Here is a 58470-nt window from a genome sequence, read left to right as displayed (position 1 = left end):
TTTCAGAAACGTTCATGTGGAACTCCAGGCTACAGAAATATCAGCAAACAAACAGCTGATTTCAAAAGTCCGTTCCCCAGCCAGAGCTCAGATCCTTAAACACCACCCTCTGAAATATTCACCCAAGAGGTAAGTTTCACAAGTTTGCTCCCACCTGATGTTATCAAAGTGCTGATCTTCAGATGGAATGGCTTAAAAACATCTGGGTCTGAATTATTCCACCTGTTTGGATTTGGGGCTGGTGAGATAAGCAAAACTGAATGAGAGATTGAAAAAAGGCACTGATTTCCAAGAGGTATTGAAGATGTAAGAAAACTTGCCTTGCAGTGTGATTCTTCCTAATGATCATTCCCATCCCAAATGAATTTAGTTCCACAGACATTCTGCTATTTACTTGGTAAGGAATTAGATGATGTCTTTATGTCAGTTTGAATGCAAAGTGCTATATAAATAGTAAGTAATTGGCTTTGTAGGGTCACAGGAATTGCCAGACTGAATCAGACCCAAGGTCCATCTAGTCCAGTATCCCATCTCCATTAATGGCCTGCCCCAAATGAGAGGAAGATGTAAGAAACCACAATAGGAGGCAGTTGTGTAGTAATCTGTCCTCTACATTAGCTATCATCCCAATCTCTCATATTTAGAGATTGGTTTAAACATGGAAGCATAAGATTTAATATATCTTCTGCAATATTTGTTTTAAATAATTATGGTAACTCTGGATACTATTGATATCCACAGAAATATCCACTCCCTTTTTGGATGTTAAATTCTTGGCCTCCAGGATTTATAGTGGCTACAAATTCAACAGTTTAATCAGATATTAAAAGAAAGAGTATTTCTTTTTATAAGTTTTAAATGTCATACCTTTTAATTTTTACTGAAAGTTTGTCCTTTTGATCTTGTGTTATCAGACAGGGAGAAGATAAGTTCTCAATCTACTTTTACTATTCCATTAATTATTTTATATACTTTTATCATGTTCCCTCTTATCTGTCTCCTTTCTAAATTAAACAGTCCCAGTCTTTTCAATTGCTCTTCAGAGGAGAGTGTTTCCAGTCCTTTGATTATTCTCATCACAACTCTCCAAACCCTCTCTAGTTCAGCAATATCCTTTTTGAGATGGGGGGACCAGTATTGCAGAAAAGATTACAGATTAGGCATGTATATAAAGGCATGATAACAGTCTCCAGCTTACTATGCTGTTCTTTACGCAGTCTAACATCTTGTTTGGTTTTTTTGACTGAAGCCGCACATTGAGCAGAGATCTTCATTGAGCTGTGCACAATGATGCCTAGGTCGCTCTCTTGAGTTGATACAGTTCATTTAGAACCCTGTAAAGTGTACAAGTAGTTTACATTTCCCCCTCCAATGTGTCATTAGAAGATTCATAAATTTAGAAAACAATGAAAAGGAAAAAGTCAGATGCCTACACTCTTGCCTCCATGGCTTACATCAGCATTAAGCTGATTAATGCTCAAGAGCTCTCTTTCTAACTACTAAGTCATTACCCTCCTAGGGGAAGGGCAGTTTTAGAGCTGTGACATGGCTGAAGGTTTGACTGAAGCAGCTCATAATACTGATTACCTTTAAGTCCAAATAAACGAGGTGCCATGATCTCCACCAAAGTCTTCACCCTCCCCCTCCAAAAATAGAGAGCGGAAATATGGCAATAATTAGAAAAATTATTGCCTGAAAATAAAAGCTTTTCCAGATTAGGATTGACAGTTGTTTCCTGCTGTGAAACAGGAACATGGCCTGGAGTTAATAAGTATTTACTCTAGAGGCCAAAATTAGGATTTAAGGCTAGTACTTAGGAAGCTAAGGTAGAGGATCTGGGAGACTGGGACAATTTTGCATGCTTGAGGGGGATGAATGAGGGGAACATAGTGGTCTGGACATTCTTCTGTAATTAGTTCAGTTATGGTGCTGTTCATACAATAGGAGTGTTAAGAGAACAAACATTGAGACTTTATGGATATTCTAGATGAATCTTTATTTTATGAAAGGTTGTGTAAATTTGTTTAATAGTAGAATATTTATCCAAATCTTTTCATACCCAAAAAGGGGTCAGATTCAGATTTAACCTTGGGCAAAGCTTGGAGCTGATATTTATCTTATACAACTAGGTTTGTCTAGCCTTTCCCACAGCTGTTTTTCTAGTACTTCTCTGTCAGTGCTTTGAGAGTGTTTTTTTCTTGACTAAGGACCAGGGGCGGCTGGTTCCATGGCTTTGGCAGACCTCCCGCAGGCGTGCCGCTGAATCTGCGGGACCGGGGACCTCCTGCCCTGCTTGGGGCGGCAAAATGCCTAGAGCCGCCCCTGCTAAGGACATGTCTACACTACAAGTGCTACATCAACATAGCTGTAGTACTGCAACTACACTGCTGTAGGGCAGACACTTGCTACAGCAATGGAAGGGGGCTTTCCATAGCTGTAGTAAATCTGCCCCCTTGGGAGTATAAAGTAATGATCCCAGTAGTTTAGATGGACAGAGTGAACACTTTAAAGCAAGATGTCTGTGATTGTAGCTGTAAACATTGCCAAAGTCCACATTTTAACATTTTGTCACAAACACATAAAAGTTTGCCATCAGATACTATGCAGTGACCACAGTTGTTTCCTATCCTAGGACAGGAAGAATCGTTAGTATCTCAAAAACCACTGCATTGTAACTGTTGGCAAATTATGACTTTTTAATGACAGCCACTATACCTTTCTGTTCTAAGTCTGTCTTCATGTTCACAGCTGAATGATAAGTTTGCAGTTCTAAGATTGACTCATCTAGACTCTGTGTTCATCCCTGTATCAGAGTTGCTGGTCTTTAGATTCCCAGTGGCAATATATACAGGAATATTTCCAGGGAATTTCTCCTTTACCTGAGTATAAATTATAAAAGCAGTGATCTTGGAAATATAAATTTTGTTTTTATGACATGCTTATTACACACTATTTATTATTAATTATTATCATTATTTTATTACATTATGAAAATGGCAACACTCTTCCATTATCTCACTTTCATAGCTTGTATCACTTTGAATAAGCCTGTTATAAGACAAGGCTCCTAGGTTTCATCAAAGAGTATCAGATGTGAAACAGCATGATGGTATTTAAGAAGCCAGCTCGAAGAGTTCCTTCCACACAAGCATTCAGGTCTTGAGCAGTCCAGGCAAACAACTCACATTACAACAAATCTTAAACTTGTTCTTCATAATAATTTTTAAAACAATACTAGCTGCCCATTTAATTTTTAAAGCAGAAAAAAAATATCCACCTCCCTTTCCATTTCTTATAAGGAGTCTTGAAGTTTAACTCTCCTCAGTGTGATAGAGATGCTTGCTTTGATCTGCTTAGTTCCTGGAAGTCCAGGGGATGTTGGTCCCATGCTGCCCAGGATCCCTAGGGACAGCTCTGTCTGCCATTAGGGATTTTTTTCCTGAGAACCCCCTGTAACATTTTGCGAATCCCCAGGGGTTCACAAACCCCAGTCTGGGAACCACTGAAGCAGAGTGATGATGGCAAATGGCATGTCAGGCTGTGACTTGCTTCTCCCTGCAATTCTTTCCCGAAGGCCACATGGCTGCAGGGAGGAGGGCTCTTGGGGCGGCGGGTGGTGGTGGTGGTGGTGTCGTCTCCTCTGCACAGCTCATGCGGAGGGGTTAATTTGAACCCCTTCCATTCGAGTGGAGCTTGGACTGCTTTCTGCAACTGCTGTGCTCATTTACCCAACAGACTGACCAGCTGTGCACATAATATTAACACTACTATTGAACTTCTATAGTGCCTTTCATCCAAGAACCTCAAAGGGCTTTACAACCACTAATTAAACCACACAACATCCCTGCCAGGTAGGAAGGTTTGATGAAGTATTCAGCTTAGCGAATACGCTGTCTCTAGAAATAACAACCAAGTAATATCATCAAAGGTATGTGGGGCCAGCTCCCTGCAGAATGCTGCAGAACATCTCCTCAGCAACACAAGCTACTGGGAGCACATTAGAGTTGTCCTCCCCTCGTTTCCCTGGCTTCCCAGAGAATATCAAGTCACGTTCAAGGTCTCAGTCCTTACCTTCAATGTGCTCAGTGGGCTGGGCCCAAGCTATCTAAAAGAGTCTAAAGCTTGTGGACAAGGGCCATGGTCAATAAAGCTGCTCCTCTGGCACAATGGAACTCTCCACCATAAGAGTAAAGCTAATTTATGCAGGAGACAGAGCTTTCTTGGGGACTGGTCCAAGGTTGTGGAATGAACTCCCCTAGGAACTAAGAACCAACACAAACCTCACCACCTTGCATGCTAAGTTCAGGGCACATTTCTTTGACTTTGCCATCCCTAACTGAGACACAGAACAATGCAAATATTTAAAAGCCAAACCCAATACTCTACCCAAACAAAATGGCACACAAAACTCTTGCTCTGGGGAGAAGATGATAGAGAGAAAGAACCACGTGACAGGTGTTAGTCACACCACTTAATGCACTACCAGAAGGTGCTCAGATACTACAGTGATAAGGGCAGTACAAGAACCTATGTAGAGTAGAATAGAATAGAAAACTGTTGTAAATCAGTATAAATGGCTTCAATGGAGTGACACTGATTTCTATGAGCTGAGGATCTGGCCCGCCCCCTTCAAAAGGAGTAAATATAAAAGCAACACAGAGCATTGTTTATATGCACAAACAATTTTTAAAGCAAACTGATGTAATTGACAACAGTTGTTTGAAAGGAAGGTTACCTTTGTACATATACTAGGGCAGAGTAAATCACAGTCTAAGACAAACAAGACCCAAAGTAGTGGTTCTCAAATTTTTTTACTGGTGACCCCTTTCACATAGCAAGCCTCTGAGTGTGACCCTCCCTTATAAATTAAAAACGCCTTTTTATATATTAACACCATTATAAATGCTGGATGCAAAAGCAGGGTTTGGGGTGGAGGCTGACAGCTCGCAACCCCCCCATGTAATAACCTCGTGACTCCCTGAGGGGTCCCAACCCCCAGTTTGAGAACCCCTGAGCTAAAGGATATGAGAGCAAAACTTGCTGGCTCAGCAAATGTGTATATATATTTTTCCTCTGTAGTCTTATGTAAAGAATGTGACTTTCGAGCCCATCCCCCTCCTCTGACTGTACCACTGCCTCCAAGTTACTGGGGTGGCTGGCAAACTGCATAACCTGATATTCATGTTTGTATAAAAATACCTCCCTGTTGAATGATAAATGCTTGCTACTCTCAGTGAGTTAATAAAGAAAAGTTTTGGCTGCTTTAGCTAAAACGCTTTGCTTTGCTTGCAAGGTCATGCCCAATAAGTTCCCCGAACTTTGAACCACATCTGAGAAGTGAGATAAACAAGGCAAGTATAAATACCAGAGAGCAGCAGCTGCTGAGGCTGTTTACTTCTGCAAAGCAGAGTTAAGCAGAGCAGCCAAGGAAAGGGGAAAAGGGGTAAGTGTATTGTTTTGCTATAAAATACCTTTGTGATTTCTAGTTTTGCAAAGTGTTCCTTTGTTTCTTTGGTTCTAGAGGTTGATTGGGGAGCTAGAAAGTTCCATTTAAAACCAATTTAAATGGCTTTAAAAAAATTGAAATATAGAAGAAAGTGTAATTCAAAACAAAACTTATTTCCAGTCTGTGGGGCTTGGCAAGCTATTGCTGGGTATTGTGTGCCAACACTGCAGAATGCTAAATTCATGGAACAATCCAGGCATGTCTTGCAGTTTTGTACATGTCTGCAAGAGAGTCTCTTGAAAGGGATGCAGTTGTCCAAGTGTGTGCAGAGACCTAGAATGAAATTCTGCCTCCAGTGAAGTCAGTGGTTCCATAATTTCATCCCTAAAGTATTTTACCAGATTCCTTCTACAGAATTGGAGGAAAGAAAAGTCAGGAAATATGGGGGCTGACAATACGGCTGGTTTGCAGCAGTTTCGTCTGTCTGCACGAGATCGGTAATACAAAACTTTCCTTGTATTGGAATGCTCTGAGGTTGATGAAAACGTATATTATTTATATGTGTTTCATGTGTTATGTATGTTACATCATAGAGCATAACTGTGTGTCTGATCAGATTCTGTTGTGAAAGGGGCTGTGGGATGTCCAATACAATCCCGCAGTCTGTGAGGGGGAAAAGAGTAGGTTTTCAGTTTCTTTCCTAGATAATGTGTGCTGTCTAAACACAATGAGCCAAAAGGTGTTATGTTAATGTATCACTGGGAGAAAAAGAGGTTTTACAATATTTTTACATTTTATAATGATCAGAAATATAAGATGCTCTGGGTGCAGGCAGGAGGTTTTGAGAGATTTAGGGAATCCTGAAACTTGGGATTTTTCATTTCCTTTTCTTTGTTGCTCAGTTGTCTCTAGTGTCTTCCTTCTTTAGAGCTTTTCCTGGCTAAGGTCCAAATGTGAAAAAGATTCTTTTAAAAATTCTTCTAAATTTATTCTGCTCCCAGTTTGTATAGTATTTGCTATGGGCCAACATATACCCCTGGGGCAACTACTTTGAAGTCAATAGAATTGCACCCCAGATTGATTTGGACCAATGATCCAGATCTCCACATAGTGTAAATTGGCATAGCACCATTGACGTCAATGCACAAATAAGTCAAAAACAGCAGAATTGGAGTCAGTTCTGCAGTCATTAAAATTGCAGTTTGATAAGAAGACGAAATAAGAGTAGGGAACATCTCAATTTGTCTAGTTAATGTAAAGGGTCAGCCAGCTGGTTGGAATACTTAGATTGTCCTGTTTTCAATTAAGAAAATATCAAGATTATCTATTAGTGCTTTCCACGGAATCATAGGAATATTGCCAGTAGCAATAAACATAGTGCGCCACATTCTGAGCTTACTTCCAGTGCTAGCCCCAGAGAGTTAATGGCCTGCTGGTTTTGTTATGAGAATGTCAGCAGCTGGAACTGCTCTGTGCATGTCTCTCATTTCTTTTATTTTCTCTCATTTGCAGCTGAAGCCCAGCCATGTGGGGAGGGGTGGGTCTGGCCCTCGTTCTCTGTCTCCTCCCAGGAGGAGGGACAGAAAACCAGGGTTCAAGTACCCATTGTAAAGAACCCCCAGGATGGCAAATCGAGGAGACCAACCCAATGCAGAATTCTAGGGGCTCAGTGACAGTGGTAGCACTCCTCCAAGCTAGCTGATACTTGTGCCTGCTGCAGGCTTCCAGGTAAGGACATTTCTCTCTTCCAAGTATATCTGAAAACAGGATGGAGCAGTTTTAAAAACTCAGCAATTTAATTACAACACGTGTGCAAAGCTTTTATATGATAGATAGATATGGTCAAGTATTTATGGCTTCTTCATCTGCTTGTGTACCAAACAGGACCTGTGACAGGTGCAGCTCCATTGACTGAGTTCCTAGATGGACAAATCTGTGCCTGTGACTCAGATTCTTAAATCACTGCCTCAGTATTCATTGGTAGATGAAGCAACCATTTAAAGCCTTGCCATCTTCCAATTACCACCATATAAATATAAATAACAACCAAATCTTCCTTAATAAAACCAAAAACAAAACAGATCTTTAAGATCTTAGGCCACACAAATGCAAATGAACCCTAGCAAACCCAGCAGAAACAATTCCTCCAGCGCTATACTCCCACTAAGACAGGGGTTCTCAAATTGGAGGTCATGACCCCTCAGGGGGGTCACAAGGTTATTACAGGAGAAGGGAGGCCATGAGCTGTCAGCCTCTACCCCAGACCTGCGTTGTCTCCAGCATTTATAAAGGTGTTAAATATAAAAAAAGTGTTTTTAATATATTGTGGAGTCACACTCATAGGCTTGCTGTGTTAAAGGGGTCACCAATACAAAAGTTTGAGAACCACTGCACTAAGATGTGATTTAGGATCTGATCCAGCAGGGTCTTCCAAGCATCACTCATTACCAAGAGTAGTCCCTAGATCAGTAATGGTAAACAAACTAATACAAAAGAAAATGGCAATACCTTTGGAAGCTATCAGCCAGACTGGCTACTCTTTAAGGGCTTGATCCTATTCTTATTGCAAAACCAGTCCCTAAGAGAAAGATCTATCTGAAATCTGAAAGAAGCTTAAGTTGAGTCTTGTGGGGTGCGGTTTTCAAATGTGCTTATGCCCTCAGGTGCCTTTGCAAATCCTGGCCCAAACATTCAAGTACTGTATCTCCATTTCATTTGCAATGCATGGTCAGATTCATCCATTTATGAGAATACCTTTCCATCAGCGTTAAGGCTATCATCAGAGGGCTTCATTCTCCAGAGCCTTACTCCTGGCGTAGTCATAATTTACACCTGTGGTCATGCCCTTCATTGCTAGAAATCAGACGGTGCTGAATTTCATTGTAAACAGCTGGTTGAAATACAGAATGTTTTCTTGAGTTGATAAAAGAGAAAATACAGGGATGACATGAGATTCACTAGTTCTTTCAAACTGTCACTATCTCTGCCTCCTTAGTTAGTAATTTGGCAGAGATATTGAAGCTGAGTAAAATCGTATTTCTCACATATGTAAAAGACTACCTGAAATAGAGAGATCTTTATGTTTCACTCTCTTTTTTCCATAAGCAGAGGTAAGCTGTACAGTAACTCCTCGCTTAATATTGCAGTTATGTTCCTGTAAAATGTGACTTTAAGCAAAATGATGTTAAGCGAATCCAATTTCCCCATAAGAATTAATGTAAATGTGGGGGTTAGGTTCCAGGGAAATTTTTTTCACCAGACAAAAGACATATATATACACCCATACACACACATATACACACAGTATAAGTTTTAAACAAACAGTTTAATACTGTACATAGCGATGATGATTGTGTAGGTTGTTTGAGGTGGAGGAGTCAGCGGGTGGGATATTTCCCAGGGAATGCCTTGTTGCTAAATGATGAACTAACTTTTGGCTGAGCCCTCAAGCATTAACTCATTGTTGTTAATGTAGCCTTACACACTACAAGGCAGCATGAATGGAGGGAGAGGAGACAGCATGGCAGACAGAGACAGAGACACAGACCCTGTGTGAGAGAGAGATGGGCATTGTTCCTTTAAGTAGGCTGACTTCAATCTAAGTACAGTGTTTTTTTAAGTAGATTAACAAATTGAGACATCAGCTTCTCCCCTCCATCCTGAGCCCTGTCATGTCATCTCCACCCCCATGGAGATGGGGTAAGTGGGGTGCAGGAGCAGGGGGAGGGGGATACCCTGATATTAGCCCCCCACTTCCCCCCCTCCCTGCAGAGCAAGCAGGAGGCTCCCGGAAGCAGCTCCAAGGCAGAGGGCAGGACCAGCACATGGCAGTGTGGGGAGGGACAACTGAACTGCGGGAATTGATAACCTGCTGGGCGGCTGCTGCACAGGGAACTTAGGGAAGCGGGGAGCTGATGGGGGGCTGCCAGTCCACCCTGGTTCCAAGCTCCCACCAGCTAGCTCCAATGGGCTGCTCTTCCTGCAAGCAGTGGACAAAGCAGCAGCTGCCAAACGACGTTATAAGGATCATTCCACAACTTTAAATGAGCATGTTCCCTAACTGATCAGCAATGAAACAACATTAACCAGGATGACTTTAAGTGAGGAGTTACTGTACGTAGAAGCATATATAGGATGGATACTCTTTATTCAAGATGAATAATCTTTATTCAAATTCTAATGGAAAAAGACACATAAAAGCTGGTATTTTTAATGTATTTTTCCCTGTGTGAGTAAGGGTCCACTTGAAGGAGATAGGCCAAGGATTCCAGAGACTGTCTCTTTACATGTTCATACAGTACCTACCACCATGGAGCTGGGGCCTGTGGACCCTGCCAGCAGGGCTGGCTTTAGCAAGTGCAGGGCCTGATTCATACTCACCCAGCAGCACTCCGAGTCTACGGCGGCACTTTGGCAGCGGGTCCTTCACTCACTCTGGGTCTTGGGTGGCACTCAAGGACCTGCCGCTGAAATTTTAATAGAGTAAAATTTTAATAGAGTAAAAATTAAAAAGGCCGCCGGCGCGGGGCCCTCTTAAGCGCAGGGCTCTATTTGGGGGAATTGGGCGAATCGGCCTAAAGCCAGCCCTGCCTGCCAGAATACAAAAAAATCAACAGCAGCAACAGTCAGACAATTCTTTTGGATGGAATCAAGCCCCTGCTTATAACTTGGATTCCTATTGCAGTTATGAAATCACTTTGAGTTGAAAACTGACAGAGCTGGTTTCACAGCCTGACACTTTTAAACCCCTTCTATAGGCTGTTGAAACGAATTTGCTTATCCTGTAATTCTTGAAGAAGATCATTAGTAACACAACCTCATCCTGCTTAAGTTCTATTTCCCCCTTTTGTTCCAACGGCTACCATATCCTTTTTCTGACTTATTGAGTAGCTTTTGTATCATCCAAAAGAGTGGGAGAGTTAGCAGCCCTTCGTTGTAGGTACCCTTTCTAGATCATCTATAGTGAGGCACTGTTTCGGCTGTGTTTGGACTGTACATGCACTCAGATGTCACATCAGTATTTGGCCTATAATCAATTATCACTCAGATTAAATATCTAAATCTATATCAGTAAAAGAAATAAAGGAATTGAAATGAAAAGATCAATTAAAAGAATGCATCTGCTTTACCTATGTATGTAAAATATATTAAAGAATAGGATGCTGTATCATTTAGCTACACTGTGTACTCTTATAGGATCCAATCCTAGGCATAATACAAAGGACAATAATGACAATGTCAACGCACCGATTGATTTTAATGATCCTGCTTGAAATCAATGATTGCAATGGAAGAACTGGAATTATTAGCTCTCAGATAAATCAAGGCAAATCATTGATCCTTAAAGCAAATGTCCATTTAAAAAACATTCTTTTTATTTCTCAAGAAAAAAGATGATTCTTGCCTGATTAATGGTCTTTTTCTTTTAAAATCTCCACTAGATTGGAAGACCTGAGAGTAAAGTTAGAGAATGAAGGATTGGTCAATATCTCATACATGGTGGTTAATCATCAAGGAATACATTCCCAACTGAAAATTCACACACTGAAGGAGAAGGTATCGGAGAATATTACTGTATACCAGCAAAGTGAGACTCAAACTGATGTTTGGACTACCTTAAATGGAAACAAAGATGATTTTCTTATCTATGACAGGTCTGTATATAAAGGAGAAATTAGGAAATGATTTATATTAATTTACAGTGTTGTATTTTGTAACCCAACACAATGAGTATTTTCTCATTTGCTTGCCAAAAGCCCTTTATCTTATAATAAGTGCATCATATTCTGCTTTTCTAAATGCCATTAAGTAAAATAAAGTCTTTTTCACCTTTTACAGTCAGAGAATAACTAATATGGACCAAATTTTGCTGTTATTTAAATCAGTGCAAATCTTGAATAGCTTCATTTTTTTTCAGTGCAGTTACTCTGATGAGTAACTGAGAGCAGAATGTGGTTCTAGGATTCCAATCACACTTGCTCATTTTTTATATTCATGCAATACTAGGACATCTGATTCTGAGTCTGATTTACACAGAAAAGTTATTTAGCATATTTAATCTGAGCCTAAAAGGCTGTTTGTGTGAGAAAAGGAGAGGTAAATCCATTTAGACATTTGTGGGTTTATTGAGTAGAAAGAAAATATTTGTGTTGCTTACATAGGGTATTTTTTTTTTAAAGAAATAACTATATAGATGAGTTAACAGTATCGTAGCTCAATGTCCTTATCTACGGCCAAATCTTGGAGCATAGAGCAAAGTCCAAATAAACATATTTTCCTCATGTGAAAACACCGTAGGTTTGATGAACTAAACCTCAGCCCCATCTGAGTACACTGTCTGTGCCTTTTCATGCAGCGTGGAAAAAAGAAGCAGGTGTAACTCACGGCTCCTATCTACATATGGAGTTTTCACCCAGCGCAGTGTATGGATGCACCGACTACACCCCTAGCTTGTCCACAGTCCCTCCCTCTGGGAAGTTGTGAGGACTAGCTGCAATGATCTTTTTCCTGGAGAGGAACGTGTGCATGGTGTTTTGGCTGCTGTTGTCATCGCCACCGCCATGTATCAGATTGACAACTGCGTTTGTCTTGTTGTTAAGAGCATTCCTAGGATGTGATCCATAGTCTTTATTCAAGCAGAGCTGGGTGTAAGGAAGAGTTCCTTTATTACAGAATTAAGTTTACATTTGCAATATGTTGAAACTGCACATTATATTTAAATTGTAAACATTTGAGGACAGGGAGCGTCTGTCTGTTCTGTGTTTGTGGGGTCCTGGTCCATGACTAGGGCTCCTGGGCAGTACAGTAACACAAATAATAACCGTAATAGATATTTTCTGGTTTTTTGTATAACTGTAAATCTCGTTCTCTTGTTAGGTGTGGGCGTCTGGTGTATCATCTTGGTCTGCCTTATAGCTTCCTGACTTTCCCATATGTGGAAGACTCTATTAAGATTGCATACTGTGAATACAAGTGTGGAAATTGCTCTTATATGGTATTTTCCTAATTTTATTCTTTTATATATATAACATATTGGAAGGGGAAAGTGAGACCAACTGACGTTTAAAGGAACTATTTGTACCTGATTAATCCCAAAAGCCATTGTTCACCAACCTGGCCATTTTATGGCTCCTCGATTATTAAGTAATTTGTTACATATTTTTCAAAATGGATCAACTTGAGCTCAGAAAAGATTGAAATATGAGGGCTAAATTGCTGCCCTTGTTTAAAAATGTGAATCATTTTGAGAAATCTAAATCCTGGCTTGGCTGCCAATTCCAGTTACTTAGCTGTGTGTATAATCAGCGAACAAAGCCAACAGAGTTCTGAGATTCTCTTGTCTTTCTAGTTAGTGTGACTCATTCTCTAGACACTTCCTAACTTTTGAAATGATCATTAATACCTCTGTAAACTATAAAATGTCACATTTTACTTATTTTGAGCACTTTTGAATTTGCCTTTGGGCCTGATCTTGGTCCTGCTGAAACCAATGATAGTTTTACTGTTGAATTGTATGGATGAAAACCTAGCTTTATTGAAGTCAGTGGCAATTAGGTTGGATGTGTGATTTGTACATATTGGGTGAAATCCTGGTCTAAGTGAAGTCATTGACTTTAATGAGGCCAGGAAATTGCCCATTAACCTTAGTGATTTGCTGGTATGCGTAATGCAACCAGCTGATAGGCAGTGGAAGGGCCAGTGCCTATTCTTCTCATCTAGGGAATATGATGCCAACCAATGGGCCGTGCAATTGGGCCGTATCAGAGTGAAATAACTGCCACCAGTTAATTATAGTGAATTTGAAAAATTCACAAGAACAGTGAAAATTAACTAAGAGGAAGCATTTAGCATGTTATAATATGTTAGACTGCTTACTGCATTTACTAGTACTGACCACAAAAATCCCTTTCTGCTTTTGTTTTCTTGTCTTACTGCTTTTCCCTAGTCCACTTGATGAGCCGTGAAGGTATGCCTACACTGCAGCTGGGAGAATGCTTCCCAGCTCAGGCAGACAGAAATATACTAGTTTTGCTCAAGCTAGCATGCTAAAAATAGCAGCGTAACCAGGGGTAGCATGGGCAGCGACTTGGGCTAGCCGCCTGAATACATACTCAGGGAGTTCAGGCAGGTTTGTACTCAAGCAATCTTAAATTTATAACTTTGCTAGACACCAAAAATCATGGTCTTAGAGACACTGGATGTATGGCTTATTACAAACAATCTGTAACCCACTAACCCTCATGTTTTTTGTCCTATTACTGCAAAGGTGTTAACAGGCCACTTCACATTGAATGGTCTGATACAGTATGTGTTAACTACTTATGCCAAACAATCTATTCCACTTTGTGTTTAGCTGTGACACTCTGGGTATGTCTACACTGCACAGTAAGCCCAGGATTCAAACTCAGGCTCAAGCTTAACCCAGTTCTGTCTACACACAACTCTTGCTAATCCAGGACTCGGAGCCAGGGGTTGAATGGTCCAAGCTTGAATCAAGCCAGGACCCACGGTTCAAGCCCTACTGCTTTTCAGCCGCACTGGACTAGTGCTCTGGGAGTCTGCCAAAAGTATTCCACAATTCCCAGGCCAACTTTCTTTTTCAACAGCCAAAACAAGTTTGGTGGATCATCAAGTTTTGCCAGACTGCACCATGAACAAAGGGTCAGAGCAGCCACATTTTGGGAGGGCATTAGGAAGTCTGGGATATGGGTGGTTTGACTTGGACCCACATCATGCAGTATAAATGCTGGAGCCCCAGGTTGGGACCCACATCTCCGATAATAGTCCACTGAAACAGTATTATTAGATGTTAATGACATTAAGTCATTACTAAAATGGGCTGGTTTCAAATCAATGACCTTGTGAAAAAGAGAGAGGTTTCATATTCTGTTACTAGTCAGCTGAGCCATTCAGTTTTCTCAGCTTCATTTTTTTAAATTGCTGAATTACTCTGTTTCATGTGAATATGAACCTGGCAGCACCAAGCAGCTTGATAACAGAAGTGAATTTCTTTCTTAAACCTCATGTCCTTCACAAATTTCTGAAATAATATTTTGCAGGTTACAAATAAAGGAGCTTCTCTTTAGCTTAGCTGGAAATCTAAATACAACTTTAGCCATATGGCCTAGTGTACATAGTTTCTCTGCTGGCATAGTTATTTAGGACTAAACTGTGCCATTAAGACACAGTCTGAAGTAAGTGGCAGAGTATAAGCACCTGGGGAACATAGGGAGACACTGTGCCTCAGAGAAAGCCTTCAGAGGCATAATCCCTCCCCGCTCCCCTTTTGCAGTGGGGGGCAGCAATTGATGATACACTTTGAGATGCTGAAAAATTCCCCCAGCCAACTGACCTGCGTCTCCTTCTCCATGTCAACTTACACCTGGTGAGAGCATCTTTTGCATAGTTCCAGCATTCCCTTGGAGTGCTGGGAGCTGCAGTGCAGGTTGCCCTACTACAACAAAATCTAGCCTTTAATTTGTTCATGTTACAGTCATGGCTTTTAAAAACATATTTAAAAAGGATAACTTGAACAAAAATACCTAAGCAATGACAATATTTAATGTCTTGATTTGATTAAGTCTTTGTTTTCAGTTACTGTAATAATGCCATAAGTTAACTGAGATTTTAAAACTAACCCTGTTTACTTCAGATGGGTGCATTTTTATCGTATGAATTTACATTTTCCAGACACCAGTTGTTGAAGATATATGCAAAAACATATCTCAGACAGCCAATAAAAAGCCGGCTGAAGAAGCACCAAAGCCACACGATCGCCATTCACACCACCACAATCAACATAGACATCATGGACACAGACACCACCACCAGGAAGGGGACCAGCTTTCAGAAGATCAAAATCAACAGGATTCTGCTCAAGCTCCAAGAAATCATTCCCACCAGGGCAGTCAACGTCATAACAGGGTTGTGGGTCGTAATAGACAGGGTCAGAAAGGTAGTCAACCAAATGTAGAAACTGCCCCACAAAGAGAAGTGGGGAAAGTTCCTACAAAAGTTAAGAGGCCTTGAAAAAAAGGAACTGCCAGCTGAAACAAAGAGTTAACCTGAAGCTGGCAGAAAGTGTCACAGTCAACTTCTAGTAGCTGATGTTGACACTGCCGACACCTGTTGTTTGAAGAATCAGGAAATGCAGCCACCTGACACTGTCAGGGAGAACTCCCATCTTCCTGCAGGTGACATGGCCAGCTGTTAGCAGAGAACATCACTGAATCTTGACAGTGACGTCTGCCCACAGCTGCTTGACGTTCACCAGCAGCAAGGGAGCATGAAACATCTGACACCTGACAGTGAGAAGGAAAGACAGGAAACTGAGCATGAAAAACAAACTAAACATTTTAACATCAGGAAAGATCCCCTCAATTTGAATGCATTTAATTCTAACACAACTTGTAATAACAAACTTCAAACTTCTCAGATTAATACCCTAGATAGGAAATGGAAAAGCATAGAAAAGTTAAAATATAACACTGAAAACATTTTGTTGTGTGTTACAATACCATCAGTAGAGGGTTATTTTGGAGGTGGGGGTTAAAAAGTAAAATTAACTAAGCCATAGTTTGTTTTTTCACTGCTAGTTGAAGGGTGTCTACAGTATTTGGTTAATTTGTCTTTCTTGTTTCTCTCCTAATATTCTGCTTGCATTAGTGAGGACAGAAGCATAAACTATAACCTAGGGGCTTCTGTTGGATATTTAGCAACCAAGAATAGAAGAAAGCCAGAAAAGACATTCTAATCATGTTTTTTTACTTATTTCTGAAGAATGAAATATTAAAAAGTTAATTTTTTCTCAACTAAAAAAGGAGCTATGAAAGTGATCCAATCATGTTGTTTTTGATACATATGAAAGTTTATTCAAGAGCATCTTGCTATAACAATGTTTTATTTCATCTGTAAGCCATATGCCAAAAATTGCATTGTTCAAAAATAATTGTTTTTGTACTTTTTGATATCTTATAGTTTAAGGACCAGATCCTGTATCAGACTCCATTAGCAAGGACACCTGTACCTTTGTGAAGCTCTACTGAAGGCAATAGGATTCTGCATGGGCACAGGGGGCAGTGTTAGTAGATCTTAATGTGGAATCAGGGCATGAAACAAGGTTATGAATCAAATTCAATCCTGGTATAAACAAACACAGCTCTCACTGAATTGCGTCTATTTATGCCAGGGTTAAATTTAGCCATATATATAGATTATTAATGTAACTTACTAATGAAACTTGTATAATGTCTCTCTTGGTGTAGTTATACTTACACTTTGACTATCTAAACTATTCTGAAAATAACGTAGTGTTTAATTTGAAGGATCATGGAAGACAGAAAAGAGAATAGAGGTGAATGCTTTGAAAGCACATGCCATAGTTAATGAGGGTTTAATAGGGAAACTGTGTCTCCTACAAAACCTGAATCCTTTAATGGTGAATGCTAATAAGCAAGAAAGCAGTACTGAATATAAGGAGAAAATAGATGTATGATATATTTGATAAGGGAGTTTTCAATAAAAAATAGATGGCATTCCAGAGTTGCCTTATATTTTCTTTTCACTTTCAATAGCTTGTGCTATTGCATTTATAATATATTTTTCAGTTGTATTAAGTCAAGAAACCATTTCAGTAGTGCATGTTCAAAGTTATTCTCAAAACCGCCTCCGTTTGAGGAGGGAATCTGGGCCACTGCTGAGTCGTTGCTCTAAATCTCTAATAGTGCTACGGAGAATTTCAATTTCCTTGTTTTTTTCCTCCTGGAGATGCTGAAGTTTCTATAGAAAAAAATAAATAAATGTTTTGGTAATTAAAATGTAGAACTGAAATACAGCATAGGTGTATCAACACAACTTGCTGCTACTAATGAAATTATCCTAAGTACAATAATGAGAACATCATAATATTGTATTTTACAAGGATAATTCTCACAAAATCCTCTTTGACAGTCTAAGGACCCTAATCTAGAAAAGCACATGCACAGTGCACATGTTTAACTTTAAGCACATGAGTACTGCCACTGAAGTCAATAGGACTATTCAAGGTAAAGTTAAGCATGTGCTTAAGTGCTTTGTTGGTACATGGCCAATATGAAATCCCACAGTCCTCACCTTATGCTGGAATAAAAGCAATAGTTGATATTTGATTGTATATGGGTATTATTTTAACAAAACATATTTAAACATCTACAAAAAAATTCAAGCTTATTTGAAGGTTATGTGCAAACAGCAGTAACATTAAATCCCTGAAGCAAGGGATCATGCATATACTTAAAAAAAACCACCGGGTGCTTTGTTTAACATTTTCAAAGTTTATTATTATTATGTACACTTTAAGATCTATAATAATAAAATAGTAAATCCTCAACCCTATCCCTTGACCTCCATAAGCTGGTACCAGAAGGATTCTGTGGTGACATCATCATACTGGAAAAAGCATAATCAATGAAAGCTGGAAGGCCATGGTGGGGCTGCACATCGTGCATAGCTGCCAACATGTGATAGCTATAGACAGGAATATTTAGGGCTCAATCCAAACCCTATTGAAGTTAATAGTTAATAAAAAGATAGTCAGCAGACTTCATTAGGTTTTGGATCAGGCCCTTAGTTGGGGGATGCACACTGCAATCAAATCCACTGGTTGTTGCTTCCTCCTTCTGGACAGTTTTCCAGGATACTGGTGGTTTGTTTGAGGCAAATTATGCCTCTTTTTGGAACCTCCACTGAACACACTGGGATTGTACAGGTGTAACTGATGACAGACTCTGTCCCCCAGAATCTTTAGTGCTGAGAATGACACATGAGCTGGAAGGATCACAGCTTCACTTTCAGATACATAGAAAAATCATTGTTTTACTTGGTAAATGAGCAATATGGTTTGGAGCCATGGTGGCACAATAAACAAGAAGTGGCATATTGCCAATTTTACAAAGTCACTTTTCAAAGCATATCATACAGAAACACCTGCTAGACACTCTATATAAACACATGGTTGCAACAGTATTTGCAACCCATAGACATTTTTAGGAAAAAGCTATTAAAACACATACCCTTCTGTAGATGTTTTGAGGCAAGACAGTGGTATCTGGGTATGATTTTGTTGTTTTATTCTGAAGTCTTGCTAATTTAGCATTGAACTGAAACAAAAGGAAAGGACAAAAATCCCTAATATTTACACTGACCCAATAGAAGAAAACATTATTCACCAAGGGCAAGTCATGCTTGACTAACCTGATTGCCTTCTATGATGAGATAACTGGCTCTGTGGATATGGGGAAAGCGGTGGATGTGATACACCTTGACTTTAGCAAAGCTTTTGATATGGTCTCTCACAGTATTTTTGCCAGCAAGTTAAAAAAGTATGGATTGGATGCATGGACTATAAGGTGGAGAGAAAGCTGGCTATATTGTCGGGGTCAATGGGTAGTGATCAACAGCTCGATGTCTAGATGGCAGCTGATATCAAGCAGTGTGCCCAAAGGATCAGTCCTGGGGCTGGTTTTGTTCAGCATCTTTATTAATCTGGATAATGGGATGAACTGCACCATCAGCAAGTTCGCAGATAACACTAAACTGTGGGGAGAGGTAGATATGCTGGAAGGTAAGGATAGGGTCCAGAGTGACCTAGATAAATTGGAGGATTGAGCCCAAAGTAATCTGATGAGGTTCAACAAGGACAAGTGTGGAGTTCTGCACTTAGGATGGAAGAATCCCAAGCACCACTACAGGTTGGAGACCAACTGGCTAAGCAGCAGCTCTGCAGAAAAGGACATGGGAATTACAGTGGACAAGAAGTTGGATATGAATCATCAGCAGTGTGCCCTTGTTGCCAAGAAGGCCAATGGCATATTGGGCTGTATTAGTAGGAGCACTGCCAGCAGATTGAGGGAAGTGATTATTCCCCTCTATTTGGCACTGGTGAGGCCACACCTGGAGTATTGCATCCAGTTTTGGTCCCATCCCCCGCACTACAGAAGGGATGTGGACAAATTGGAGAGAGTCCAGCAGAGGGCAATGAAAATGATTAGGGGGGTGGGGCACATGATTTATGAGGAGAGGCTGAGGGAACTGGGCTTATTTAGTCTGCACAAGAGAAGAGTGAGGGGGGATTTGATAGCAGATTTCAATCACCTGAAGGGGGGTTCCAAAGAGGATGGAGCTAGGCTGTTCTCAGTGGTGGCAGATGACAGAACGAGAAGCAATGGTCTCAAGTTGCAGTGGGGGAAGTCTAGGTTGGATATTAGGAAACACTATTTCACTAGGAGGGTTGTGAAGCACTGGAATGGGTTACCTAGGGAGCTGGTAAAATCTCTGTCCTTAGAGGTTTTTAAGGCCCAGCTTGACAAAGCTTTGGCTGGGATGATTTAGTTGGTGTTGGTCCTGCTTTGAGCAGAGGATTGAACTAGGTGACCTCCTGAGGTCTCTTCCAACCCTAATATTATATGATTCTATGATTATTTTAATAAAAATAGGCATAATTTCCACATGTATTTTGTACCTTAAAATTAAAACTGGCAGGGAGATCCAATTATTTAATTAGAAATGCAACTACTTAGTTTTTTAAAATTAAAAATTAATAAGATTACAAGTTGACAGTGTCCCTTTAAAAATATTGGCCCAAGTCCTTGATTCTGGTGATTCAAAGGGGCCATAATATTAGTTTGCCAACCAGCTGAGGATTTTCCCCAACTGTAGGGAGTGTGCCTGGGCAAAAGAAGGCATTGCATACTCTTAATTAAACCAGCCCCAAGTTTGGGTCCTGAGGAGAGCTCATCCCAACCAGAGGTTCATGCCCTATTTATTTTCTTTAACATTTAGAGAATTTGAAATCTTTGCTTAGTTTTTCAGTAGCAATGCCGTGGCTTTAAAACCTCAGACGTTAAATAAAGCTTCAGTTCTGAAGCTTACAGTACGTATGCAGCATTCCTCTGAAATCAGTGGGTGCTGCCAGTGCATTGCTGGATCAGGGCCTCAAGCTCTCAACATTTTAAAGTAAAGACATCTTCCAAATATTACAGGAACTATAAACATTTGAAAAAATAAGCAAAAAACAAAAGCATTTTTTTTCATCCCTCTAGGTACTAAAAATATATATAGGACAAAATTTTCTGAGAGGGCATAACAGATGTACTTAAAACAATATTACCTTTCTCAAAAACAACATAATAGGTTATATTATTCTTAAAATACAGACATATCCCCCATTTGTTAATGGCAGTTAGTTACACATGTACATGGAGGAGAGAACAGATCTCAACATTTTTTGTACTGGTCAACTTCTGAAGGCTTATCCTCAGCTCAGATGAAGCTCATTGATTTATGACAATTTACACCACCTGTGGACCTGCCTCTTTAAATTATAAAACTGTGAGGATCCAAATTACATTAGTAAGTGCTTATCTCAACCCTTTTCTTTACATAGAATCTTCTAAGTCTATCCAAAGTGCATGTCTATTTGGTCTTTAAACCTAAAACTTACGAAACCCTCTCTTCCCAGTAGTGCATACCTCTATCTGCAGTTTGATTATCTCATTCTGTTTCTCTTTATCTAGAGTTCTCAGCTGTCTGGTTAAGTCTAATATTGTCAGCTCTTTTTTCTCTAGCTTTTCTTTATGCTCTTCTTCTTTTAGTTCAACTGATAATAAAATAATAATATAAAATTGTAATTATCAAGAACATTAATTTTATTAACTGATTAAACTTCAAAACCAGCAGAAGCTGTAATGTAAAAAATTCCTGAACCAACTAAAAACACAAATTGAAAAAAGGGGAACATTAACATACTAAAAATGTATTGTTCTTTGTTTAGAATGAAAAAATGGTTATTTTAAATGTCTAATGGATCCCCAAATAACTGACTGACTATTTCAAAGCCACTATCATGATTTTGGCCTGACTTTGTTGTTCCAGACTCATAATCAGGTGCAATCTGGTCACCACAATGGAGGCCACGGCATGTGCTGAAAACATCAAAGCAATCCCTGGTTGCACTAGCTATGAATGCTGAAGCCACTGAGATTTTTTTTTAACTCCAAACCTAACCTCAATGATTTCTTAGCCTTTTTTCTTGGCAGTCTGGCTGCCAAATTGTTAGTCCATGCCAGTTCTGCTCTTGCAAAACACATTGCTGCAGAAACCCTCAGAGAGGAAGAAACAGCCTCAAATGTATGGTGCAATGATATATCCATTCTGTGGTCATTAGGTTCTTTCAGGTAAAAAATTCCTTTCAGTTGGGGTAGCAATGTCTTTGACTAGTGCTGAAACTGCCCTGTCCATTTTGGGAAAAGAGACACAATCTGGTTTGCTACAGTTTGTGTTGTAGAATATTTTGGCACACCTGGATAATCTCATACACTCTGCTGGTGTTTCCCATTCAGACTTAATTACTTTTTGCAAAATGATATCAAGGGGAATGTGTGGTTCAGATTTTGAACTGGTTTGTAATTTCTATAGCAGCCCTCTTCTTCCTCCTTAGAATTGTTTCTAATGAGCTCATCAGAAAACGAGGGTGAAAATGAATTAAATGATGATGAAGAAGAACCAGATGCTTAAAAAATATATTCCCTTTATTATGGTTTTTCTTTCCATGTACGAAAACTTTGAGCAGAGCCTTTAGTTCTGGGTCCTTCTGGGGATGCATCAGTGGAACTTCTATCCCAAGAAGAACAGGGCAGTTTTCTTCAAAGTTTCTGAAGTAATTTCTTGATTTCCCCTTTCCCCCCTCTTTATAATTTGACTTCTTAAGGGAGGTGGGGACTGGGGACCCGAGTCAGATGAGGAATCCTGGAAACCTCTTCTGCTATCAGGAATCTTTTTATCTTTGTCTTTTTGAAAGTGGACAGAAAGCCTGTAAGGGGACACTGCAGCTGCTGTCTGGGGCTCACAAGATGGTGGCCTCTGAGGTAAAGGTGCTTTTTGCGTCAAATCCAAGAACTCCCTAGCCCAAAAGGAAATTTCTTCCTGAGGAGAAGACTGAGTCCCTTCTTCTCTGCTTCATGGAGTGATGGTAAGACCTGAGCCATGGGACGACACACACCCAGAATGGTCTCACTGGCCACTCCTGACTCTCTGGTGGATTCACTGGCTTATGGTTTCCTATGCCGGGCTGCTGCCCTTTAACGTAACTGCCTCTGGTGGCTAAAGTGCTCTCTTCATTTTTCTGCCACTCATTGAGACATTTGTGGTCTGACTGTCAGACCCCTCCCTCACTGGTGGGCAACTCCTGGGGAACTGGCTCTGGAGTTGGCGTAAGGCAGCCAAAGTGAAATCTTTCTGAGAAGATGAGGCAGCTGGGTTGCACAAGGCACAACCTTCTTCTGCATCCTCTGGCAGGGACACAGCATAGGAGAAACACAGCCTTGGTCTCCCTCCACCATCCTCCTACCCTATAACCTGAACAGTCAGGGCAGGGGGAGGCACTGTGCTAATTCCAGGCAGGCAACAACCGACCACCTTAAGTTTTTTTTTTTAAATTCTCTCTCTTGCAGCAAGTACTGGATTCCCCACCCTGCCCGTAGGGAGACAAAGCAAAGCAAAACTGAGGAGGTCCTCTCTGGAAAGTGGGATTGGGGCTCGTCCCTTGTCCCCAGTTCAGTGCTTTGATTCTGCCCCCTATAGCTACAGATAGGCGATGATGACCCACACTAAGGAGCTGTGAACCTAGCCTTGAGAAAGGATAATAGTTACCGTTGCTATATAAAGAGAGAGTTCAATATTTTACAAGTAATACATTTCAAATTAAACAAATAAATATAATCTGATGTGAAGTGGAACTCACCCTTACCCCTTATTGTAGGCAGGAATATCTTTTCAATATCTATAGAATCTTTGCTTTTACATTATCTACAAAAAGGTCTCAAACAGGTATAAAATGTGCTACCTATAAGTTTCCTGAATAATATGAAACAGTGAAAAAGAGATACAGAACATATATAACCAGCTGGTGATTTTGATTTGGATATATCATATCTCAGCATCATTAAAGCATAGTGCAGCATTCAGAAAACTTACATTCTCTTCTCATGTCACAGTGAACCTTTGTTAATTCCAGCTTGCATTCTTCCTCTTTGTTTTTAATTTCTGTCACAAGTTTGTCAATTTGATTCTTATATTCCTGTGAATTTAAACATGTGAGTACTTGAATTTAAAGTTAAGTGCCTTTAAAGGAAAGCACATGTTTAAATACAATCTGGCTGGATTGAGCCAGAGTGCTCAGTGCCTTAAAAGACCTACCCCTGGGTCTCCAAAACATCACCTCTTATCTGTACTGCTCTGACCTTTAATCAGCTGCTTAGCTGCAAGATCAGCTTCAGAAAAAGAGCAATGATAAGATAAATGGAAAGTATAATCCAGTTCAGCCACAGCTCTTTCAGGAATGATTCATAGATTCCAAAGCCAAAAGGGACCATTGTGAACACCTAGTCTGATCACCTAGTGATCACCTGCTGTATACAGAGGCCATAGAATTTCCACAAAGTTTAATACCATGTCCCTGAGAATATGAACTGTAAATCATTGCTTGAGATGCTCCAATCAAAGGAAATATATTGCTTTGAATACAGACTGACCAGTCATATCTCACCTGTTCATGAGCCTTTAATTTCTTTTCCAAGAGATGACTATTATTCTTCAGCCTTTCATTTTCATCTGTACAAATAAAATATTGTAACAGATGGTATTGATGAGATTTCATTTTTTCTTATAACAAACAGTCAGAATAAGGAAATACTTTTGTATGTATTTTTATTATCCAATTGAACCTTAAAATAAAACTTCTTATTTAGAAGTAGATTCCATTACGACACCCTTTTATTATGTCTTTGTGGTTTCTAATACATTTAAAAATGTAAATCACAATTATTGTTTATTTATAGTATTTGTATCAGTCTTATTAATTTGGAAGCACTTTAGCCTTATAATAACTGATTTCGTTGATCAGAATTTTAGATCCTAAAATCTTTGGCTCAGGAACTAAGTCTTTGCAGATGTTTGTACAGCACTTGGCACAGTGGGACCCCAATACTAAGTGTGGCCTATGGGGTGCTGCTGTAATATATATTAAATCATATAAAAATTAACTGTTAAAAGAACACTTTTAATGTTGCAAAGTTAAGTACTTGACATTTAGAAAATGACAGAATTAAAGTTGTCCATGTAACCTTAATTTTGCCCCCTTGTACATATTCATTTACAAACACTGATTACATGATCTCATGCTATTTTTGTGTCATTTAGTGCACAGAATGGACTGTACTGAGTGAACTGAAGCAACTGTTCAATGTTTCTTTTTACTCTCATTATTCAATGTGTGGCCTCATTTCTTTATTTACTAAACTCCAAACAAATCCTGCACTGAATATAGAGTTTTTAACTTCCTCACAGTTTTCCATCTCAGAGCCTCACAAAAATTAATGAATTTATCACCACAACACCCCTGTGAGTTAAAGAAGTATTATTATCCCAGTTTTACAGATGAGAAACTAATGTACAGAGAGTGCCCACTAATTTTGGGTGCCTTGAGGCATCCAGAACCTGATTTTTCAGAGGTGCTGAGCATCTGCAGTACCCTTGAGTTCAGTTGCAATCACGAGTATGGCTAAGATTCTGTCATAGATATTTTTAGTAAAAGTCACGGACAGGTCACAGGCAATAAAGAAAAATTCACAGAAGCCTGTGACCTGTCCGTGACTTTTACTAAAAATATCCATGAGAAAATCAGGAGCTGCAGAGCCCCCATATCCATGGCGACAGCTGGGGAGCTCCAGGCCCCCCCCACTCATGAGGGCTCGGAGCTAGAGGGTCCCCCTGCCAGTGGCTTGGAGCTGTGAGGTCCCCCTGCTGCCAGCAGCCCAGAACTCCTGAGGAGCCCTGCTGCCCACAGCTTGGAGCTCTCAGGTCCCCGCTGCTGACCACAGCAGCTAGGAACTGTGGGGTCCCCCCTGCCTCCTGGGGAGACCAGGATATGAGAGGGTGTCCTGGTGCCTGCGGCAGCTCGGACCTTTCGGGGGCCCTCGCTGCCCATGGTGGCTGAGGGCTGCAGGGTATCCTACCACATGTGGTGGCTAGGAGGGCCCCCACAGCTCCCGGCCACCGTAGGCAGTGGGGGGAATCTGCAGCTCCCAGCCACTGTAGGAATGAAGTCACGGAGGTCTCTGGAAGCGACGGATTCCGTGACTTCCACGACCTCCATGACAAAATTGTAGCCTTAATCACGAGTGCTCAGAATTTCTGAAAATCAGACTGTATATGTCTCGCCTTGGGTATGCAGTAAATGAGGAACACACAATTAGTGGACACCTGTGGAAACAGAAAGGAAAAGATTTGAACTAGAAAAGAAAGTTGCAACCCACTTCTATGACAACACTGCTTCTGACACAGCACAAAATGAGTAATATAAAGAAATAGTTGAAGCTTTTCACCCTGAATATATTCCTCCTGACAGATGTGAACTCACGAGTCTGCTGCTGTATGCGGAAGTGAAAAACTAGAAGAAATAGTAAATGGAGAACTAAAAGAATCAACACTGACATTAATGCAGGAAGTTTGGTCAAACATGGGAAATGACCCAACAATGGCTTCAACCATCCATAAAGGGAAAAATGCATTCATATATAACATTATTGTTTCTACTACATCTAAAATAAAAACTGCAGAACATTGTCCAAATTGCAGAGGATGCCATCCAAGAATGCAAACAAAAGTATGACATGAAGCTCTTCGCCATTTGCTCAGACAACAAAAATAAAATTAAAATAATGAAGGAACCTCTCAGATGCAATCGTCCTAAACTTCTGAGGTATGAATGTTCAGCACAATGTTTAAACCTTCTTGAAAAAGAAGTAACACCTAACACAATCCTAAAGCACATTGTGTAAGTTCAAAAATTCTGCAACTATCATCAACTTTGTGGTTGGTTGGTTGAAAAAGGAAGACTACTATGAGTTTCCCAATAACTGTTGGTGGAACTCTCAGTAATATCGTGTCTCTATACTTGCATCCAACTACTGTAAGTCTGTTGACATTTTATCAAACAGAAAAGGTTTTTGATCAAAATACAGCACACATTCTGCAGAACAAAGGATCCTACAAAGAAGGAATACATTTGCAAAAACAATTGGAGATTTTGGAGAGAGTTGACAGATTAGAGGCTAAGGCAGGGGTTCTCAAACTGGGGGTTGGGACCCCTCAGGGGGTCATGAGGTTATTACATGGAGGGTTTTGAGCTGTCAGCCTCCACCCCAAGCCCCGCGTTGTCTCCCATGTTTATAATAGTGTTAAATAAATAAAAAAGTGTTTTTAATTTATAAAGGGGAGAGTCATACTCAGAGGTTTGCTATGTGAAAGGGGTCACCAGTACAAAAGTTTGAGAACCACTGGGCTAAGGATACTACTATCACAGTCTCTGTGGAAATCTGGCTTCATTTGATTAACAACAAAGAACAGGAATCACAGAAAAAAATTCAGAGAACTTGTATATGGTATCTTTCCATTTGAATAAATTTGTTCCAAACTTAGTAGCATAGGTGCTGAAAGAGCAAATTATTTTGGTAAAAGTATAGTAATATTTAAGGGCAGACAGAAAAGAATGATTGGCCTAACTACTTAGTTGGCTAGGGACTCAATTATTGTATACTTTACTTATAGAAATGCAATCTTTGCATTTTGAATAGTATGTGTGCCTTTTTGTGTCTGAGGGATTGCTTCTGACCTGAATCATATAGTGTATGCGATTTATATTTCACTTCAGCAACCCTTCTCGTTTTCCCCCCAATATTTTCAGTTGTATTTTTTAGGCTGGGGAAAATCACAGCTCAGATTGTCTATGCCCTGTATCATTGGATTTATGAACAAATCATTATTAAAAACCTAATTCAAGCAGAGGATTTTCATGGAGTTTCAACAGGCAAGAGAAATAACAAATTGATTCTTCATACAGATGATGCTTGTTATTTTCCTAGAAATTCTAGACCCTATAATCACCTATTAATTAATTCAGTGATATTCTAGGTCCACTTTATGAGATCAAGCCTTATAATTGATATCCCCACTAGATTTAATAGTTCATTATGTTATTAAGCCGTATTTATGTCAGCAGTATTGAGTAAATCTTGTTGAATTAATCCGTTTTGATGGAATTAGTGAACACTTGCCAAGCTGGAAGGACTTCTAAACTTTATTTGGCAAAACAAACCTTATCAAAATGTCATGTCCTTCTAAGATGTATCATTGCCTATACATGTTAACACTTACTTTTATGGATAAAGATGTTACAGTGGGAACTGTATGACAGTAAATTAGAAAAACCTGTTTGATAGTGTGAGAGACCCAGACCAGTGGGGTGCAGAAGTCTGGTAGAGGGCAAATATACTGGTCCTATTGGCATCCAGCGGGGGTGGGCGGGCGAAGCCCGCCCACTTCTAAAGGGCCTTCCCCCAGCCTAAGGGGAGGACCCACAGGTCTGGGACACCAAATAATTACGGGGGACAACTAATGAAAAAAAACAGGATCGGGAGTGAGGTCATAGGGCTAAACGAAGGGAACCCGATGGGGACACCGAGCAGAGAACCCCGGACAACGCCCACTGCTCCTCGAAGGTGTCAAGGGAGCCAGTGGACGCCGCCCAGAGGAACTCTGCCCGGATGCGAGAGCAGACGGAGGAACGGAAATAGGCCCCACAGTCGCAGGAAATCCCGTCGGCCAACCTCCTCTCCCTGGTGTTGTAGATGGTCAGTTTGGCCAGGGCCAAGAGGAGGTTGAGAAGGAGATCCCGCGACTTCGTGGGGCCACGGATGGGGAGCGTGTAGATAAAAAGGTGAGGGGAAAAGTGCAACCAAAAACGCAGGAAAATATTCAGGAGGAGCTGGAACAGGGGCTGCAACCTGGCGCACTCCAAATAAACGTGCGCCAAGGTCTCCTTCTCACCACAGAAAGGGCAGGTGCTAGGGACAGATGTGAACCGCGCCAAGTACACGCCCGTGCTCACGGCTCCGTGAAGGAGCCGCCAACTGATATCCCCGGCGGGCCTCGGGACCAGGGCAGAGTACAAGCTGGCCCACTGGGGCTCCTCACCCTCGAGAGGCGGCAGGAGGTCCCGCCATTTGGTATCGGGGCGGGACGCGAGGGTGAGGTAGTGAAGGGTATGGAGCACGAGCGAGTACAGATGTTTCCGTGGCGCGGTCTGGAACAAAACCGGCTGCAGATCATGCAGCCGGCTGGCAGTGAAAGGGTGAGGGGGCCGATCGGGTCCACGGGGCAGGGGCCCGATAAAAATGTCCACGGGGCCTGGGGTGGAGGGTGGGCGGGGCGTGCCCTCTCGCAGGACCCGGTCGAGGTAAGCCCGAGCAGCGGGCAGTAAAGCGGCCTTCACCTCCTGAAGTACGCGCTGGGGAGTACGAGGTCTGGAGAGCCCCATGCGCTGAGCGAGCATCAGGGGATCCAGCCAGTCTCCCCGGTCGTAGTCCAGGAGGTCTCCGACCCTGGTGACTCCTGCCGAGACCAACCTCTGGCACACCGTGGGGGACTCCGCCACCTGCACACGAAGCTGGGGATTGTGTAGCAGGGGCTCCGCGAGGAGGTCAACCCCCACGGTGGCCGCCACGGACCTGGCCATTGAAAAGAGCTTCCAGGTCCGGAGGAGGTCTTGGTAGAAGACCGGCAGCCCGGAGAGGTCTCGCGGAAGACCTCTCGGATGGAGGTAAAAGAGCTGCCGGTCGTATCGGAGCCCTCGGAAGCGGCGGAGGAAGGCGTGCGCCAATACGCTCCACGCCGGACTACCCGCACCAAACAGGAGCCTCTGCAGGGCCTGGAGGCGGAAGACATGGACCTGAGCGCGTAAGCACTTCAGGCCCTGCCCCCCCTCCTCCAGGGGCAGGTGGAGGACCCCTGCAGAGACCCAGTGCGTCCCCGGCCAAAAGAACTCCAGAATCACCGTCCGGAGGTTGGCCAGGAAACCCGGGGCCGGGACCAGGGTGTTGAGTCGGTACCAGAGCATGGACAGGACCAGTTGATTAAGCACCAGTGCCCTCCCCCGAAGGGAGAGGCACCGGAGTAGTCCTGTCCATTTCCGGAGCCGCTCCGTCACCCTGCCCTGCAAATCCTGCCAGTTCTCCGGCGGAGACGGATGCGTGGCAGAAAGGTAAACGCCGAGATAGAGCAGCGGACCCGCGCTCCACCGGATGGCCTGAAGCGCAGGTGGGAGGGAGCTCGCCTGCCACCCGTCCCCGACCACCAGGCCAGAGCTCTTGACCCAGTTGACCCGGGCGGAGGAGGCCGCCGAGTACACAGCCTGGCAAGCCTCCACCCGCGCCAAGTCGCCCGGGTCCTGGACCACGAGGAGCACATCGTCAGCGTATGCCGACAGGACCAGCCGCAGCCCCAGCTCCTGAAGCACCAACCCCGTCAACCTCTTGCGGAGGAGACAGAGGAAGGGCTCGATCGCCAGAGCGTACAGCTGGCCCGAGAGGGGGCACCCCTGCCGCACTCCCCGCCCGAAGCTGACCGGCTCAGTCAGGGTCCAGTTGAGCCTGACCAGACACTCCGCAGAAGCGTACAGCACCTGCAGAAAACCCACAAACAGGGGTCCGAAGCCGAACGCTCGCAGAGTGCCCAGGAGATACCCGTGATCCATCCGGTCGAACGCCTTCTCCTGATCCAGGGACAGGAGGGCGAACGACAGACCATCCCTACACCCCAATTCCAGAAGGTCCCGGACCAGATACAAGTTATCAAAGATGGTGCGGCCCGGGACGGTGTAGGTCTGGTCTGGATGGACCACGTCCGCCAGCACGGACCCTAGCCGCATCGAGATGGCCTTCGCAACAATTTTGTAGTCCGTGCTGAGGAGCGAGACGGGACGCCAATTCTGTAAGTCGCGGAGGTCCCCCCTCTTCGGCAATAAGGCCAGCACGGCTCGCCTGCACGAGAGAGGGAGGACCCCGCTATGCAAAGCCTCAGCCCAGACAGTGACCAGGTCTGGGCCGAGGACGTCCCAGAACACGCGGTAGAACTCCACGATCAGCCCGTCCAAGCCCGGAGATTTATTGGTGGGCATGTGACGGAGGGCCTCCGAGAACTCGGCCAGAGTGAGAGGCAGCTCTAGCCGGTCCCGGTCGCCCGTGCTGACCGTCGGGAGCCCGTCCCAGAGCACTCTGCAAGCGTTAGGATCGGTCGGATCCGGGGAGAAAAGAGTGGCGTAGAAGGCCCTGGCCCTCTGGCACATCTCCGCCGGATCCGTGAGGGGGGTGCCGTCCTCCGCCAGGAGGCAGGTGACGTGCTTCTTGGCCCCCCTCCTTTTCTCCAGGGCGTAGAAGAAGCGGGAGCCGCGATCCATCTCCCGAAGGAGGTGGATGCGGGATCGAACAAAAGCACCCCGGGCCCGATGGTCTTCGAGGGCCCGGAGCTCCTCCCGCTTCTCCCGGCACGCTCCGCAGAGGGATGGATCCGCGGGGTTGACGGCCAGACGCCTCTCCAGCTCCAAGACCTCCCGCTCCAACTGCCCTATCGCCGCATCCCTCCGTCGGCTGGCACCCCGAGTGTAGTCACGGCAGAAGAGCCGGGCGCGCACCTTCCCCAGATCCCACCACCGCCGCGCCGAGGAAAAGGCACGGCTCTGCCCTCGCCAGGCCAGCCAGAACTCCCGGAAGGACGCCACGAAGCCCACATCCTCCAGCAAACTATTATTAAAGTGCCAATAGGCCGGCCCCGGCCTCTCTGCGCAGAGAGAGGCCGTCACGGTGGCAAGGTGGTGATCCGAAAAGGGGGCCGGCCGAACGCTGGAGGAGTGGGCCCGTGAAAGGTGGAAACGTGACAGGTAAATAAGGTCCAGCCGGGAGTGGCACGACCGATGGGCCTCCACCCGGACGAAGGTGAACGTCGAGATGTCGTCTGGGTGGTGGTCGCGCCAGACGTCCACCAGAGAGTGGCGGTCGACAATCTCCCGGAGGATGTCCGCAGCTGCCGGGCACTGCTCGGTCCCCGAGCGGTCCCGTTCCTCGAGGGTGGTGTTAAAATCCCCTCCCAGGACCAGGCACTCACGAGGGTCCAGGGAGCCAAGGAAGGCGGATGCCTGCTGATAAAAACGGAGCCTCTCCGGGGCCGATGTCGGGGCGTAAACGTTGACGAGATGAACCACAAGCCCCTCCATGCGGACCCGGAGGTGCAGCAGGCGACCCGGCACAGCCTCGGCGACCCCTAGCACCTCGTGCCGTAGGTCGGGGGAGAACAGGGTCGCCACTCCAGCCGCGCAGACAGAGAAGTGGCTAAAGTAGGCCCCATCCCCCCACTCCAGCCGCCAGCTAGCTTCAGCGGCCGGATCCATATGGGTCTCCTGCAGGAAAACCACAGAGTACCCCCCCTCCCGGAGGAAGGAGAGCACCTGGCTCCTGCGGAGACCCATCCTACAGCCTCGGGTGTTTAAGGTGGCAAGGATGATCGGCGCCATGAGGAGGGCTGGGGGGGATCCTCGCTGGCAGACACGCCCACGGCCTCCGGCAGGCCACGCAGCAATCCGTGACCAACCCCGAAGGTGAGTAAGGAGTCACGGAAGACACGGACCCGCCGGTAGGCCGCGGCGGCCTGCTTCCCGGTCCTCCTACCCTCCCCCATGAGGGCCCTCGCGGCCCGGAGGACCTGATGGAAATCCCCCCACCGCTGGAGCGCAAGATGGACTTTGTTCCGGGAGCCACGGACGTCCTCAAGGAACTCCCGCAGCTCCTCCCTCAGCGCATGGGGGGGTGGGGTCACTGATCGATGACTGGCCCCCAGTGGGGCCCCCGTCACAGCCCCGTGGCCCACCAAGGCGGGTAGGCAGGGGGCAGATCCCCAACGTGGCAGCAGATGGACCGACGCCACACGACCCGCCCCGCTCTCAGATTCAAGAAGGGGCGGTGGAAGGAGAACAGCAGCCCTTGGGGGGTCGGGACAGGAAAGAACTAGTGAACCCGCTCCCTGGGAGGTATTGCCAGGGGCGGCACTGGCATCACAGGAAGTGGGGGGGACAAGGACAGAGCCAACAGGAGTAGGGCGGGGATCAGGGAGAGAATCCGGGAAGGAGGTAGAGGCAGGATCCGGAGCCTCCATAGGTGAGACGCCAGAAGGTGGCTCCTCCTGGCCAGGCTCAAGGATCTGGGAAGTGGGCAGGGGACCCCTAACGATGCCGGGCTCAGCCACTGTGGCACGTGCGGCAGCCTCGGCACCCAGAGAGAGATGGTGGTCAATGGGCTCCCCGCTGAGGAAGGAGGGCGGGTCCTCCACACCCAAGAGGGACACCCCCTGGGAAGCGGGTCTCGGCAGCGGGGCACTGGCCGTCGCCCCAAGGGGCTCGGCAGCTGCCAACAGAGTGCCACCCACAGCCGAGTCGAGGGAAGATTCCAGGGGACCCTCAGAGGTGGGAGCAGAAACAGCGGGTAGGGGAAGGGAACCCAGGGACAGGGGGGATGTAGTGAGGTCGCCCAGATCGAGGCCCGCCGGCAGAGGGTCGTCCTCCCCCTGCGTGACCGGGGTCAAACCTAGGGCCTCGATTTCTGCGTAGATGGGAGGGAGATCACAGTCCACCACCCCAGGGCCCTCCCCGCCAGCACCCGAGGCGATACCCACCGCGGCGCTCTCAGAGGCGCCAAGTGGGAAGGGGGCGAGAGAGGCTCCCTCGGGGGCATCCACGGGAAGGGACCCCGGAGGAGGGGCGGTGTCACCTTCCGGTGCTGCCACGGCATCCCCAGCCGGCACCACAAACTGGGAGTCATCAGGGGACAAGGCGGAAGACTCGACATCGGCGCCCCCCTTCCTGCTCTTACGGGGGGCCTCCGAATCCGAAGTATGTAAAGAAACTCGAGCCTTCCGCTTGCCCCGCTTCCCCTGCACTAAGGACCAGCCCTCCATGGCATCATCCGGGGGCTGGCTAACAGGGGTCGGCTCGGGGGGCAAGGGCAATGGCTCAGGGACTCGAGGAGGCAGTGGTGGGACAGCAGAAACCGGGGAGGATTCCCCCTGGGACGAGCCCTCTCCCACGGCCGGCGGTAGCCCCGCCACACCCTCCTCCACAGAGGTGGACCGAGAAGGAGGAGGAGGGGCAGCTTCGGGTGCCAGGCAGCTAGGGGGACCGGCGATGACAGGGCCGGCGCCTTGCCGGGGCTCGGGGGTCCCGGACGCTCCTCCGTGCTGGGCCAAGGGACAGTCCCTCCGGACGTGCCCCATCGCCCGGCAGAGGTAGCACCGGGCCTCCCCCGTTGAGGAATGCACCCGGTAGTGGGCTCCCTGGTAAGGGACCAGAAAGGACCCCTCGAGCGCCTCTCCGCCACGCGCCGCCGGCGGCAGTTGAAGCTGCACTTGCCGGCGGAACGAGAGAACATGACGGAGGGCGGGGTCCTTGCAGCCCAAGGGGAGAGGGCTGATGACAGAGATGGGGCGTCCCAGGGCAGAAAGGGCGGGCAGCAGTGCGGCATTGGGCAGGAAGGGAGGGACGGAGGTCAAGATCAAGCGGACCCCCAGGTCTTCTAATGGCTCCAGGGGGACGAACATGCCCCCCACCGCCAGGCCCGTCTCTACCGCCTCCTGGACGGCAGCCTCCGATGCCAGGAAGAAGACCACCTTCCCGTACATTTTGGAGGCCGCCACGATGGCCGTGGGCCCCACTACCCTGGCCAACGCCCGCACGTAGGTCTCCACGTGGGGCGAGGGGGGCACCAGGAGGCAACGGATGCCGTGCTTCCTGGTCAAAGTGGGAAAGGGGCCCCGGCCGCTGTAGATGTTGGCGGAAGCAGCGGGCGGAGGAGCAGCGGCAGGCGGGGGGGGCCGCCGCCACCTGGGCGTACGCCCTGGGGGCCGGGGGAGGGACACCTGCAGAGCTGGTGGAGGGAACAGCGGGGAGGGACGCCGCAGCCAGTAGCGGGGCTGCGGCAACGGGAGCAGTCTCCGCCATGGAGGGCCTGGCCTTTCTAGCGGGGCCCTTACCCTTCTTCCCACCCCGACCCTTCCCACCGGCTGGGGGGGCTCCCCCCGAATCAGAAGGGGCGAGAGACGTGGCAGCAACGGAGGTCTCCCCAGTACTCGCTGCCGCCAGTGCCCCAGCAGGGGCGGTGGTAGGTGGATCAGCAGCGGCGGTCGAGGTAGAGGCTTGGGCAGTGGACACGGGGGCAGGTGGAGGAGGGGTAGTGGGAGCATCGCGAGGGGTCTCCCCCGCCGCATCCCCTGCCATAACGAGAGCAGGGAGGGGGACAAACAGCGAGGGGAGGGGAAGGAGAGGAGGCGGCCACCCTTCCCCGCTAGGCTGCAGGCAGGGGAGGAGGGCGCCAGAAGGGGAAGGCTAAAGGGGCGTAGGGAGCAACCAAGGACTACGGGTGGGATTGGTGCAGGGCACCAACGCAGAGGGGGGTTCCGGCTCCTCCAGTTGCACTAGGGGAGCGGGGGGGCAACGGCAGAGGGGGGAGTGCAGTGAACAAGGGGAAACCAAATGGGGAAGGGCACAAGCGCCTGAGAGGGGGCGTGGGTGCATGGGGGAACCGATCAGGGCTGAGGTAGCACAGGGTGGGGGGAAAGGGCGAGCTGAGATTGGAGTAGAGGGACCACGGGGACAGCTACAGGGCCGGGGCAGAACTATCAGGCAGCAGAGGGAAATAGGTCGGGTGGACAAATGTGGCAAAGGGGAGGGGGTCAGTCCAGTATGAGGGGGGAGGTGGTGCACCCACAGGCACTTGTGCCAAAAAGTCAATGGTTGGCTGCTGCTGCTGCAGGCCCAAATGGTGGAAGTGGGCGTGGTGAGCCAGGCGAGCAGCTCAGTCCCAGAGGCAGGAGTCCAAAGCAGAAGGAAAACAGCCAGCGGGGGTGGTGGAGGGGGCAACAATGGTGGTGGGGGCGAAGGGGGACACGGATGGACTGGGGGCAGGCTCCACGCCACACCCCCGGTGCCCCAGCGGACACAGTCCAAACCCCCACCACAAGAGCACAGTTTGAAAAAGACTCAGTCCAGAAAAGCCCCCTCCACAGTGGTCTTCATACTGTCTCCAGCAGCGGGTGGTCCTCTTCTCCTTCCTCTCCTCCTCCGGGCACCAACAGCTCCCCAGCAACAGCCACAGTAGGCCCAGCAGCTCCAGGTGGTGGTGGTCTGGTGTCCAGGCAGGAGGGACCCCGCTCAGAGGGTGGTGGTCTCAGCAACAAGAGCTGGGGTCCCTCACTCCCCTCTTCTCTGGGAAGCAGGCCAGCAGCCCCCCCCCCCAAGGGGCTGTAGGTGGAATAACAGCAGTAACTGAGGTGGGGGGGAACCACCAGCCAGTCAGCAAATAGACAGCAGAGAGAGGGGAAGGTGGTGGTGTCTAGCCCAGCCAGGGAAGCAGCAGGAGCACGAACAGCAGCAGAAACAGCAGCAGCGAGGGCCCAGCACCCAGCAGGAACAGCAGCAGCAGCAGCAGGAGGAGCAGCCCTCTCCCTCCTTCCTCTACAGCAGAGTGGTAGAAGGAAGAGTCAGTACTGGCCCCAGGAGAAGGAGGCTTCTGCTCCCTGAGGGACCAGAGCAGGGGCTGCACTAGAGTAGTCAGGAACTTGCTAGAACCAATTAAGGCAGACAGGCTGATTAGAACACCTGCAGCCAATCAAGGCAGGCTAATCAGGGCACCTGGGTTTTAAAAGGAGCTCTCTCCCCTCAGATGGGGGGGGGGGGGGGGGGGGGGGGGGGAAGGAGTAGGAGTAGGAGTCAGAGGAGAGGAAGTGTGTGAGAGGAGTTGGGAGCAAGGGACACAAGGAGCTGAGACTGAGAGGGTGTGCTGCTGCAGGACTGAGGAGTACAAGCATTATCAGACACCAGGAGGAAGGTCCTGTGGTGAGGATAAAGAAGGTGTTTGGAGGAGGTCTTGGGGAAGTAGCCCAGGGAGGTGTAGCTGTCACACAGCTGTTACAAGAGGCACTATAGACAGCTGCAAATCTGTAGGGCCCTGGGCTGGAACCTGGAGTAGAGGGTGGGCCTGGGTTCCCCCCAAACCTCCCAACTCCTGATCAGACACAGGAGGAGTTGATCCAGACTGTGGAGGAGATTGCTGAGGTGAGCAAATCTGCCAGTAAATGCAGGACCCACCAAGGTAGAGGAGGAACTTTGTCACAATAGCTAATTAACATATCTTGCTTGGGGCAATCAGATCCTAGAGCCTTAGAGAACATTTTACAAACTAGGATACTAGCCCTCAGTCTGCCTTTAATTTGATAGTAAATCTCCTAGCTAAGGATAATGTCTCAAAGAATTTAGTGATAGTCACCAAGGCCTTGCGATTACAGCCTTGTCAATGAATCACAGAATGATTCTTCTTTAAGGCTGATTCTCATAGACCCTATTGCCATTTTACACCAGTGTAAAGGGGCCTTAAAATGAGAGTAAATTATATACACACCCCTTGAAAGTCCTTTACACTGCTGGAGTGGTGTAAAGTGGTTTTTGAATAAATGAGAATCAGTCCTTTAGAGTCCTGGCTCATTTGTTAAAAGGAAGGCCAACCGACCTCCCAGACAGATGGTAAATGGGACAGTGAATCTTCAGTAAGAGGAGCTGAATCACTTTCACTTGGGCAATGAAAGCCCTTTAAGCCACCAGTCCTAAGGCTGTTCCCCACACACAATTCCCATTGATTTCAATAGGAATTCTGGCGGAACAGGACACAATTCTAAGAGGTGCAGAGCATCTTCTTCAACATACTGAATGTTCATAGCTCCCATAGTGGCTAATGTGAGTTGAGGTTGCTCAATACCTGACAAGAGACATTCAGAGGCCCAGATCCTCAAAGGTATTTAAAGTCTAACTCTCATGGAAGTTAGATGGCACCGTGTCTTGCAGGATTTGATCCTTTGTTATTAGCTGATGTGCATTGAGCAGACTCTTAGCTTGTTGTGTATTTTAATCTATTTTGCATAGATTTCATTGACATAAAAAGCTGCATTATGAGTTATGTATTCAAAAATCCACAAATGTGTTTAATTATTTGGATTGTCATGATTCTTTAGAAGGTAGGGGTTGTTAGATCTGAATCATCTACTAATACATTCTCTAGCTTTTGGTTTCATACGTGTAGAAATTTTTGTTGCTAAAAGTTGATAGTGGAAGCAAATTGGGGTTATCAAATTGGAGACTGACACTACAAGGTCATTTGAAAACAGTGGAGGCTTTTTTAAAAAAATCTGTCCATACAAATAGTACACAGAAAGAAACTACGAAATTCAATACATACACACAATCATTTTTAAGACTATGCACATGTAGCAAAGTTTGTGACATTAACGTATGATGGGCAAAAATTCAAATTTGGACAATTTTCTCTCATTACATTCTATTCTTTAAGATTGACACTTTCCAGTAAGTGAATTAGGCAGGATGACTTAGTCAAAATGACACAAGAAGGATTTCTAAAATGGATGAAAGAAATCAACATTTCTGAAGGAACAGCAGAAGTACTCCCTCAGAGAATCTATTTACATGATATACATTCTACTAGCATTTTCCTGAGGGCTGCAATATTTTATCAGCATTATGAGAAACTCTGGGGGTATTTGGAATGAGCAGGGCAGATTATATCAAGACCCCAGAGTTTGAGTAAATATGGGGAGAGGGCGTGAAGTAGACAAAAGGAGAAAAAAACATGGAGGAAGTGTCCATAAGACTGTCAATATCATTGAAAAATTAAAAACCATATTGAACAATTCAAATGTGCTAACATAGAATAGATGGTTTATAAACCAGTAGCAGATAATTAGAACTAAGCAAAGTTTAAACCTGTAAATGCAAAATATTGGGCAAACTTACAGAATACAAGCTGAGCTGATTAGAACTGGATATCATACTTTTATTTATGTGAAACCAATAAGTGTAAGAGAGATGGCATTCATGCTAGGGAAAATTCATCTCCCAGCACAAGGCCTAACTAAGTACACTTAAATTCACGGGCTCAAGGAGTACTTAGCAAGCACATAGAGTTTGTGCTGTCCCTTCATACAGGGTGAATTTCATGAGTGACAATTCAGAAGAAGCAAAGATTTCACAGACATCAACATCTTTATTAATATAAAAATCTGCTTCTAATTATGTGTATCAAAAAAGACTAAACATTACAAATATAATTATCATTTTATGTCAAAATAATATCTAATAATAACTACCTAGATTAAGTATTTCTGGATGGTAGCTGCATTTTAAGAACATTATCAAACTAAGATCTAAGGCTTCCTTGACCCAGTAAAGCACTAATGCATGTGTAAGCATATGATTAAGTGCTTTGCTGGATCGCAGAGTACTTAAAAAAGGTGACTCACACTGCCTTGATTTTTTGCAAGATTTCTTGTGCTGCTAAGAAATAAAAAACTAACCAACAATTCAGGATATAAATCCTCATTCAGGCAAAACTCCCATTGAAGATAAACCATTTTTGTACATGTAGGACTGCAGGAAAAGTCCTTTATTGTGTATCACACACTTAAGCTTAGGCACATATGAAATGATAGGCTATATCAGGTTTGTTTCTTTTTAAATTTAATTTTGTTGTGTTTTCTGATTGACTGTTAGAGATTGGCCTAACAAAAGGATTACACGTGAATTAGGAATCTCCTAGTTTATGCAATAGATGCATATTTGTTCTAAAATATAATGCAATGTACTTTACAGGATTTTGGTTTTTTACCTCTCAGGTTGCACTGATTTTCAATTGTTTGTCTTAGACCCTTTATCACATTCTGGAGAGTGGCATATTCTAAACAAACAAAGAAATATAAATATAAGTTTTCAGTGATTTCTTCATTATTTTCATTTTAGGATTCCACTCTAAGAACTGAAAACAATCTTAAATATTTTATTTAACAATGAGTGGTCTTTTGTAACAGGTAGCAGGTACTTCAAGGAAAAAAATCTTACAACTATTTCAGTGTTCAGTTATAGGCTTTTCCAAATGGACAAATCCATGTTATACCTATTATAGGTAGTAGAGGCAATAACATTTATAGTTCGGGTTTCCCGACACTGTCCATTATAAGAACAAACCTGTTTTCAGTCACTTAAAGCTTTGCCAAATGTTAAGTGTTTGAACAGAGCTAGTGTCGGCCTCATTGTGACTTTTTTTTTTTACTGAAACCTTCAGCAAAAATAGTTCAGCCATTTCAGAACAAAATTAGGGAATAATACATTGTTTTCTGCCATGTTAAAAAATTCTTACAACTCTTTTGTTGAGAAACTTTAGCACCTCCCTACTTCAGAACAGAGATTTGTAATTTGGCCAGGGAGTGGGGATTATGCTGATGTCAGGGGTGTGCCTTTTGCCATTCCTGTCAAAATCTCTCTGAATTTGGCCAAGTTTTGAGCCTCTGAAAATCTTAATTTGCACATGTTAAGTAGAGACTTTTAGAGTTTGGTAGCTAAATTCTCTGAAGATTCTGTTTGCATGGGGCATAATCCAAACAGAGATGAACAGGAATTTCCTTGCAATATAAGAACATAAGGACAGCCGTACTGGGTCAGACCAATGGTCCATCTAGCTCAGTATCCTGTCTTTTGACAGTGGCCAATGAGAGGTGCTTCAGAGGGAATGAACAGAACAGGTAACCATCAAGTGAGCCATCCCCTGTCAGCCATTCCCAGTTTCTGGCAAACAGAGACTAGGGACACTTCCCTGCCCATCCTGGCTAATAGCCATTGAGGCTAATAGCCATCTAGTTATTTTTTTAAACCTGTTATAGTCTTGGCCTTCGCAACATCCTCTGATAAGAAGTTCCACAGGTTGTGTGCTGCATGAAGAAATACTTCCTTTTGTTTGCTTTAAACCTGCTGCCTATTAATTTCATTTGGTGATCCCTAGGTCTTGTGTTATGAGAAGTAATAAATAACTCTTCCTTATTTACTGTCTCCACACCAATCATAATTTTATAGACCTCTATCATATCCCTTTAGTTGTCTCTTTTCCAAGCTGAAAAGTCCCAGTCTTATTAATCTCTCCTCATACAAAAGCTGTTCCATGCCACTAATCATTTTTGTGCCCTTTTCTGTACCTTTACCAATTCCAGTATATCTTTTTTGAAATGGGGCAACCAGATCTGCATGCAGTATTCAAGATGTGGGCGTACCATGGATTTATCAATAGGCAATATCATACTTTGCCTTATCTATCCCTTTCCTAGTTCCCAACATTTTGTTAGTTTTTTTTACTGCTGCTGCATATTGAGTGAATGTTTTCAGAGAACTATCTACAGTGCCAGTGGCTTCTTGGGGCATCAAACTCACAGGAACTGAAAGCAGGAAGGCTCTCTGTCCCGTGTTCTAACTCCTGGAGCCTAGGCAGCGAGGAGGAGGAGGACTGGAATGCAGAGGAGGAGGTAAACTGGGGCAAAAGTGCCATGGTGGAGACTTAGGTGGCGGTAGTTAGAGGTGGAAGTGGGGTGAGGAACCAAGGAGGGGCTGAAACTGTGAGCCAAGAGGCTGCATTTGGTAGAAGAATGGGAGCCTAAACCAGGGGAATGGGACACAGAATCAAAGGGGCTGGTGGCGGAGGAATGAGACTTAGATCAGAAGCCAAAGTGGGGTGGAGGTGGAGGACAAAGCCTGGGACAAAAACATAATGGAAGGCCAAGGGCGAAGAGCCTATAACTCCTAAAGTATACTCTAGAACAAAACAAGGATTCTCAAGTCTCAGGATTCCTCTGCTGTCAAAAAATACCCTTGAAACCCACTGGCAAAAGTGTGTCTCATCTAACTAGTGCTGGCCCATATAAACAATGACAACCTACTACTACCAGTTACTCTTTTAAATGAAGCAGCAGAGATTTATTTAGATCTAAAGGTTCCAAGCCTGCTGATGGACCAAGTGGGTGTAAATATGGTGTTAACATGATAGAATTTCTGTTTGGGTTTTTTTTAAACCTAGGAAGTTACATACAAAAACTGCATTAAAAGAGTGTTAAGGTTGTGAAGATAAGTATCCAACAGCAAGGCAACGACAAAATTAAGGTAGCCCTTAAAATTTTAATTTGGCTTTCTTGTGCATATGCATTATGATACAGTCTTTAATTATATATTTTTTAAAGTGGCCCCTTCATTCAGTGCCCAGGATGGATAGTGCTCAGTGAAGAAACAGCTATTCAATATTTCATTTCCTCATCATTCAGTTTCTGCATTATTGCACATCATTCAAGCTTTGTTATAAATACAGAATTAACTTTTTCAGGGGCTGTTCTATGACACTCATTACTGTAGCATTTGAGTGTTTCACAAACATTACTTAATTTATATTCACAATTCCTCTGTGAGGTAAGATGTTGTTGTTCCCATTTTGCAGATGGGGAACTGGGGCACGAAGATATTAATGTCAAAAGTGTCCAAAAATGTTGGGTGCCCAATTTTTGAGATCCTTTGTCCTAATTTTTCAGAGACCTGAATCGTTTATAGCACTTTATATGTCTAGGGCATCGTTCAATTGTAGGCTTCAATTTATAGACTTTTGTAGTTGCGAGTATTTGGCAATTCTGCGAATCAGACCCCAAGTGTCTCAAGTTGGGCACACATAAAATGAGAAACAATTGTGGCCATTGTGAAAACTTTGTATTAAGTGACATTCCCAGTGACATACAAACTCTGTGGCAGAGGCAGGGATAGAATCAAATTCTCCAGGATGGCATTCAGCTGTGTAAACAACATTGTCCTTCCTCTTCCTGAAGTCCCCAGCCTCATTCACTACATACCATCCGATTCTGCAGCAAACAAGGCAGACAACAGATTTCTTTACTACATATCCTTGATTAATTTCCAGACCACTGAATGAGGCAGAGGTCCTATGGAAGAAATAATATGTGATGATGTAAAGATTGTATCATAATGCATATACACAAGGAAGTCAAGTTAAGGTTGCACTGGTTCTACTCTGCGCTGATAAGGCCTCAACTAGAATATTGTGTCCAGTTCTGGACACTACATTTCAGCAAAGATGTGGACAAATTGGAGAATCATTTTTGTTGCTCTTGTCTGGACTAAAGGTCTAGAAAATATGACCTATGAGGAAAGATTGAAAAAATTCGGTTTGTTTAGTCTGGAGAAGAGAATAGCAGCTGGGGGATGGGACAGACAGACATCATAACAGCTTTCAAGTATATAAAAGGTTATTACAAGGAGGATGATGAAAAATTGTCGTTAACCTCTGAGTATAGGACAAGAAACAATGGGCTTAAATTGCAGAGGGCAGGTTGGACATTAGGAAAAACTTCCTAACTGTCAGGATGGGTAAGGACTGGAACAAATTGCTTAGGGAGGCTGAGGAATCTCCATCATAGAGATTTTTAAGTACAGGTTAGACAAACGCCTGTCTAGAATGATCTAGTTATTATTTAGACCTGCCTTGAGTGCAGGGGACTAGACTAGATGACCTGTTGAGATCTTTCAGGCCTAGACTTCTATGATGCTATTATTCTAATTCTGTCATTTCCCAACTTTTGAGTGTTTGACTCTGCAACCTTAACACTAATTTAATATAGTTTTTTAATGTAATATACAATGACACCGGTGAGATTCTTGATTCTGAAGACTACAGGATGAAAGGAATCAGCACCTTGATAAGTTAGATAGTTTTCGTGTGTTCAGAGTCTCACATTTTATTGGAAATACCAACAGATGAAGTCTAAGTGCATCATCATATTTCATCAAATTTATTTTACCTAAATTTTAAAAGGAGACATTGTTTCTGATAGTCTTGCTTTTCTTCTTATGAATTGAAGTTTGGAGATTAAATAGAAGGTAACGGAGGATTAATTTAGACATAGCTCCTAAACAGACATAAGGGTGTTTTGTTTTTTTTATTGTCCAATCTCTCTTTTCCCCTTTTGGATATCAGATATTAACGTGTTTTTATAATGTGGACAAAAGTTGGAGAAATGCAAAGAGTATGCAGCTCTGTACTTTGTTCCAGTCTTCTATCTGTCACAAATCTTTCTGTGGCGGGCACCCCCTTTTGGCTACATGGGGAGTGCACACACACAAGTCAGTTACTCCACCCCTGCCCCAACAGGTGCTGCAGGGCATCTTTTTAGCAGGTCAGCACTCACCATCTGACTGGAGCCTTGAGATTGCCTCATCCCTTCTCTATGTCCTGAGTAATGCCACCAAACAGCCCATAGCCAGCAAAAGGAGTTAAACAAGAGAAAAGTAAACCAGCTCCCTCCAGCATATGGACCCCACTTACTTCAGAGGGGCCCTTGAAGTATCAGTGTCCACTTTAGAGTTCACTAGGCTCCAGTTCTTTTCTCCTTCAACTCAGCATTATTGCACCCTCCTTCTCTGAGGGGAGGGGCTCTGCAGTCTGTGAGTCCCCTCTCATGCACTGGAAAAGCTCAACAGTCTGTTCCCATCCCAGGGTTCCCCAACTGAGCAGAATTACTTCTTTTTAACTCCTCCTCCAGTCCTGGCACCATTTGCAGGTGTGACTGGGTGGGGCCACTCCAGGCCAAAGCAGCTCCTTCTCCCCTTCCATGCTAGTGTAGGATGGATATACCCCATCACAGCATCTTAAATAAAAACCACTATGAAAATACAATTTTGTGTTTGTTTGGGAAATGGGCCATTTCTTAGTGATAAATAATTTCAGAAACTAGAACATATTTATAAGCAAAACTATTCTGTTTTTTCAAACTTTTTCAATATAAATGTGAACACAAGATGGCTCTCCTGTAATATGTTAAAATATAAAACCCTCATTAGATATTATGTGCATGCCTCTTTTAAAAAATTCATACTGTTTAGAAACTACACACAGAAAACTACATTAAAAGCATATTAAGGTTGCAAAGTCAAGCTCTCAGAAGTCAGGAAATGCTAGAATAAAGGTTGCCTGTGTCTGAGGCCATCCTCTCTTTTCCTGCAATCCTCTGTGTCATTCACAGTATATCTTCTAACATCTACAACGAATAAGGCAGCGGTCCAATAGACCAAAGCCTCATTCATAGTACAATCCTGATACAACCCCAGAGCATCCCCCATCCTCTGCACTGAATGAAGTAGGGGTTGTGTGGAAACAAATAGTATGTGATCATGAAATCAAAGACTGTAACATAATGCACGTTCACAAGGAACTGTATTAAGCTCCCACTTCCTCTCCCAGTCTTCCCTTAGGCTCCTTCACCCAATCTATTCACTCCGTTACTCCTCTGCATTTCCAGCCCCTGCATTTTTCAGTAGTCTACTTTATCCTTCTCCTCACACTGCTTGGCTGCCAGTAGGGGGAGCATAGAGAGCACAGGAAAGACAGCCAATCTCCTTGCTCTCATTTTTTGTGCCCATTGCCACAGCATCCTCAGAAGCAGCAATTGCAGAAAAAATCCTCTTCAGTGCCTACAGTCCTAGGCTAGAATATATTCTGTACAGAAGGACTCTTCACAAAAATTACCTGTCAAATCTCAAAGTCTCTGCTGAGATTTGTCTCTACTGGGAACTGAAATTTTCAGAGACTCATAATTTGGCCAAATTTTGGAGAATTTTCAAACAGATAACAAAAGGCACATCTCTGATGCTAAAGGACACCACTACTACCAAATTTGAAGTGCCTGCTCCAAAACCTCTCACCAAAAAAGGTTATGAAAATTTTTTAATGTGTTTAAAATTGTTTTCCCCTCACCTTATTTTGAGAAGGACCACAACCATTTTTGTTGAAAATTTCTAAAAGAATTCAACCCGAGACAGACACACTGCATGGAAAATTTCAACAAACACAGTTAGTTTGGCAGAGCAACTAAAAACAGGATCTCATAATTAGTGTGGCGCTCTCAGCTCCACCTATAATTTATAGAACACAATTGCCTTCTTTATTCAGGAATCATGTAATTCTTCTTTACTTACTTCCAATCCCAGCCCCTTAAATTGTGTCTTATTTGGGTGTCCTACAGACTTATTTTCAGAAATAAAGTTTATTCATGCTAAAAAAAAAATAGATTACATACTGCATCTCAATGCTTTATGATTAGGACCCAAAGAAAACCTACTTTCTTCAAATACGACCCATAGAGGGAGAGCATCCGCATCTTTAATCCTGCCTCTATTTTCAGTGACTGGTTCTGCCATACATTCGCTCTCCATTCAGAATGATGGAAACTTGTTGCCCACATAACATCCTTTAGGTTCAAGATAGAGCCCTGCACAGGACTAGTGTAGAGCCCTGCAGAAGGACTGGGATTCCATGGGTCCAGCAGAAGCCACTGCCATAATAGCAGGAGCAGGTGGGGAAGTAGGATTTTAAGAAGTCCGGTGCAGGGCTCGAGTCCAAGCACAATATGGAAACCTTTGCTGCATACATCTTGTGAACATTTTTATTAGATTTTAATAATTTTCCAACACCCCTGGATGGCTCTTGTCTTGCTTTCACTTTGGATCCTTGGTAATTTTCACAAATGAGGCTACCCATTCAGTATACCAAATAGGCAAGATGGGGGAGAGAAACTAGCTGCAGACTGAATCAATGCTTGCTGCTCCGTCCTTGTTTGAGTGTAAGCCATTTGTGATTAAGAACCCCCAATCTCAAGAATTATGCCTTCATATGACCATGTCTGTAAGACATATCCCACCAAATTTCCCATATGGTTATACCTGGGTGATTGACAATTAACTGTGGGCCCACTGGGAGTTTTGCCTATATAAATAAAAAGCAAGATTGTGCTCAATCTTTGCTGCTTCACTGGTTGTCAGGGGAGCAATTAACATCTGTTATCTATACTCTGTTATCTTCCCCTTCTCCACGCTCACATCACCAAATGTCTCTGAAAATCTCCTCTTGAATATCCTACCACCTTCTCAAACTTTTCCGGCCCTGAAATTATCTTTCTTTCAGATCCTTCCCCTTTGCCTCTTTCTCTGTTGCTATTGGCAACTCCATCACCCCTCCAGTCTCCCAGGCTTGAAAGCTTGGAGTAATCTTCAAGCCTTCTTTTTACTTCTTCCTCTGTATCCACCCTTTTGCCAAATTCTGTCACCGCTTCTTTAACATTACCAAAATCTGACCTTTCCTGACTATCTGTACTGCTAAAACTCTTGTCCATGCCGTGGCTATTTCTCATGATTACTGTAATCATCTCCCTTTGGCCTTCTACCTTTCACATTGAGTCTGCTATGAGTTAATCAACATTCTCGTCTACTATATATTTCAATAGGACATCTGACTGGATTGGCTCCAAAGTCTTATAGAAAATTGCTTTATTAATAGGATAGCGTATGTTCCTTACTAAGTTATTATTTTACATTTTATGATGGAAGATAGTGGAATTTTTTTTTGAATTGGCAAATACAAGAATTGGATCAACTGTTTTTTAAGCATTAAAATGACACTTACCCTCTTGTACTGACTCTTCCTTCGATTGGCTTAATGTTAATAACCTATTACATTTTTCCAGCTGAAGATCCAGAAGGCTATTCTTTCCATTAATTTCTAATATTTTCTTTAAAAATATTGAAATATATGTAGGTTAATGCTAAATTAAATCCTTTTGTTCTAAATTTTCTATCTAAATCCCAGGTTTTTCAAGTGAATGTTACAAAAACAAAAAACCAAAACAACCTCAAAACAAAACAAACAAAAAACCCACAACATTGAGCTGAGGTTTACAGACTAGTTCAGTGCCTCTCTCCCAGGTCTATTATTCTGAAATTATGATTTAGCTCAAGGGTCGGCAACCTTTCAGAAGTGCTGTGCTGAGTCTTCATTTATTCACTCTAATTTAAGGTTTCATGTGCCAGTAATACATTTTAATGTTTTTAGACTGTCTCTTTCTATAAGTCTATAATACAACAATAGTTTAGTTATATATGTAAAGTAAATAATGTTTTAAAAATATTTAAGAAGCTTCATTTAAAATTAAATTAAAATGCAGAGCCCCCTGAACCAGTGGCCAGGACCCAGGCAGTGTGAGTGCCACTGAAAATCAGCTCGCATGCTGCCTTTGGCATGCATGCCATAGGTTGCCTACCCCTTATTTAGCTGTAAAGAAATGAATGCAGTTAGGTGTTAGAGGCTTGCATTGTAGATAATTAAAGGTTTAGGCTCCACTCTGATAATGGTTACTATAGTAATGGTTTTTCAGAGTGTTGCTTCTCCATATTCAAGCTCAGGGATGTCCCGTTCCAAGCTGCAGAGCTGTGGGAATCTTTTGGGAAGCAGTACCCATTTGGGATCCTTGAGCTCCTTCTTGCAGAACTAAATATTCAAGCCAAAGTTTTTGCTCTATACTTAGAAAATATCTTGTCCAACACCCTTGGTAGTACTGATGGGGGTTGGATGATAATGGGGCAAATTATCAATCACCTTGACTTTGCAGGCGATATTGTAGTGATAATGCCTCTGCAGGAATACAACTAAAAAGTTGCAACAGACCTGTACACAGCAGGAGGAGAATGGGGATTAAAAAAGAACGACAAAAGACCAAACTAATGGTAACTTCAAAAAATCAAGAAATAGGCTAAACTAGTCATGACTGGTGTAGATATCGACCAAGTGGACAGCTTTTGCTATTGAGTTCCCATCATAATATATGATAGCCATAATGATGATGACATCAACAAGCGCATAGCTAATGCCAGCAGAATGTTTGTGTGCCTGAATAAAAACATTTGTCCATGACAGCTAAAACCAGACTATATACACCCTTTTTGCCCACATTACTTTACAATTAGGAAACATGGGTACAGACGAAGTGTGTGGAGTAAAAGCTGAACCTGTGCCATACGTGTCTACTTAACCTTATCATGCCTAAATGATGACATCTGTAGAAGACTCAAAGTGCAGTAGTTAACTACAATCATCAGAAGGTGCCAACTACAATGATTGGAGATGTTGCTAGAATAACCTTATACTGACACCCTACAGTTACTCTCTGTGGAAGAGTGCATGGTGAGAGAGGCCATGGATGTCTGAGGAGAGAGTGGTATATATAAAACCATCCAGGCAACCCCCTCAATAGGCTAAAATAGTAACTCAAAACTGATGTGGATGGAATCTGCTCATAATCTTGGCCCTATCCAACCTTGGTGTTGGAAAAGAGGAGATGAAGGTGATGATAATGACTATCATTATAAAAGGGCTGTGTAGCTCAATTGCCTCAATTTCTTCCATTAAACTCCAAAACATTATGTGTCAGATCCAGCTCCATTGAACTCAATGGGAATCTCTCTTAATTTCAGTGGAGTTGACGAAGGCCCTATATGAATAGAATTCTGAGGAAGGGGGAAGATGGGCAGGTAGTGTGACTATGCAGAGAAAATGTTGTTTCTCTTGAAGTGGCCTCTGCATATTCCGACAGTGGGAATAATCTAGTGAGCAGTACAATCCCTTAGGAATTTGGGCTGAGTAGTTCTAATTAAATAAAAATTGCAGTAATATCTCTGAAAGTGTGCAATCTTTGAGAAAGTGATACATCCTTAAAATGAACTGCTTGATGCTTAGGAGATCAAACTTAAGAGAGGTCCTCACTGTTGCAACAATTTCCTTGAACAATTCCTGCATGCAAGAAGTATCTGCATGACTTGTTCAAATGGAAAAAGCTCTTTGGTACTGAAGAAGTCTAGCACCAACACATCAGTAAGTGCTTACTTAATATCAGCAACTGATGCTGGTGAGGGCTGCTCTGTCATATTATCTAGAAGCCAAATTGACCTCTGCCCTGATAAAGTTTTGGTACCAGAAGGGCCGCTTCTCTGAGATGTTCCCTGTGTCAATGAGATCTTGATGCTCATTGGTGAATAAAGTACCATGAACCAGACTTTTAAAGGTATTTTGACACCTGAAGATGCAAATAGGCTACTAGCGGGATTTTCAAATATCTTTAGAAATCTGGTCCTACACCTGTAGACCTGATGTACCTGGCTCTGAAGTCTTTGGTGCCAGAGCTATCTCTGACTTGCTGGGCTTTAAAGCTGAAAACAGCCCATTCTATCGCTATGCAGAGCAGATGTCTGATCCACTGTCAGACCCAGGATTATGTTTGTAAGGCCTTCCTTTATAAGCAAGGAACAGAGGTCCAGATCCTCAAAGGTATTTAGGCTCCTAACTTCCATTGAATTTAAGCCTAAATTCCCCCGTGGATCTGGACCAAAGCCTCTTCTGACGGCCTGTGTGGGCTGGAGGTATGAAGGCACAACATGCTGTGTTGGAATCTGCAGAATGAGGATTCACCTGACAGAACAAATAACAAAAATATTTGTCTGCTTCTTGAAACACAGAAGAGCTTACTGTAAAGTGCTTAAATTGATCTTTATCTGAATCGTTGGAAGTCTCATAATCCATGACAAAAAGAGCCAATGATACTGGCCCAGACAAAAATTAAGTGCACGATAGCACAGACAACCTAACATTTGCCAGCTAACTATAACAGAAATTAGCAATAAAAATTAGAGGAGTTTTTGATAAGCACCCCTCCCAAAATTGCTGTGAGTACCAAGCAGGTGCTTACCCCAGGAATACTGGCTACTAAGGTAACTGGGATAGGACAACCTTTTTACAGTGTTGGCTCCAAATATTCAGTGATGGGAGAGGATATTGTGTGGCACAAATAGGCACTGCTTTGCAGCAGATTTTCAAGTTCGGTGGCACTAGGGGGCACATTCCACAAGTATGACAACTGCAGATGGCATATAGAAGAAAATTTCACTTAAAAAAGTGTTTAAAAAGATGTCACAAAGTGTTAACAAAAAGTAATTTCAGCTTAATTTTTTACTTACCTTTTCTATCTGTGAGAAGTCATCTAAAAGTTTATCAAGATTTGCCACACTGATCTTCTTCATATTTGCTTCACTGGTGTGATTCATTTGTTTCTAGAAAATATCACGCAGTATTTATTGTATATAAAATTAACATTGATTTAAGAATTTATACTACTTGAGACAAATTCTTCCCTCATTCAGGGGTGCTGGAACAATTTTTATAGTGGGGGTGCTGAGAACTATTGAACCAAACTGTAAATCCTGTATATGTTGGAAACACCTTCAAGCCATGGGGTGCTGCAGCACCCCTCAGATCCCAAGTTCCAGCACTGATGCCCTCATTCATTTCATTGTGTCAAAGGGATTGCATGGATGTGAATTTGAGCAAAATATGTCTTATCTTCAAATCAAATTAGTCTTGCAAATTAAAGTGAATTTCTATCCAACATAGAAATAGGTGAAATATTATATATAAAATCAGCTATCTTTATTCATATGCCAGGAAGTGTTGCAGACATTTTTCTAGATGTGCTATTTCCTGTGCAACTATGAGAACCATTTTAAAAAATCATTCTCACTAGTATCGAAAGAAGAGCTCTGTGTAAGCTCAAAAACTTGACTCTCTCATCAACAGAAGTTAGTCCAATAAAAGATATTACCTTACCCACCTTGTCTCTCTAGTACCCTTAGTGACATTTCTAGGAATGATGTTTAGATGTCAGAAAGCAGAGGTAATGTTATGAAATAGAATGGTGGGCAATCTCACAAGAATTTGAATTTTCTGCTGAACTTCAAATCTAAAGCTGCAACCATATCGTCAACATATCATGCCAAATAAATATTAGTGCTTTACATGTACAAAGAACTTTACAAACATTAAAAGACAACTAATCCACAGTACTCTGTGAAATAGATTGTCCCCATTTTATAGCTAGGGACATTGAATCAGAAAGGCTAAGTGACTTATCCAAACTACACAGTACACTAATGGTTAAGACAGTTATGAGCTACTCCTTTATACCATGCTGCACCAATACTAGAACCAGTGGATCAAATGTTGTATTGCTTTATAACTATACAATTCTACTGATATCAGTGTGATTTTACACAGTGTAAATTAATACAGAATTTGGTCCATTTATCTTATGTTTATAATGTACATGCTGCCAGACTTAACTACTCAGGTTTACAATCCTGCATAAATTCACTTTTATGTGTTCTTTTAAACCATGATTTGAGTGCAGGCCAGTGAGCCTTGTATTATAGCATATATTAACAGTTTTATGTCTCACAGTAAGGAGCGATTTTCAAAACCACTGTGTGCTGGCCTAACTCTTTTCCCACTGAAGTGAACAGTAAAACTTCCATTGACTTAAGTGGAAACAAAAGTCAGTGTTGAACACTTTTGAAATTTCACTCTAATAACTTTAAACATAAATTTACAAAGTCTCACTTGTAATAAATATTTATAAAGACAGTCTATATGCATTAACCTGAAGCCCAGAAAGACCTGAACAAATTATGAATTAGGACAGAGCTTTAACTTCAACATTTAATTTCATGATGGTTTGTATCACAACTTTTCATTTTCAATTTTTACAAACAGCAAGTGGCAACATGATAGAGAAAGATCAGAGGTCGGAATGTGCAGTATAAAAAAATTGAATGGATTCCTAGATAAAACCATTTAAGAGCAAATTACACAGAAATGTGCATTTAAGTGACCAGTTTTGATTAGCAGACAAAATTATGTCATCAAGCCAGCAGATATTCTTGGTAATGTAATGGTTAGAAGCCTGTATATACATTTAGCTTCATTAGAAAAACAATAATGTAAAAACATTAGCACTCAGTGATAAGTACATAGACAGTGAAACCCCACTGTAACGTGCCCCGTGATAATGTGAATTCGGATAGAACGCAATCATAAGGTGGCTCCAGCCGTCCCAAGCGCGTAAAAAATTAAAAAAAAGAGAAATGTGCCTTCCCCACTGCCTCTTCCTCTTTTGGGGAGAAGAGCCGTTCTCCTCCCAAGCTGTTCCTCGCTCTTCCTCTGCCCCTTGCAAGTCTTCCCTGCTCTTCCCAAGTGTTTCCCTCTCTTGCTGCATGGCTAAGAGCCCCCACTGCTGGAGCAGGCTGACAGCTGGGAGGGATGCTACAGAAACAGCGGCACACACTCTGCTCTGAATATCAGCAACTCCTCAGTGTCAAATGCTGCAGCTGGGTGGAGGGGAGTTGGCTGAGCGCCTTTGTACAGATCTCTTGAGAGCAGCTCCAGCCCCAGTCTGCCAGGTCCCAAAACTCCGGTTTTCAAAGTCCAAACCCAGCCATTCTCAGGCCTGGTCTACACTACGCATTTAAACCGATTTAACGCTGTACCCGTCCACACTACGAGGCCCTTTATATCGATATAAAGGGCTCTTTAAATTGGTTTCTGTACTCTTCCCCGACGAGAGGAGTAGTGCTAAAATTGGTATTACCATATCGGATTAGGGTTAGTGTGGCCGCATATTGACTGTATTGGCCTCCGGGCGGTATCCCACAGTGCACCACTGTGACCGCTCTGGACAGCAATCTCAACTTGGATGCAGTGGCCAGGTAAACAGGAAAAGCCCCGTGAAACTTTGATTTTCATTTCCTGTTTGCCCAACGTGGAGCTCTGATCAGCACGGGTGGCAATGCAGTCCCAAATCCAAAAAGAGCTTGAGCATGGACCGTACGGGAGATACTGAATCTGATCACTGTATGGGGAAACAAATCTGTTCTATCAAAGCTCCGTTACAGAAGACGAAATGCCAAAGCGTTTGAAAAAAAATCTACAGGCTACACAGTGCTGCGTGACAAGTGTAACGGGAAGCCAGAGACTCAAATGGACACTCATGGAGGGAGGGAGGGGGTACTGAGGACTCCAGCTATCCCACAGTTCCCAGCAGTCTCCGAAAAGGATTTGCATTCTTGGCTGAGCTCCCAATGCCTATAGGTTCAAACTCATTGTCTGGCGTGGCTCAGGGAATAGCTCGTCAATTTACTGCCCCCTCACATGAAAGAAAAGGGAAAGAAATAGTTTCCTGACTTCTTTCAGTGTCACCCTATATCTACTGAATGCTGCTGGTAGACGCGATGCTGCAGCAGTGAAGAGCAGTATCTGCTCCTCTCCCCTGCCCGGTGGCAGACGGTGCAGTAGGACTGGTAACCGTCCTTCTTATCAACTTGTGAGTGCTCCTGGCTGGCTTCAGGTGAGGCTGGCCGGGGGCGCCTGGGTGAAAACAGGAATGATTCTCGGTCATTCCCAGTAGATGGTACAGAATGGCTGGTAACCGTCCCCGGTGGCAGATGGTACAACATGCTTGATAACTGCTGAATACCCCTGGCTGGCCTCAGGAGCGCCTGGGTAAAAATAGGAATGATTCCTGGTCATTCCCAGTAGATGGGACAGAACGGCTGGTAACCATCCTCATCATAGCAACTGAGGGCTGAGCTCCATCAGCCCCCTCCCTTTCCTGTGTAAAGAAAAGATTCTGTACTGCCTGGACTATCATAGCAGCGGCATGCTGGGCTCCTCTCTTCTGCACCGCTTAATGTCCTGCCTGGACTGTCATAGTACCGGGAGGCTGCCTCCCCCTCATTTTATCTCACTAACAAGTCACTGTTTGTTATTCCTGCATTCTTTATAACTTCATGACACAAATGGGGGGGACACTGCCACAGTAGCCCAGGAAGGTTGGGGTAGGAGGGAAGCAACGGGTGGGGTTGTTGCAGGGGCACCCCGCTTGAATGGCATGTAGCTCATCATTTCTGCGGGATCTGACACGGAGCAGCTGTGGTCTCTGATACACTGGTTCTCTAGTACACTTGCCCCATATTCTAGGCAGGCAGGACTGACTCTATTTTTAGAAACCGTAAAGGAGGGATTGACTCGGAGTCATTCCCAGTTTTGCTTTTGCGCCCCCGGCCGACCTCAGCCAGGGGCACCCATGATAGCAGCAGACAGCACAGAAGGACAGATAACCGTCATCTCATTGCCAAATTACACTGCCAGCAGACGGTACAGAACGACTGGTAACCGTCCCTGCTATCATGCAAAAGCAAATGAATGCTGCTGTGTAGTGCTGGAGTATCGCCTCTGTCCGCGGCATCCAGTACACATACGGTGACAGTTAAAAAAAAAAAAAAAAGCTGAACGGGCTCCATGGTTGCCGTGCTATGGCGTCTGCCAGGGCAATCCAGGGAAAAAGGGCGCGAAATGATTGTCTGCCGTTGCTTTCCCGGAGGAAGGAATGACTGACGACATTTACCCAGAACCACCCGCGACATTGATTTTTGCCCCATCAGCCACTGGGCTCTCAACCCAGAATTCTAAGGGGCGGGGGAGACTGCGGGAACAATGGGATAGCTACAGAATAGCTACCCACAGTGCAACGCTCCGGAAATAGACACTAGCCTCGGACCATGGACGCACACCGCCGAATTAATGTGCTTAGTGTGGCTGCGTGCACTCGACTTTATACAATCTGTTTTATAAAACCGGTTTATGTAAAATCGGAATTATCCCATGGTGTAGACATACCCTCAGTCTGGTTCTGGCTTGTTTAATAGGTTGATAAGCTTGTGCTGTCACTAATTATTGCTACACCCTTTCAGTTACCGTTATGGGCAGTTCGCAAATGCAAATTGTTTTCTGCCCAAGAGAAATTGACCAGCTTGAAACTGAGCAGCTTGAAATGGTAAGTTTTGTAACTCCGCTATAATGAATTTCTTGGACCCCAATTATCACGTTATAGCAAGGTTTCACTATTTTTTTTATTCACTCTTTGTCTTCCCAGATTACTTAAACAGCTAATTAACTTTAAAAATATTTTTCAGGAAGATATGTACAAAATGAGATTAGCATTACAGAATAAACTTTTCTTCCTAATAAGTAACTACCTGTATAGAATCATAGAAATGGAGAGCTGTAAAGGACCTCGAGAAGTTAAAAAGCCCAGCCTCATGTGCTGAAAGAGGGCCAAGTAAATCTCTGCCATCCCTGAAATGTATTTGTCTAGTCCAGTGGTTCCCAAACTTTAACAACCCATGAACCCCTTTCACTAAATTGTGAAATCTTGTGAACCCCTTCCTAAAAATGAATATTTCCAGGGATTTAAGTTTAAATTTTCTCAGTGTGATGGATGCACTTGCTTTGCTCTGCATAGCTCTTGGAAGTCCGGAACCACTGGAGAAAGATAAAGTCTCAGGTTTGGCTCGGTATCAAGTCAGTTTCTGTATTTTGGTTTTCAGATGTGCATACGAGGAAAACACTTTCTTGCACAGGTATGTTGTTGAACATGGTAACAAAAGCGTAGTAGCTTTTTCTGCCAGAAGGAGGTACTTGTTTCTTAAACTCAGCCAAAAGTTGATCAATGACAGATTTCTGAAACTCTTTTCAGAATGTAATCACAGGAGATTTCAGTCAATTTCTCTTTTTCCTCAGTGTCCAATATCTGTGTTGAGAAAGTGGTATCATCAAAAGGGTTGCAAATCCAGTGATTATCGCCTGACATAGCTGGAAAGTATTCCCTGAAAGTTGTGCAGTCTTTTTAGGTGTGCAGTTATATTGGTTTTAGTGCACTGATCCACCTGAAGTTTATTTTCTGCCAGGAAGTCATTAAGATTACTGAAACACTCGGTTTGATTGTTTTCCAAACAACTTTCCCAGAACTGTAACTTCTTTATCATGGATTCAACTTGCTCCTGCACATTGAAAACTGTTATATTGAGGCCTTGAAGAGATAAATTTAGGTCATTAATTCTTGAGAAAATACTGTATATGCTAACTAAGCTAGGCTCTGGAGCCAGACATTTTTCATACAGCTGGCAAGGTAGAAAGGTTGCTGCTGGAGGATTCTCTGCACCTTGAAGACTTTAAACCATAATCTGAGGACTTCATTAGCTCAGACATAGGTTAGGGGTTTATTACAGGAGTGGATGGGTGAGATTCTGTGACCTGCGTTGTGCAGGAGGTCAGACTAGATGATCATAATGGTCCCTTCTGACCTTAAAGTCTATGACTCTATGAACTTGTGTACAAAAGTTCTAATAAAAATAACACAGATAGAATGCTAACAACCAATAAACTAGAAAATGAGAAGATTCACTCCCATCTCATTGAAGCAAAACAGCATTCCAGAGAGAATGGCTTAGTATCGAATTACTGAGCCACCTTAACGCTGCTACACTGGCTACAATGTGGTTCTGGCTGGTTTGGTGAGCAAACACCTTTTCTTCCGCCACTAGGGCCATCTCTAGGGGGGGTGACCCATGAAGGACAAATTAGCCTGGATCACCCCCAACATACACATGGCCCCTGCTCACTCTGCCCTTCATGCCGCCTAACTTCCCCTGTCTGCCAAGGACAGGGGTCCAAGCTGCCACCTGCATGCCTGGGGTCACAGCTGCCCTGCAGCCCACCACGGGACTCAGGCTGCTGGCCCCCATTGACCAGGGCTTGGGCTGCCCGCTCAGTGATCCACTGAGCTCGGGCTGCTGGTCCTCGCTGATCGCTGGGGCTTGGGCTGCCGGCCCCAACTGCCCAGTCACATGCCCCAGGGGGCTTGGGCTGCCAACTCCATGCTGACCACTGGGGCTTGGGCTTCCGGCCCCCAAGCTGACGGGGTCAGGGCTTGGGCTGCTAGCCCCAACTGCCCAGCCCTGCTCATCATGGGACTCAGCATAGGCACCAACTTCCCCTCTGCCCAGTGAGTGCTCGCCACCTCGGCCCCTGCCCATGCATCGTCCTCACCCCACCCCCATTCCACCCCTTCCCTAAAGTACCCACCCTACCTTTTTCCACCCCAGCCCCACCCCCATTCCACCTGCTTCCCCCAAGTCCCCACTCCTGCCTCTTCTCCACCTCCTCCCCTGAGCACACCATGTCCCCGTTCCTCCCACTCCCTCTCGGAAAACCCTAAGTGCTGTTAGGCAGCAGTGGGGCTGGAAGCACTGGGAGGGAAAGGGAGGAGTGGGGACACAGTGCATTCGAGGGCGGGGGAGAAGGAGGCGAGTAGCAGGGAGCTTGGCTGCCGGTCATGAGTTTATAGACCTCTATCATATCCACCCCTTAGTTGTCTCTTTTCCAAGATGAAAAGTCTCAGTCTTATTAATCTCTCCTCATATGGAAGCCATTCTATATATCCCTAATCATTGTTGTTGCCCTTTTCTGAATCCTTTCCAACTCCAATATATCTTTTTTGAGATGGAGCGACCACATCTGCATGAAGTATTCAAGATGTGGGCATACCATGGATTTATATAGAGGCAATATGATATTTTCTGTCTTATTATCTATCCCTTTCTTAATGATTCCCAACATTCTGTTTGCTTTTTTGATTGCCACTTCACATTGAGTGGATGTTTTCAAAGAACTATCTACAATGACTCCAAGATTTCATTCTTGAGTGGTAACAGCTCATTTAGACCCCATCATTTTATATGTATAGTTATATTTGTCTCACTTCAATTGCTTGGTCTTCAAAGGATATCCTGAGAATACCAAAAAAGGAGAGATATTGTTTGTGGATATTAAAGGTCAGTTTTTAATTGAGTTTCGCATTCTGCCCAGCTCACCTCTGGACGTGCAAGTGTGGGAAAGGACTCATCAATACCCAGCTCAGCCAAAGGCCTTATGGTCCCTAGCCAACTCAAAAGGGACAGTGGAACACGTTGGCCACAGTGGAAGGCATGAGCTGCCCCACACTTAGAGGGTGTAGTAATGATCACACTGTATGTGACAGGGAACCTTAATGGCATTTTAACCTAACAACCCCCAAAGCCTCTTGGAGGCTATCAATAGGGAAATGTAGCTTTAGTTTGTCTGCTCTTTATCTTTACAAACAGAAGTAGTAATCCTTACTTTTCTTTCTGTTAATAAGGCCTCGAGCCTACAAATACTTGTGCTTAATTTTACACCCTGACAGGAGTCCTGTTGACTTCAGTGGGATGGCTAACTGCATAAAGTTAAGCATGTGTAAGTCTTTGCAGGATGGAGGCCTTAATATGCATAGTCATCTTCCAGTATGTTTGTTGTTTTTCCTGCTGTGAAAAGAAATGGAAAATTTAAATAATGGTTAAAAAAGGCATAAAGAAAAATGAAGGCAATTTATATAATAAATTGTACTGTGCTTTAAAAATATAAAATAGATTTGTGTTGAGTTAAAATATCTATTAATTTTGTGAATGTTTTAAAATTCACTCAGTAGGCTCCAATATTTTCTCCCCTCCTGTGTGTATTTTTAGAGCTGGAAAAATTCTCATGGCAGGGATAGCTGAAGTATGGATTTTGCAATGTGGCACATAGCTCCCATGTCTTCTGTTTGGAATT

General features: G+C 44.0%; 2 protein-coding genes across 2 annotated transcripts; one reads left to right on the top strand and one right to left on the bottom strand.

Moving 5' to 3' along the window:
* The first annotated feature begins 5326 nt into the window (after window positions 1–5326).
* On the top strand, window positions 5327–16985 carry SELENOP (selenoprotein P). The gene is made up of 5 exons (XM_050947110.1): window positions 5327–5443; window positions 6959–7174; window positions 10888–11100; window positions 12323–12440; window positions 15137–16985. Exons 2-5 carry the CDS (start codon window positions 6972–6974, stop codon window positions 15494–15496), a joined length of 894 nt encoding a protein of 297 aa, XP_050803067.1. The 5' UTR covers window positions 5327–5443; window positions 6959–6971; the 3' UTR covers window positions 15497–16985.
* Window positions 16986–17101: 116 nt separating this feature from the next.
* Window positions 17102–50219, bottom strand: CCDC152 (coiled-coil domain containing 152). Its single transcript, XM_050947167.1, has 8 exons — window positions 50133–50219; window positions 46753–46858; window positions 39088–39156; window positions 24027–24091; window positions 23456–23558; window positions 20953–21080; window positions 18496–18582; window positions 17102–17224 (listed from the first exon to the last, which is right to left on the bottom strand). The coding sequence occupies exons 1-8, from the start codon at window positions 50217–50219 to the stop codon at window positions 17102–17104; spliced, it is 768 nt and encodes a 255-aa protein (XP_050803124.1).
* Window positions 50220–58470: the final 8251 nt, after the last annotated feature.

This window comes from Gopherus flavomarginatus, chromosome 3, assembly GCF_025201925.1.
Source record: "Gopherus flavomarginatus isolate rGopFla2 chromosome 3, rGopFla2.mat.asm, whole genome shotgun sequence".
In the NCBI taxonomy this organism is placed as follows: domain Eukaryota; kingdom Metazoa; phylum Chordata; order Testudines; family Testudinidae; genus Gopherus; species Gopherus flavomarginatus.
The sequence above is the reverse complement of the archived record's forward strand: the minus strand, read 5'-3'. Positions and strand labels throughout refer to the sequence as shown.

What these genes read in the sequence shown, in the direction of transcription:
- CCDC152 (XM_050947167.1), bottom strand. Translation starts at nt 50,219, where the DNA reads ATGAATCACACCAGTGAAGCAAATATGAAGAAGATCAGTGTGGCAAAT. An exon ending in AATTAAAGGCTCATGAACAG is followed by an intron (nt 23,559 to 24,026) that starts GTGAGATATGAC and finishes TTAAATTCACAG; the next exon opens with GAATATAAGAATCAAATTGA. An exon ending in TAATCAAACTGCAGATAGAG is followed by an intron (nt 18,583 to 20,952) that starts GTATGCACTACT and finishes CTTTTGTTTCAG; the next exon opens with TTCAATGCTAAATTAGCAAG.